Source organism: Engystomops pustulosus, unplaced genomic scaffold (assembly GCF_040894005.1).
Source record: "Engystomops pustulosus unplaced genomic scaffold, aEngPut4.maternal MAT_SCAFFOLD_176, whole genome shotgun sequence".
Taxonomy (NCBI): Eukaryota; Metazoa; Chordata; class Amphibia; order Anura; family Leptodactylidae; genus Engystomops; species Engystomops pustulosus.
In genome coordinates, this window is record NW_027285056.1 from 118,775 (window position 1) to 188,813 (window position 70,039).

The 70,039-nt window shown below is 54.5% G+C and overlaps 5 protein-coding genes and 2 non-coding genes across 10 annotated transcripts in view; 2 read left to right on the forward strand and 5 right to left on the reverse strand.

The window, feature by feature from the left end:
* The first annotated feature begins 2,514 nt into the window (after window positions 1–2,514).
* Window positions 2,515–7,582, forward strand: LOC140108737 (C-type natriuretic peptide-like). 2 transcript variants are annotated; one of them, XM_072131930.1, is made up of 3 exons: window positions 2,515–2,889; window positions 5,570–5,863; window positions 5,944–7,582. In XM_072131930.1, exons 1-2 carry the CDS (start codon window positions 2,803–2,805, stop codon window positions 5,855–5,857), a joined length of 375 nt encoding a protein of 124 aa, XP_071988031.1. In that variant the 5' UTR covers window positions 2,515–2,802; the 3' UTR covers window positions 5,858–5,863; window positions 5,944–7,582. The 2 variants fall into 2 exon arrangements, with proteins under 2 accessions (XP_071988031.1, XP_071988030.1); XM_072131929.1 differs by having other exon boundaries at window positions 2,519–2,889; window positions 5,938–7,582.
* Window positions 7,583–18,667: 11,085 nt separating this feature from the next.
* LOC140108739 (mannose-P-dolichol utilization defect 1 protein-like) lies at window positions 18,668–31,646 on the reverse strand. The gene is made up of 7 exons (XM_072131933.1): window positions 31,370–31,646; window positions 29,288–29,353; window positions 29,064–29,196; window positions 26,333–26,418; window positions 26,143–26,261; window positions 25,658–25,768; window positions 18,668–18,982 (listed from the first exon to the last, which is right to left on the reverse strand). Exons 1-7 carry the CDS (start codon window positions 31,455–31,457, stop codon window positions 18,851–18,853), a joined length of 735 nt encoding a protein of 244 aa, XP_071988034.1. The 5' UTR covers window positions 31,458–31,646; the 3' UTR covers window positions 18,668–18,850.
* LOC140108738 (uncharacterized) lies at window positions 31,533–41,198 on the forward strand. 2 transcript variants are annotated; one of them, XM_072131932.1, is made up of 2 exons: window positions 31,533–31,655; window positions 34,159–41,198. In XM_072131932.1, exon 2 carries the CDS (start codon window positions 34,185–34,187, stop codon window positions 35,502–35,504), a length of 1,320 nt encoding a protein of 439 aa, XP_071988033.1. In that variant the 5' UTR covers window positions 31,533–31,655; window positions 34,159–34,184; the 3' UTR covers window positions 35,505–41,198. The 2 variants fall into 2 exon arrangements, with proteins under 2 accessions (XP_071988033.1, XP_071988032.1); XM_072131931.1 differs by having other exon boundaries at window positions 31,543–31,758.
* Window positions 41,199–42,987: 1,789 nt separating this feature from the next.
* LOC140108734 (lysosome-associated membrane glycoprotein 1-like) lies at window positions 42,988–48,648 on the reverse strand. 2 transcript variants are annotated; one of them, XM_072131927.1, is made up of 7 exons: window positions 48,498–48,648; window positions 44,383–44,808; window positions 44,165–44,328; window positions 43,913–44,023; window positions 43,676–43,733; window positions 43,401–43,565; window positions 42,988–43,162 (listed from the first exon to the last, which is right to left on the reverse strand). In XM_072131927.1, exons 1-7 carry the CDS (start codon window positions 48,541–48,543, stop codon window positions 43,023–43,025), a joined length of 1,110 nt encoding a protein of 369 aa, XP_071988028.1. In that variant the 5' UTR covers window positions 48,544–48,648; the 3' UTR covers window positions 42,988–43,022. The 2 variants fall into 2 exon arrangements, with proteins under 2 accessions (XP_071988028.1, XP_071988027.1); XM_072131926.1 differs by having other exon boundaries at window positions 44,165–44,808.
* Window positions 48,649–62,776: 14,128 nt separating this feature from the next.
* The window catches only part of LOC140108732 (eukaryotic initiation factor 4A-I), a 7,904-nt gene continuing 641 nt past the window's right edge, over window positions 62,777–70,039 (reverse strand). Inside the window, exons 2-11 of the mRNA XM_072131924.1 lie at window positions 68,078–68,126; window positions 67,869–68,001; window positions 66,149–66,288; window positions 65,910–66,078; window positions 65,577–65,686; window positions 65,099–65,242; window positions 64,189–64,326; window positions 63,893–63,982; window positions 63,552–63,631; window positions 62,777–63,327 (exon numbers count right to left, since the gene is read on the reverse strand). Of these exons, the coding sequence (XP_071988025.1) occupies window positions 63,183–63,327; window positions 63,552–63,631; window positions 63,893–63,982; window positions 64,189–64,326; window positions 65,099–65,242; window positions 65,577–65,686; window positions 65,910–66,078; window positions 66,149–66,288; window positions 67,869–68,001; window positions 68,078–68,126 (1,198 nt within the window). The 3' untranslated portion in view covers window positions 62,777–63,182. The remainder of the gene's footprint in view (window positions 63,328–63,551; window positions 63,632–63,892; window positions 63,983–64,188; window positions 64,327–65,098; window positions 65,243–65,576; window positions 65,687–65,909; window positions 66,079–66,148; window positions 66,289–67,868; window positions 68,002–68,077; window positions 68,127–70,039) is intronic.
* LOC140108742 (small nucleolar RNA SNORD10) lies at window positions 63,712–63,844 on the reverse strand. The gene has a single exon (XR_011851228.1). It is a non-coding gene; the product is annotated as a small nucleolar RNA SNORD10 (small nucleolar RNA).
* LOC140108741 (small nucleolar RNA SNORD10) lies at window positions 65,308–65,446 on the reverse strand. Its single transcript, XR_011851227.1, has one exon. It is a non-coding gene; the product is annotated as a small nucleolar RNA SNORD10 (small nucleolar RNA).

Sequence of the window (70,039 nt, forward strand, 5' to 3'; positions counted from 1 at the left end):
TCACCTCTTACTGACAGGTCACGGGGCTCAGGTCACCTCTTACTGACAGGTCACGGGGCACAGGTCACCTCTTACTGACAGGTAATGGGGCTCAGGTCACCTCTTACTGACAGGCAATGGGGCTCAGGTCACCTCTTACTGACAGGTAATGGGGCTCAGGTCACCTCTTACTGACAGGCAATGGGGCTCAGGTCACCTCTTACTGACAGGTCACGGGGCACAGGTCACCTCTTACTGACAGGTCAGGGGGCACAGGTCACCTCTTACTGACAGGTAATGGGGCTCAGGTCACCTCTTACTGACAGGTCAGGGGGCACAGGTCACCTCTTACTGACAGGTAATGGGGCACAGGTCACCTCTTACTGACAGGTAATGGGGCTCAGGTCACCTCTTACTGACAGGTCAGGGGTCACAGGTCACCTCTTACTGACAGGTAATGGGGCACAGGTCACCTCTTACTGACAGGTAATGGGGCTCAGGTCACCTCTTACTGACAGGTCAGGGGTCACAGGTCACCTCTTACTGACAGGTAATGGGGCACAGGTCACCTCTTACTGACAGGAAATGGGGCTCAGGTCACCTCTTACTGACAGGTAACGGGGCTCAGGTCACCTCTTACTGACAGGTAATGGGGCTCAGGTCACCTCTTACTGACAGGTCAGGTGTCACAGGTCACCTCTTACTGACAGGTAATGGGGCTCAGGTCACCTCTTACTGACAGGTCAGGTGTCACAGGTCACCTCTTACTGACAGGTAATGGGGCTCAGGTCACCTCTTACTGACAGGTCAGGGGGCACAGGTCACCTCTTACTGACAGGTCACGGGGCACAGGTCACCTCTTACTGACAGGTCACGGGGCACAGGTCACCTCTTACTGACAGGTCAGGGGGCACAGGTCACCTCTTACTGACAGGTCACGGGGCACAGGTCACCTCTTACTGACAGGTCACGGGGCTCAGGTCACCTCTTACTGACAGGTCACGGGGCTCAGGTCACCTCTTACTGACAGGCCACGGGGCTCAGGTCACCTCTTACTGACAGGTCAGGGGGCACAGGTCACCTCTTACTGACAGGTCACGGGGCACAGGTCACCTCTTACTGACAGGTCAGGGGGCACAGGTCACCTCTTACTGACAGGTCAGGGGGCACAGGTCACCTCTTACTGACAGGTCACGGGGTTCAGGTCACCTCTTACTGACAGGTCAGGGGGCACAGGTCACCTCTTACTGACAGGTCAGGGGGCACAGGTCACCTCTTACTGACAGGTCACGGGGCACAGGTCACCTCTTACTGACAGGTCACGGGGCACAGGTCACCTCTTACTGACAGGTCAGGGGGCACAGGTCACCTCTTACTGACAGGTCACGGGGCGCAGGTCACCTCTTACTGACAGGTCACGGGGCACAGGTCACCTCTTACTGACAGGTCAGGGGGCACAGGTCACCTCTTACTGACAGGTCAGGGGGCACAGGTCACCTCTTACTGACAGGTCAGGGGGCACAGGTCACCTCTTACTGACAGGTCACGGGGTTCAGGTCACCTCTTACTGACAGGTCAGGGGGCACAGGTCACCTCTTACTGACAGGTCAGGGGGCACAGGTCACCTCTTACTGACAGGTCACGGGGTTCATGTCACCTCTTACTGACAGGTAATGGGGCTCAGGTCACCTCTTACTGACAGGTAATGGGGCTCAGGTCACCTCTTACTGACAGGTCACGGGGCTCAGGTCACCTCTTACTGACAGGTCAGGGGGCTCAGGTCACCTCTTACTGACAGGTCACGGGGCACAGGTCACCTCTTACTGACAGGTCAGGGGGCACAGGTCACCTCTTACTGAAAGGTCAGGGGGCTCAGGTCACCTCTTACTGACAGGTCACGGGGCTCAGGTCACCTCTTACTGACAGGTCACGGGGCTCAGGTCACCTCTTACTGACAGGTCACGGGGCTCAGGTCACCTCTTACTGACAGGTCAGGGGGCTCAGGTCACCTCTTACTGACAGGTAATGGGGCTCAGGTCACCTCTTACTGACAGGCAATGGGGCTCAGGTCACCTCTTACTGACAGGTCACGGGGCTCAGGTCACCTCTTACTGACAGGTAATGGGGCTCAGGTCACCTCTTACTGACAGGTAATGGGGCTCAGGTCACCTCTTACTGACAGGTAATGGGGCTCAGGTCACCTCTTACTGACAGGTCACGGGGCTCAGGTCACCTCTTACTGACAGGTCACGGGGCTCAGGTCACCTCTTACTGACAGGTCACGGGGTTCAGGTCACCTCTTACTGACAGGCAATGGGGCTCAGGTCACCTCTTACTGACAGGCAATGGGGCTCAGGTCACCTCTTACTGACAGGTAACGGGGCACAGGTCACCTCTTACTGACAGGTAATGGGGCTCAGGTCACCTCTTCCTGACAGGTCAGGGGTCACAGGTCGCCTCCCACTGTCGCGCTGGGACCCATGGCTGCTGTACCGGAGGCTGAGCTGATTGGGGATTACTGACATGTAAATCTCTCCCTCTCCCCCTGTAAGTTGCTTTGTGTGAGACAATGGGGAGCAGGAGGGGGAGACATTCCTGAGCCCCTGTAATGGGGTGAGAGGGTCTCCCAGGGTAACCTGTGTATATATATACGTCTGCCGGACCCTCGCTCTCCAGAACTGACCCGTCCTGACATCAGGACAGAAACCAACAACCCAACAGCAACCGCGTCGTACAGTGTGTAAGTCGTGACAGTGTGTCAGCGACCCCCGACTCCAGGCACCTGCTACCTGACAGCCCGACCCACCCGAAAGAGACCCCAGAATGAAAGCCACCGCTGCCGTCACCGTCATGACCCTACTAATAGTGGGGGTCACCAGCCGACCATCACCCCAGCTCAAGCAGCTGAAGGTAAGTGGCCACGAGAACAGAGGAGGCGACCAGTATATAGTGTATGTATAGGATGTATACAGGAGAGGGGGACGTGTACCAGTATATAATATATATGGGATGTATACAGGAGGGGGGACGTGTAGCAGTATATAATATATATGGGATGTATACAGGAGGGGGGACGTGTAGCAGTATATAATATATATGGGATGTATACAGGTGGGGGGGACGTGTAGCGGTATATAATGTATATGGGATGTATACAGGAGGGTGACGTGTAGCAGTATATAATATATATGGGATGTATACAGGAGGGGGGACGTGTAGCAGTATATAATATATATGGGATGTATACAGGTGGGGGGACGTGTAGCAGTATATAATATATATGGGATGTATACAGGAGGGGGGACGTGTAGCAGTATATAATATATATGGGATGTATACAGGTGGGGGGGACGTGTAGCGGTATATAATGTATATGGGATGTATACAGGAGGGGGGGACGTGTAGCAGTATATAATATATATGGGATGTATACAGGAGGGGGGACGTGTAGCAGTATATAATATATATGGGATGTATACAGGTGGGGGGGACGTGTAGCGGTATATAATGTATATGGGATGTATACAGGAGGGGGGGACGTGTAGCAGTATATAATATATGGGATGTATACAGGAGGGGGGGACGTGTAGCAGTATATAATATATATGGGATGTATACAGGAGGGGGGACGTGTAGCGGTATATAATGTATATGGGATGTATACAGGAGGGGGGGACGTGTAGCGGTATATAATATATATGGGATGTGTACAGGAGGGGGAGGTGTAGCAGTATATAATATATATGGGATGTGTACAGGAGGGGGAGGTGTAGCAGTATATAATATATATGGGATGTATACAGGTGGGGGGGACGTGTAGCAGTATATAATATATATGGGATGTGTACAGGAGGGGGAGGTGTAGCAGTATATAATATATATGGGATGTATACAGGAGGGGGGGACGTGTACCAGTATATAATATATATGGGATGTATACAGGAGAGGGGGACGTGTAGCGGTATATAATATATATGGGATGTATACAGGAGAGGGGGACGTGTAGCAGTATATAATATATATGGGATGTATACAGGATGGGGGGGCGTGTAGCAGTATATAATATATATGGGATGTATACAGGAGGGGGGGACGTGTAGCGGTATATAATATATATGGGATGTATACAGGAGGGGGGACGTGTAGCGGTATATAATATATATGGGATGTATACAGGAGGGGGGACGTGTAGCAGTATATAATATATATGGGATGTATACAGGAGAGGGGGACGTGTAGCGGTATATAATATATATGGGATGTATACAGGAGGGGGGGACGTGTAGCAGTATATAATATATATGGGATGTATACAGGAGGGGGGACGTGTAGCAGTATATAATATATATGGGATGTATACAGGAGAGGGGGACGTGTAGCGGTATATAATATATATGGGATGTATACAGGAGGGGGGGACGTGTAGCGGTATATAATATATATGGGATGTATACAGGAGGGGGGGACGTGTAGCAGTATATAATATATATGGGATGTATACAGGAGGGGGGACGTGTACCAGTATATAATATATATGGGATGTATACAGGAGGGGGGACGTGTAGCAGTATATAATATATATGGGATGTATACAGGAGAGGGGGACGTGTAGCAGTATATAATATATATGGGATGTATACAGGAGAGGGGGACGTGTAGCAGTATATAATATATATGGGATGTATACAGGAGGGAGGGGCGTGTAGCGGTATATAATATATATGGGATGTATACAGGAGGGTGACGTGTAGCAGTATATAATATATATGGGATGTATACAGGAGGGGGGACGTGTAGCAGTATATAATATATATGGGATGTATACAGGAGGGTGACGTGTAGCAGTATATAATATATATGGGATGTATACAGGAGGGGGGACGTGTAGCAGTATATAATATATATGGGATGTATACAGGAGGGTGACGTGTAGCAGTATATAATATATATGGGATGTATACAGGAGAGGGGGACGTGTAGCAGTATATAATATATATGGGATGTATACAGGATGGGGGGGCGTGTAGCAGTATATAATATATATGGGATGTATACAGGAGGGGGGACGTGTAGCAGTATATAATATATATGGGATGTATACAGGAGGGTGACGTGTAGCAGTATATAATATATATGGGATGTATACAGGAGGGGGGACGTGTAGCAGTATATAATATATATGGGATGTATACAGGAGGGGGGGACGTGTAGCAGTATATAATATATGGGATGTATACAGGAGGGGGGACGTGTAGCAGTATATAATATATATGGGATGTATACAGGAGGGGGGACGTGTAGCAGTATATAATATATGGGATGTATACAGGAGGGGGGACGTGTAGCAGTATATAATATATATGGGATGTATACAGGAGGGGGGGACGTGTAGCGGTATATAATATATATGGGATGTATACAGGAGGGGGGACGTGTAGCAGTATATAATATATATGGGATGTATACAGGAGGGGGGACGTGTAGCAGTATGTAGGGTCTCTTCCCTGTATGGTGGTGTATAATGTGTAGGTGGATGTGATGTGGGGGTTCTGGTGTCACCCCGTTATTCCCGTTGTCTTCTCTCCCGCAGTCTCTGGTCGACCTCCTATCACAAGACTTGTCTTCCTCCGAGGAGCTGGCTCTTCTGGATAGTATGGAAGAATTGGGGGTGCTGCCTTCTGCGCCTCGTCCTCGGGACACTCTGCTTACCCCAGATTCAGCCCAGATGCCCCCCAACCGCGCCTGGCTCCGCCTCTTCAGTGATTTCATGAACAACCAGAAAAAATTTCGAGGCCGCACAAAAAAATCCGGGACGTCACGCGGTTGTTTTGGGATGAAACTGGAACGTATTGGAAGCTTGAGTGGATTAGGGTGCTAACAGCAGGTGAGGGGTGACACGTCCTGTGGCCAGAGCCAGTGGCGCCCCCTACAGTCTAACACAACTCTTCATCTTCTCAGGTGCAGAGCAGTGACGAGTCCCATCCCGGGATGATGATGATCTCCCCCGACCCGACTGCAGTCTCCACGACTGATCCCGACAACGTAACACAACAACCTCCTCCAGAAGACGCCTCAATGTGTGATGTAACCTACAACCTCCTCCAGAAGACGCCTCAATGTGTGATGTAACCTACAACCTCCTCCAGAAGACGCCTCTGTGTGTGATGGAACCTACAACCTCCTCCAGAAGACGCCTCAATGTGTGATGTAACCTACAACCTCCTCCAGAAGACGCCTCAATGTGTGATGTAACCTACAACCTCCTCCAGAAGACGCCTCAATGTGTGATGGAACCTACAACCTCCTCCAGAAGACGCCTCAATGTGTGATGTATCCTACAACCTCCTCCAGAAGACGCCTCTGTGTGTGATGTATCCTACAACCTCCTCCAGAAGACGCCTCAATGTGTGATGGAACCTACAACCTCCTCCAGAAGACGCCTCAATGTGTGATGGAACCTACAACCTCCTCCAGAAGACGCCTCAATGTGTGATGGAACCTACAACCTCCTCCTGAAGACGCCTCAATGTGTGATGTAACCTACAACCTCCTCCAGAAGACGCCTCAATGTGTGATGGAACCTACAACCTCCTCCAGAAGACGCCTCAATGTGTGATGGAACCTACAACCTCCTCCAGAAGACGCCTCAATGTGTGATGGAACCTACAACCTCCTCCAGAAGACGCCTCAATGTGTGATGTAACCTACAACCTCCTCCAGAAGACGCCTCAATGTGTGATGTAACCTACAACCTCCTCCAGAAGACGCCTCTGTGTGTGATGGAACCTACAACCTCCTCCTGAAGACGCCTCAATGTGTGATGTAACCTACAACCTCCTCCTGAAGACGCCTCAATGTGTGATGTAACCTACAACCTCCTCCAGAAGACGCCTCAATGTGTGATGGAACCTACAACCTCCTCCAGAAGACGCCTCAATGTGTGATGGAACCTACAACCTCCTCCAGAAGACGCCTCAATGTGTGATGGAACCTACAACCTCCTCCAGAAGACGCCTCTGTGTGATGTAACCTACAACCTCCTCCAGAAGACGCCTCTGTGTGATGTAACCTACAACCTCCTCCAGAAGACGCCTCTGTGTGATGTAACCTACAACCTCCTCCAGAAGACGCCTCAATGTGTGATGTAACCTACAACCTCCTCCAGAAGACGCCTCTGTGTGATGTAACCTACAACCTCCTCCAGAAGACGCCTCTGTGTGATGTAACCTACAACCTCCTCCAGAAGACGCCTCAATGTGTGATGTAACCTACAACCTCCTCCAGAAGACGCCTCTGTGTGATGTAACCTATGGGCAGACGACTCGCCGGTTCCGCACGGGCTACGGGCAGACTCCTCAAAGCCCTTCCTTTGATGGATAATGAACTGATGAAACTTTTATCGAAGAAATTTCCCCTAATAAAGACGACGGAGATAACTGCTCTGAGTAATGTAGAAACCCCTTAGACTCGCTGTGACAGACCCCAACACTACTTGGGGTCTCACTTAGAACTGCTAATAAAAGTCATTAAAGGGGTTTTCCCATGAAAGAAAATTCTCACATCTCAATCCCCTGGTGATGTTACACAATAAAGATCATATTTAACCCCTTACTTTACAATGTTACTCAGTGTTATTGCTGTTTTAGCTCCTATCACTCCCTAGGCTGCTCAGTGCAAAATTCAAGGGTTTGGGCGGGGCCTCCCTAAGCAGACACATTATTATCCCTCTAGATCTATGAGCTGACAGTGTGGTTACATTATCAGGGTACAAGATGTATATAAAGACAAAAAAAGCAAAATCCGGCTCACCAGTCAGACGGCTTCTTCCAGCGCACGGGCATAAGGAGATCCCCCATGGACTCGGGGCAGTAGCACATATATAGAAAGGACCAGCGCTTCAAAGGAACGTAGCGTTGAAAAATATTTTTCTTTATTTACCTCTTTAAAAGCATATGGGGTGGCAGAGTGCACAACACAATGGTAACACAGGAAAATCCGACGCGTTTCGCTCAAGTGAGCTTAATCATGGATACCTGATTATCCATGATTAAGCTCACTTGAGCGAAACGCGTCGGATTTTCCTGTGTTACCATTGTGTTGTGCACTCTGCCACCCCATATGCTTTTAAAGAGGTAAATAAAGAAAAATATTTTTCAACGCTACGTTCCTTTGAAGCGCTGGTCCTTTCTATATATGTGGTACAAGATGTATATACACTTTCATCTGGTGTCTGACATCGTAGAGAGATGCCTATTACACAGAGGCTGATAGACCATTACACTGTGAGCACTGTTACATCTCAGACATGTGCCTGCCTCCTCCTTCCCCTGGATCACGTATCTCCTTGTAACTTGTCACACTGTGAGCACTGTTACATCTCACAGCTATGTGCCTGCCTCCCCCTTTACCCAGGTCACTTATCTCCTTGTAACTTGTTACACTGTGAGCTCTACTACATCTCACAGACATGTGCCTGCCTCCCCCTTCCCCCGGGTCACTTATCTCCTTGTAACTTGTTACACTGTGAGCTCTGCTACATCTCACAGACATGTGCCTGCCTCCTCCTTCCCCTGGATCACTTAACTCCTTGTAACTTGTCACACTGTGAGCACTGCTACATCTCACAGACATGTGCCTGCCTCCCCCTTCCCCCGGGTCACTTTTCTCCTTGTAACTTGTTACACTGTGAGCTCTACTACATCTCACAGACATGTGCCTGCCTCCCCCTTTCCCTGGGTCACTCAAACTTGTGGGATGAAAATCCTTTTAATAGAACAATGAGCACGGATGTGAAACTTCAGACCTGAGCTGAGCCTCACTTAACCACTTAAGGACGCAGCCTGTTTTTACGTTAAGGCTCGTAAAGTCCTTTATTTTAGAAATGTGACCAGTGTCTCTTCCTTTTCAACGCTTTAAGATATCCCAGTGATTTTGAGACTGTTTTCTCGTGAGACATTGTAGTTTATGTTAGTTGTATCATTTTGGTGATCCGTTCTTTTTTTGAGGGGGTAAAAATTTAGGAAAATTTTAAAAATTTGAAATTCTTGGTGATCAATTCAGTTTGGAAGAGCCCTATAAAGGCTTTTGTACTATATACACCCACAAGTCACACCGTTTTATGAACGTAACATCCCAAACTATTCAAATGAGCATTTAAGAAGTCTGTTAACTCTTTCATTTTTTTTTTCCGGAAGCATACAATAATGGATTTGAAATTTCAATTTTTGATTCACATTTTTTTCTTTTAGCCCTAAAATGGACACATTCAGAAGGAATTTGAAGGTAAATATAGATCCCAAATTCCGATTACGGCAACACCAGACATGTGGGTGTCAGCTGCTGCTTTGTCGCACAGCGATGTCCAGGACGGGTTTTGTACCATTTTGGAGGCCAATTTGGCTGCAAATGTTTTGTGGTGCCACAGTGTAATTGAAGAGCCCCTGAAGTCACAGTGCAATAGAAAACCCCCAAAGATGTCACAATTTAGGAAACTAGACCCCTCAAAGAATTTATCCGGGGTTGTGGTGAGCATTTTAACTCCCAACATGCTGGCCAAAATCTAATGCAAAGTAAATGGTACCGAGCAGAAAATGCTTTTCTATCTCAAAAATGTAATTTAGTGCCTAATATATTGTGCCCAGCCCATGCCACTTTGGATAAACACCCCAAAAACCATTGTGCGGGTTGTCCCGAGTACGGCAATACCACACATGTGCCAATAATTGACAGGCTGGGCACACGGTAGGGCTGAGAAGGGACAAGCAAAATTTAGCCTTTGGAGCTCCGTTTTCACTAGACTGATGTTGGGGGAGCCCCTGAGGTACCAGTGCAATAGAAACTCCCGAGTAATGACCCCATTTTAGAAAAGGGCACCCCTCAAAGTATTGATCTAGGGTTCTATGAGCATTTTAACCCCTGAGATGCTGGCCCAAATGTAATACAAAGTGAATGGGCCAGTGTAAAAATTGCATTGTTTTAACAAATGTGTCATTGTAGTGAGAAATGAAATCAGCCCAACTCATCCCCCTGGAGACCAACACCCCAAAAATCATTCTGCAGGTTATTACGGGTATGGCAATAGGCTACAAGAAGGAGACACGGCAGGGCTCGGAAGAGAATGGCATTTGGAGCAAAGACATTACATTTCTTTTTGGCATCATGAAACATTTGTAGATGCCCTTACGGATCAGAACAGCAGAAACCCCTGAGAACTGATCCTATTTGTAAACTACGCCCCTCCATGAATAAATCTAGGGGTGTAGTGAGCATTTTCACCCCACAGGTGGACCCCAAGGATGATGCATTCTGGATAGTGCATAGTACAGCATATCTATTATGTCATCCTGTGCCCATCTCCTGCCACGGGAGACAAACACCCCAAAGATCATGATGCGGGTTCTCCCGGGTACAGCAATACCCCATGTGGCAATAATCTACAGACTGGGCACACGGCAGAGCTCAGCAGGGAAGGTGCAGCATGCGGCATGATGTATAAGCTGTGTGAGCAGTGTGCATCAGGGCACAATTATATATCCAGGGACATGTGGTGAATCCGGATACAATCCTTCATGCATAACCCTGGTTTGTCGGGGCACGTGCCACACTGGTAGATGGTTTGTTTTTTATGCCCCTTCTGGAGCGCACCCTGCACCTCTTCGGTGTCCTTCCCTTGCTGGCAGTTTGGGGAACTTCTCCTGGAAAGTGCTTCCCTGGTACAATCCGTGATGTGGCCTCGCTTCCAGACGTACCAGCGCTCCCCCCTTCCTGGTCTCTAAAAACCAACTGCTTGACTACCACCATAATCCAAAATACAGTCCGGCTTGGGGGCTTCTGCACTGGTACCTGTATTTACTGGTGTGCCCATCTATTGTTGTTAGTACAAGGACATCCCTCTTGTCCTTGTACCTAACACACAATACTGAGTCACTGCATAGTGCTCGGCTCTCCTGTACACAGTCGCTGCATAGTGCCCGGCTGTCCTATACAAAGGCGTTGCATAGTGCCCGGCTCTCCTGTACAGAGTGGCTGCATAGTGCCCGGCTCTCCTGTACACAGTCGCTGCATAGTGCCCGGCTCTCCTGTACACAGTCTCTGCATAGTGCCCGGCTCTCCTGTACTCAGTCTCTGCATAGTGCCCGGCTCTCCTGTACAGAGTGGCTGCACATTGCCTGGCTCTCCTGTACAGAGTGGCTGCATAGTGCCCGGCTCTCCTGTACAGAGTCGCTGCATAGTGCCCGGCTCTCCTGTACAGAGTGGCTGCACATTGCCTGGCTCTCCTGTACAGAGTGGCTGCACATTGCCTGGCTCTCCTGCACAGAGTCGCTGCATAGTGCCCGGCTCTCCTGTACAGAGTCGCTGCATAGTGCCCGGCTCTCCTGTACAGAGTCGCTGCATAGTGCCCGGCTCTCCTGTACAGATTTGCTGCATAGTGCCCGGCTCTCCTGTACAGAGTGGCTGCATAGTGCCCGGCTCTCCTGTACAGAGTGGCTGCATAGTGCCCGGCTCTCCTGTACACAGTCGCTGCATAGTGCTCGGCTCTCCTGTACAGAGTGGCTGCATAGTGCCCGGCTCTCCTGTACACAGTCGCTGCATAGTGCCCAGCTGTCCTATACAAAGGCGTTGCATAGTGCCCGGCTCTCCTGTACAGATTTGCTGCATAGTGCCCGGCTCTCCTGTACACAGTCGCTGCATAGTGCCCAGCTGTCCTATACAAAGGCGTTGCATAGTGCTCGGCTCTCCTGTACAGAGTCACTGCACAGTGCTCGGCTCTCCTGTACAGAGTCACTGCTTAGTGCCCGGCTCTCCTGTACAGAGTCGCTGCATAGTGCCCGGCTCTCCTGTACTCAGTCTCTGCATAGTGCCCGGCTCTCCTGTACAGAGTGGCTGCACATTGCCTGGCTCTCCTGTACAGAGTGGCTGCATAGTGCCCGGCTCTCCTGTACAGAGTCGCTGCATAGTGCCCGGCTCTCCTGTACAGATTTGCTGCATAGTGCCCGGCTCTCCTGTACACAGTCGCTGCATAGTGCCCAGCTGTCCTATACAAAGGCGTTGCATAGTGCCCGGCTCTCCTGTACAGATTTGCTGCATAGTGCCCGGCTCTCCTGTACACAGTCGCTGCATAGTGCCCGGCTCTCCTATACAAAGGCGTTGCATAGTGCCCGGCTCTCCTGTACAGAGTCGCTGCATAGTGCTCGGCTCTCCTGTACAGAGTGGCTGCATAGTGCTCGGCTCTCCTGTACAGAGTCACTGCACAGTGCTCGGCTCTCCTGTACAGAGTCACTGCTTAGTGCCCGGCTCTCCTGTACAGAGTCGCTGCATAGTGCCCGGCTCTCCTGTACAGAGTCGCTGCATAGTGCCCGGCTCTCCTGTACAGAGTGACTGCATAGTGCCCGGCTCTCCTGTACAGAGTCGCTGCATAGTGCCCGGCTCTCCTGCACAGAGTCGCTGCATAGTGCCCGGCTCTCCTGTACAGAGTCGCTGCATAGTGCCCGGCTCTCCTGCACAGAGTCGCTGCATAGTGCCCGGCTCTCCTGTACAGAGTGGCTGCATAGTGCCCGGCTCTCCTGTACAGAGTGACTGCATAGTGCCCGGCTCTCCTGTACAGAGTGACTGCATAGTGCCCGGCTCTCCTGTACAGAGTTGCTGCATAGTGCCCGGCTCTCCTGTACACAGTCGCTGCATAGTGCCCGGCTGTCCTGTACAAAGGCGTTGCATAGTGCTCGGCTCTCCTGTACAGAGTCACTGCACAGTGCTTGGCTCTCCTGTACAGAGTCACTGCTTAGTGCCCGGCTCTCCTGTACAGAGTGGCTGCATAGTGCCCGGCTCTCCTGTACAGAGTGGCTGTCTAGTGCCCGGCTCTCCTGTACAGAGTGGCTGTATAGTGCCCGGCTCTCCTGTACAGAGTGGCTGCATAGTGCCCGGCTCTCCTGTACAGAGTGACTGCATAGTGCCCGGCTCTCCTGTACAGAGTCGCTGCATAGTGCCCGGCTCTCCTGTACACAGTCGCTGCATAGTGCTCGGCTCTCCTGTACAGAGTCACTGCACAGTGCTCGGCTCTCCTGTACAGAGTCACTGCTTAGTGCCCGGCTCTCCTGTACAGAGTGGCTGCATAGTGCCCGGCTCTCCTGTACAGTCGCTGCATAGTGCCCGGCTCTCCAGTACACAGTCGCTGCATAGTGCCCGGCTCTCCTGTACAGAGTCGCTGCATAGTGCCCGGCTCTCCTGTACACAGTCGCTGCATAGTGCCCGGCTCTCCTGTACACAGTCGCTGCATAGTGCCCGGCTCTCCTGTACAGTCGCTGCATAGTGCCCGGCTCTCCTGTACACAGTCTCTGCATAGTGCCCGGCTCTCCTGTACACAGTCTCTGCATAGTGCCCGGCTCTCCTGTACAGAGTCGCTGCATAGTGCCCGGCTCTCCTGTACAGAGTCGCTGCATAGTGCCCGGCTCTCCTGTACACAGTCGCTGCATAGTGCCCGGCTCTCCTGTACACAGTCGCTGCATAGTGCCCGGCTCTCCTGTACAGTCGCTGCATAGTGCCCGGCTCTCCTGTACACAGTCGCTGCATAGTGCCCGGCTCTCCTGTACACAGTCGCTGCATAGTGCCCGGCTCTCCTGTACTCAGGCTCTGCATAGTGCCCGGCTCTCCTGTACAGAGGCTCTGCATAGTGCCCGGCTCTCCTGTACACAGTCGCTGCATAGTGCCCGGCTCTCCTGTACAGAGTCGCTGCATAGTGCCCGGCTCTCCTGTACACAGTCGCTGCATAGTGCCCGGCTCTCCAGTACACAGTCGCTGCATAGTGCCCGGCTGTCCTGTACAAAGGCGTTGCATAGTGCTCGGCTCTCCTGTACAGAGTGGCTGCATAGTGCTCGGCTCTCCTGTACAGAGTGGCTGCACAGTGCCCGGCTCTCCTGTACAGAGTGGCTGCACATTGCCTGGCTCTCCTGTACAGAGTGGCTGCATAGTGCCCGGCTCTCCTGTACAGAGTGGCTGCATAGTGCCCGGCTCTCCTGTACAGAGTGGCTGCATAGTGCCTGGCTCTCCTGTACAGAGTGGCTGCATAATGCCCGGCTCTCCAGTACAGAGTCGCTGCATAGTGCTTGGCTCTCCTGTACACAGTCGCTGCATAGTGCCCGGCTCTCCTGTACACAGTCGCTGCATAGTGCCCGGCTCTCCTGTACAGATTTGCTGCATAGTGCCCGGCTCTCCTGTACACAGTCGCTGCATAGTGCCCAGCTGTCCTATACAAAGGCGTTGCATAGTGCCCGGCTCTCCTGTACAGATTTGCTGCATAGTGCCCGGCTCTCCTGTACACAGTCACTGCATAGTGCCCGGCTCTCCTGTACAGTGTCTGTGCATAGTGCCCGGCTCTCCTGTACAGAGTCGCTGCATAGTGCTCGGCTCTCCTGTACACAGTCGCTGCATAGGGCCCGGCTCTCCTGTACAGAGTCGCTGCATAGTGCTTGGCTCTCCTGTACAGAGTCGCTGCATAGTGCTTGGCTCTCCTGTACACAGTCGCTGCATAGTGCCCGGCTCTCCTGTACAGTCGCTGCATAGTGCCCGGATCTCCTGTACAGAGTCGCTGCATAGTGCTCGGCTCTCCTGTACAGTCACTGCATAGTGCCTGGCTCTCCTGTACTGAGTGGCTGCATAGTGCCCGGCTCTCCTGTACACAGTCTCTGCATAGTGCCCGGCTCTCCTGTACAGAGTGGCTGCATAGTGCCCGGCTCTCCTGTACACAGTCTCTGCATAGTGCCCGGCTCTCCTGTACACAGTCGCTGCATAGTGCCCGGCTCTCCTGTACACAGTCGCTGCATAGTGCCCGGCTCTCCTGTACAGAGTCGCTGTATAGTGCCCAGCTCTCCTGTACAGAGTGGCTGCATAGTGCCCGGCTCTCCTGTACAGAGTCGCTGTATAGTGCCCAGCTCTCCTGTACATAGGCGCTGCATAGTGCCCGGCTCTCCTGTACAGAGTGACTGCATAGTGCCCGGCTCTCCTGTACAGAGTGGCTGCATAGTGCCCGGCTCTCCTGTACAGAGTGGCTGCATAGTGCCCGGCTCTCCTGTACAGAGTGGCTGCATAGTGCCCGGCTCTCCTGTACAGAGTGGCTGCATAGTGCCCGGCTCTCCTGTACAGAGTGGCTGCATAGTGCCCGGCTCTCCTGTACAGAGTCGCTGCATAGTGCCCGGCTCTCCTGTACAGAGTCGCTGCATAGTGCCTTCTGAGCTTTTCCCCTAGCAGCTGCTTAGGGAGACCTGATTTTTCCTAACAGTGCCGCATGCTGCAGTTTGTCTGGAGATGAGGCACTTTAACCTGGGTAATACTAAAGATTGTCCAGGTAGAGGTGGTAGCCCAGGTCCAATAGTGGGTGCACCAAATCCCAAACTCTTTCCAGCAATTCCCAGGAAGGGGGGGGGGGGCATTCTGGGGGCACGATTCTAGAGTCCTCCCCTTCATATATCCTGAACTGAACTTATAAGTGTACCCTGATGCCCTCTCACACAGCTTATACATCCTCACGCCAGACCTTATCCTCTTATTGGGCAGGTACTGGTGGAACTGAAGTCTCCCTTTGATATGTGCCTCTCTGGAGTATACACTTCCATACATTGGGCACTCAGTCTAATATGGGCTGGACCTTATACAACCTATCATGACTGGGGTCATCTCTGCGTGGGCACTGAGAATTGTCGGCAAAATGCAAAAACCTATGGATGGCTTCAAAGTGCAACCTGCTTCTCCATCTCTGCTGCACCAACAGGGGTCCACAGGCCATGTATTGTGCAGTGTAGAGATTGGTCTTGGACGTCAGACCAATTAGGTCCTCACTAAAAACCTAAAATAGTCCACTGGTCCGAGCCCTGCAGTGTCTCTGCGTATCACAGGACTGGCCATAAAATCAGGGACCTGAGGGGCATAACTACTGGGGGTCGCCCATGTGGGGTCAGAAGTCCTGGCCACTTCAGCACTACTACGCAAGTGCCTTCTCGGAGGTTCCTCACAGTCGCCTTGTGAGGACCAGGTAGACACATAAAACGGACACTCGTCCCCACTAGCTGACCCTGTATCAGAGGCCATATATTTATACACCTCCAAGTCAGTGTATGAGTTTTGTGACATGATGGGGGGATAGTAGAGACCTTACACAGAACAACGCCTACTCCTCCACACAACAACTGCTCCACCACACAACGCCTCCTCCTCCTCCTCCACACAACAACTGCTCCACCACACAACGCCTCCTCCTCCACACAACAACTGCTCCACCACACAACGCCTCCTCCTCCACACAACAACTGCTCCACCACACAACGCCTCCTCCTCCACACAACAACTGCTCCACCACACAACGCCTCCTCCTCCACACAACAACTGCTCCACCACACAACGCCTCCTCCTCCTCCTCCACACAACAACTGCTCCACCACACAACGCCTCCTCCTCCACACAACAACTGCTCCACCACACAACGCCTCCTCCTCCACACAACAACTGCTCCACCACACAACGCCTCCTTCTCCTCCACACAACAACTGCTCCACCACACAAAGCCTCCTCCTCCTCCTCCACACAACAACTGCTCCACCACACAACAACTGCTCCACCTCCACACAACAACTGCTCCACCACACAACGCCTCCTCCTCCTCCTCCACACAACAACTGCTCCACCACACAACGCCTCCTCCTCCACACAACAACTGCTCCACCACACAACGCCTCCTCCTCCACACAACAACTGCTCCACCACACAACGCCTCCTCCTCCACACAACAACTGCTCCACCACACAACGCCTCCTCCTCCACACAACAACTGCTCCACCACACAACGCCTCCTCCTCCACACAACAACTGCTCCACCACACAACGCCTCCTCCTCCACACAACAACTGCTCCACCACACAACGCCTCCTTCTCCTCCACACAACAACTGCTCCACCACACAAAGCCTCCTCCTCCTCCTCCACACAACAACTGCTCCACCACACAACAACTGCTCCACCTCCACACAACAACTGCTCCACCACACAACAACTGCTCCACCTCCACACAACAACTGCTCCACCACACAACGCCTCCTCCTCCTCCTCCACACAACAACTGCTCCACCACACAACGCCTCCTCCTCCACACAACAACTGCTCCACCACACAACGCCTCCTCCTCCTCCTCCACACAACAACTGCTCCACCACACAACGCCTACTCCTCCACACAACTGCTCCACCACACAACGCCTCCTCCTCCTCCTCCACACAACAACTGCTCCACCACACAACGCCTCCTCCTCCTCCTCCACACAACAACTGCTCCACCACACAACGCCTCCTCCTCCACACAACAACTGCTCCACCACACAACGCCTCCTCCTCCACACAACAACTGCTCCACCACACAACGCCTCCTCCTCCACACAACAACTGCTCCACCACACAACGCCTCCTCCTCCACACAACAACTGCTCCACCACACAACGCCTCCTCCTCCACACAACAACTGCTCCACCACACAACGCCTCCTCCTCCACACAACAACTGCTCCACCTCCACACAACAACTGCTCCACCACACAACGCCTCCTCCTCCTCCTCCACACAACTGCTCCACCACACAACGCCTCCTCCTCCTCCTCCACACAACTGCTCCACCACACAACGCCTCCTCCTCCTCCACGCTACCCCTCCCACTCCTAACAGATCGCACTGAAAAGATAGGTAGCACAACTCTCTGTAACAACTCCAACACCAAAATGGCGATGTTAGAGAGCATTGGGCTAGTAAGATCAGGCCCCCAGCATCATAGATCGCTGTCAATGGCCAATCTGAATTGATTGGCCAATGGCGGTGATTGACATCACAGGACCAATAGGATCAGTCCTGTGATGTCATCGTTGGGGTGTCGGTTAGCGATGCCGACACCTCCCACCGCAGTGTCACCCTGTCTCGCGACAGGGTGACTATCGAGTATATCAGAAATCTGATATTAAGTTACTGCGCTCAGCGTCTGTTATATCGGACGTGGAGCGCTAAGGGGTTAAAGGGATCTGCCATCATCTGTAACCATACATGCTGCAGCTAATGTTATGTCCCTGGAGAGATGTGTAATCAGACCTCACACTGCTGTGCTCTGTGCTCTCTGCAGCCAGTGTTATGTATTGTCCCTGGAGAGATGTGTAATCAGACCTCACACTGCTGTGCTCTGTGCTCTCTGCAGCCAGTGTTATGTACTGTCCCTGGAGAGATGTGTAATCAGACCTCACACTGCTGTGCTCTGTGCTCTCTGCAGCCAGTGTTATGTACTGTCCCTGGAGAGATGTGTAATCAGACCTCACACTGCTGTGCTCTGTGCTCTCTGCAGCCAGTGTTATGTATTGTCCCTGGAGAGATGTGTAATCAGACCTCACACTGCTGTGCTCTGTGCTCTCTGCAGCCAGTGTTATGTATTGTCCCTGGAGAGATGTGTAATCAGACCTCACACTGCTGTGCTCTGTGCTCTCTGCAGCCAGTGTTATGTATTGTCCCTGGAGAGATGTGTAATCAGACCTCACACTGCTGTGCTCTGTGCTCTCTGCCGCCAGTGCTATGTATAGTCAAACCTAAGTATAGTAGCAGCAGGACTGTGATATATGAATTTATATTCCGGGAATGTCCTCACACTGCTGTGCTCATGCATAGATACACTCTGCAAGCCTTTTTCTTTAGAAACCTCCCGTTTTTAGTACACAGCTGCACTGCAGACTACACACTGGTTCCTCTACAGCTTCCCCAGACAGAGCCGCTGGAGAGACACCAGAACCACATGTAAAAATAACAATTCATTGGAATGAAAGAGATGGCTGAACCGGCCCGGTCTGGTCCACATCACATCTTCTCCTCAGCTCCTCTTCTTTTTCTGCTGCTGGGCCCCAGAGCTGACATTCCAATAATAAAGGAGCTGAGCAAAAATCAGTCCGTTACATGAAGACGACACAACATAAGTGAGCGCCATGAGGGGGTCTCCGGTCTCCTGTGCAGGGGTAGAAATAACAGGGGGGTAGAATCAGAACCAATGGTACAAGCCGGTCCAATCCATACCGGGAGACACGTATGTAATACTGTGGCTGGGGGGATATATAATCAGAACCAGTGGTAACAGCCGGTCCAATCCATCCCGGGAGACATGTATGTAATACTGTGGCTGGGGGGATATATAATCAGAACCAGTGGTAACAGCCGGTCCAATCCATCCCGGGAGACATGTATGTAATACTGTGGCTGGGGGGATATATAATCAGAACCAGTGGTAACATCCAGTCCAATCCATACCAGGAGACATGTATGTAATACTGTGGCTGGGGGGATATATAATCAGAACCAGTGGTAACAGCCGGTCCAATCCATACCAGGAGACATGTATGTAATACTGTGGCTGGGGGGATATATAATCAGAACCAGTGGTAACATCCAGTCCAATCCATACCAGGAGACATGTATGTAATACTGTGGCTGGGGGGATGGGGGATATATAATCAGAACCAGTGGTAACAGCCGGTCCTATCCATCCCGGGAGACATTTATGTAATACTGTGGCTGGGGGGATATATAATCAGAACCAGTGGTAACATCCAGTCCAATCCATACCAGGAGACATGTATGTAATACTGTGGCTGGGGGGATGGGGGATATATAATCAGAACCAGTGGTAACAGCCGGTCCTATCCATCCCGGGAGACATTTATGTAATAATGGGGGAGAGGGAGGGTAGAATCAGTACCAGTGGTAACAGCCAGTCCAATCCATACCAGGAGACATGTATGTAATACTGTGGCTGGGGGGATATATAATCAGAACCAGTGGTAACAGCCGGTCCAATCCATCCCGGGAGACATGTATGTAATACTGGGGGAGAGGGAGGGTAGAATCAGTACCAGTGGTAACAGCCAGTCCAATCAATACCGGGAGACATGTATTTAATGCTGGGAGGATGGGGGATATAGAATCAGAGCCGGGAATCACGGATCAGATATCACATCCTTTTTCTTGCATTGATGGAAATCCAGGGAGAGGCAAGTCTGCACCATGAACCTCATCCTCCATCATCATCTTGTAACACTAGGAGGGAGAAGCCGTCCAATCACAGTATTTCCTGCAATGTTGAGTTACACCATAGGGGGCAGTAGAGATTCCTGAATGTCTTAGCAACCCCGGACGCCTGATGCCCCTCAGCTCATCTGGGTGATACATCATGTATAAGCATCATCTAGCTTCACTCCATAGTGACAGAGCAGGGCGTCCATTCATCCACCTATGGAGAGAGGAGAGGATCCGGTCCTGGAGAGCACACAGTGCTTCACTGTATAGTGACACAGCAGGACGTCCGCTCATCCATCTATGGAGAGAGGAGGAGATCCGGTCCTGAGAGCACACAGCGCTTCACTGCATAGTGACAGAGCAGGACATCCGCTCATCCACCTATGGAGAGAGGAGGGGATCCGGTCCTGGAGAGCACACAGCGCTTCACTGCATAGTGACAGAGCAGGACATCCGCTCATCCACCTATGGAGAGAGGAGGGGGTCCGGTCCTGAGAGCACACAGTGCTTCACTGTATAGTGACACAGCAGGACGTCCGCTCATCCACCTATGGAGAGAGGAGGGGGATCCGGTCCCGAGAGCACACAGTGCTTCACTGCATAGTAACAGAGCAGGGCGTCCGCTCATCCACCTGCGGAGAGAGGAGGGGGTCCGGTCCCGAGAGCACACGGTGCTTCACTGCATAGTGACAGAGCAGAGAGTCCGCTCATCCACCTATGGACAGAGGAGGGGATCCGGTCCAGGAGAGCACACAGCGCTTCACTGCATATTGAGAGAGCAGGACGTCCGCTCATCCACCCATGGAGAGAGGAGGGGATCCGGTCCTGGAGAGCACACAGCGCTTCACTGCATAGTGACAGAGCAGGACGTCCGCTCATCCACCTATGGAGAGAGGAGGGGATCCGGTCCAGGAGAGCACACAGTGCTTCACTGCATAGTGACAGAGCAGGACGTCCGCTCATCCACCTATGGACAGAGGAGGGGATCCGGTCCCGAGAGCACACAGTGCTTCACTGCATAGTAACAGAGCAGGGCGTCCGCTCATCCACCTATGGAGAGAGGAGGGGGATTCCGGTCCCGAGAGCACACAGTGCTTCACTGCATAGTGACAGAGCAGAGAGTCCGCTCATCCACCTATGGAGAGAGGGGGGGGATCCGGTCCAGGAGAGCACACAGTGCTTCACTGCATAGTGACAGAGCAGAGAGTCTGCTCATCCACCTATGGAGAGAGGAGGGGATCCGGTCCTGGAGAGCACACAGTGCTTCACTGCATAGTGACAGAGCAGGGCGTCCGCTCATTCACCTATGGAGAGAGGAGGGGGATCCGGTCCCGAGAGCACACAGTGCTTCACTGCATAGTGACAGAGCAGAGAGTCCGCTCATCCACCTATGGACAGATGAGGGGATCCGGTCCAGGAGAGCACACAGTGCTTCACTGCATAGTGACAGAGCGGAGAGTCCGCTCATCCACCTATGGAGAGAGGAGGGGGATCCGGTCCCGAGAGCACACAGTGCTTCACTGCATAGTAACAGAGCAGGGCGTCCGCTCATCCACCTGCGGAGAGAGGAGGGGGTCCGGTCCCGAGAGCACACAGTGCTTCACTGCATAGTGACAGAGCAGAGAGTCCGCTCATCCACCTATGGACAGAGGAGGGGATCCGGTCCAGGAGAGCACACAGTGCTTCACTGCATATTGAGAGAGCAGGACGTCCGCTCATCCACCTATGGAGAGAGGAGGGGATCCTGTCCTGGAGAGCACACAGTGCTTCACTGCATAGTGACAGAGCAGAGAGTCCGCTCATCCACCCATGGAGAGAGGAGGGGATCCGGTCCCGAGAGCACACAGCGCTTCACTGCATAGTGACAGAGCAGGACGTCCGCTCATCCACCTATGGAGAGAGGAGGGGATCCGATCCAGGAGAGCACACAGTGCTTCACTCCATAGTGGCAGAGCAGGGCGTCCGCTCATCCACCTATGGAGAGAGGAGGGGGATCCGGTCCCGAGAGCACACAGTGCTTCACTGCATAGTGACAGAGCAGGGCGTCCGCTCATCCACCTATGGAGATAGGAGGGGATCCGGTCCAGGAGAGCACACAGTGCTTCACTGCATAGTGACAGAGCAGAGAGTCCGCTCATCCACCTATGGACAGAGGAGGGGATCCGGTCCCGAGAGCACACAGTGCTTCACTGCATAGTGACAGAGCAGGGCGTCCGCTCATCCACCTATGGAGAGAGGAGGGGGTCCGGTCCCGAGAGCACACAGTTGCTTCACTGCATAGTGACAGAGCAGGACGTCCGCTCATCCACCTATGGACAGAGGAGGGGGATCCGGTCCCGAGAGCACACAGTGCTTCACTGCATAGTGACAGAGCAGGGCGTCCGCTCATCCACCTATGGAGAGAGGAGGGGGATCCGGTCCTGGAGAGCACACAGTGCTTCACTGCATAGTGACAGAGCAGGACGTCCGCTCATCCACCTATGGAGAGAGGAGGGGGTCCGGTCCCGAGAGCACACAGTTGCTTCACTGCATAGTGACAGAGCAGGACGTCCGCTCATCCACCTATGGACAGAGGAGGGGGATCCGGTCCCGAGAGCACACAGTGCTTCACTGCATAGTGACAGAGCAGGGCGTCCGCTCATCCACCTATGGAGAGAGGAGGGGGATCCGGTCCTGGAGAGCACACAGTGCTTCACTGCATAGTGACAGAGCAGGGCGTCCGCTCATCCACCTATGGAGAGAGGAGGGGGATCCGGTCCTGGAGAGCACACAGTGCTTCACTGCATAGTGACAGAGCAGGACGTCCGCTCATCCACCTATGGAGAGAGGAGGGGGATCCGGTCCTGGAGAGCACACAGTGCTTCACTGCATAGTGACAGAGCAGGACGTCCGCTCATCCACCTATGGAGAGAGGAGGGGGTCCGGTCCCGAGAGCACACAGTTGCTTCACTGCATAGTGACAGAGCAGGACGTCCGCTCATCCACCTATGGACAGAGGAGGGGGATCCGGTCCCGAGAGCACACAGTGCTTCACTGCATAGTGACAGAGCAGGGCGTCCGCTCATCCACCTATGGAGAGAGGAGGGGGATCCGGTCCTGGAGAGCACACAGTGCTTCACTGCATAGTGACAGAGCAGGACGTCCGCTCATCCACCTATGGAGAGAGGAGGGGGATCCGGTCCTGGAGAGCACACAGTGCTTCACTGCATAGTGACAGAGCAGGACGTCCGCTCATCCACCTATGGAGAGAGGAGGGGGATCCGGTCCTGGAGAGCACACAGTGCTTCACTGCATAGTGACAGAGCAGGACGTCCGCTCATCCACCTATGGAGAGAGGAGGGGGATCCGGTCCTGGAGAGCACACAGTGCTTCACTGCATAGTGACAGAGCAGGGAGTCCGCTCATCTACCTATGGAGAGAGGAGGGGATCCGGTCCTGGAAAGCACACAGTGCTTCACTGTATAGTGACACAGCAGGACGTCCGTTCATCCACCTATGGAGAGAGGAGGGGATCCGGTCCGGGAGAGCACACAGTGCTTCACTGCATAGTGACAGAGCAGGACGTCCGCTCATCCATCTATGGAGAGAGGAGGAGATCCGGTCCTGAGAGCACACAGTGCTTCACTGCATAGTGACAGAGCAGGACGTCCGCTCATCCATCTATGGAGAGAGGAGGAGATCCGGTCCTGAGAGCACACAGTGCATCACTGCATAGTGACAGAGCAGGACATCCGCTCATCCACCTATGGAGAGAGGAGGGGATCCGGTTCTGGAGAGCAAACAGTGCTTCACTGCATAGTGACAGAGCAGGACGTCCGCTCATCCATCTATGGAGAGAGGAGGAGATCCGGTCCTGAGAGCACACAGTGCTTCACTGCATAGTGACAGAGCAGGACGTCCGCTCATCCACCTATGGAGAGAGGAGGGGGTCCGGTCCAGGAGAGCACACAGTGCTTCACTGCATAGTGACAGAGCAGGACGTCCGCTCATCCACCTATGGACAGAGGAGGAGATCCGGTCCTGAGAGCACACAGTGCTTCACTGCATAGTGACAGAGCAGGACGTCCGCTCATCCATCTATGGAGAGAGGGGGAGATCCGGTCCTGGAGAGCACACAGTGCTTCACTGCATAGTGACAGAGGAGGGCGTCCGCTCATCCACCTATGGAGAGAGGAGGGGATCCGGTCCTGGAGAGCACACAGTGCTTCACTGCATAGTGACAGAGCAGGGCGTCCGCTCATCCACCTATGGAGAGAGGAGGGGGTCTGGTCCTGGAGAGCACACAGTGCTTCACTGCATAGTGACAGAGCAGAGAGTCCGCTCATCCACCTATGGAGAGAGGAGGGGGTCCGGTCCTGGAGAGCACACAGTGCTTCACTGCATAGTGACAGAGCAGGACGTCCGCTCATCCATCTATGGAGAGAGGAGGAGATCCGGTCCTGAGAGCACACAGTGCTTCACTGCATAGTGACAGAGCAGGGCATCCGCTCATCCACCTATGGACAGAGGAGGGGGATCCGGTCCAGGAGAGCACACAGTGCTTCACTGCATAGTGACAGAGAAGGACATCTGCTCATCCACCTATGGAGAGAGGAGGGGATCCGGTTCTGGAGAGCAAACAGTGCTTCACTGCATAGTGACAGAGCAGGGTGTCCGCTCATCCACCTATGGAGAGAGGAGGGGGATCCGGTCCAGGAGAGCACACAGTGCTTCACTGCATAGTGACAGAGCAGGACGTCCGCTCATCCACCTATGGAGAGAGGAGGGAATCCGGTCCTGGAGAGCACACAGTGCTTCACTGCATAGTGAGAGAGCAGAGAGTCCGCTCATCCACCTATGGAGAGAGGAGGGGGTCTGGTCCAGGAGAGCACACAGTGCTTCACTGCATAGTGACAGAGCAGGACGTCCGCTCATCCATCTATGGAGAGAGGAGGAGATCCGGTCCTGAGAGCACACAGTGCTTCACTGCATAGTGACAGAGGAGGGCGTCCGCTCATCCACCTATGGACAGAGGAGGAGATCCGGTCCTGAGAGCACACAGTGCTTCACTGCATAGTGACAGAGGAGGGCGTCTGCTCATCCACCTATGGAGAGAGGAGGGGATCCGATCGGTGGGAATGTGAGGAGGGTCTTTATAAGCAGCTGATATTATGTATCACTCAGGATCGCTGTCTAATTACAGGTCGGAACTGTATACTTTATCATTGTAATCCCAGCCAGAACTTTTTTGGTCTATGTGACAATTGGGTTTTAAAAATGTTGGGTTGTCATAAGAATCAATATTAACACTAAATCTTCATTACAGACGCCTGTGATAACTGTTACAGCTGATTATTGTAGCCTAGGACTAAAGCACAATAAATTACCAATATCCAGAGGTCCGTTTGTAACTAGGGGTCGTATGTAAGTTGAGTGTTCTTAAGTAGGGGACCGCCTGTATTGATACATTTCAGTTGGTGTCAGGACTTTTTGCTCCTCCCTCCCATTATTACACATCAGTTATGGACATTACGGTGGGTTCTTCCAGCACATGGGTTGGACGGGACGTTACCAAAGGTTTACATATTACTACTTATTTTATCCACTGTAAACACGAGACATTATCTATTACCTGAACTGACGTGAAGATACGAGCCAGAGAGCCCAGGAACAAGAGCGCAACCGTCACTGCCGACAACTGCCCCGTGTGACCGTTCCTATAGTTTGTTACTGCTTGTAGGAGCTTCAGGGGGGCGGGAAAGACACCAATCACATTAAAGAAAGACTTACAGATCACATCACATGGAGCTGGCCCCCACCCCCGCACGACAAGCCGTGGGCCGGCCCCACCACCGCACGACAAGGCGTGGGCCGGCCCCACCCCCGCACGACAAGGCGTGGGCCGGCACCACCCCCGCACGACAAGCCATGGGCCGGCCCCACCCCCGCACGACAAGGCGTGGGCCGGCCCCACCCCCGCACGACAAGCCATGGGCCGGCCCCACCCCTGGATCTATAAGCTTCTCCCTCCCCCTGGAGGAGGAGCCGTTAGCCTGCCCCGCCCCTGCAGGGTGCCATATAGGATCTATAAGCCTCCCCCTTGAGGGCGATACTCACCCTGCTGATGATGACCGCGGGCACGTTGACTGCTTGTAGTATGGTGACAACAGCCATTGGTACAACAGGAGACAGGAGGACTGCGACCACCGCAAAGTACACCCCAAGGAAGAGAACACCTGGAACACACAGGGGGCAGGTCAGAGGCTGCAGGGTGACACCACCGAGTACTAGAGCAGAGATCTCATACCCAGGGCGGTGCGTCCCCCCAGGTGCTGGATCAGGAAGCCGATAACCAGGGTCTGGATCATGAGAAATAGAACTTCACCCCAGGAGCTGCACAAGACATAAAGAGGAAGGTCAGTCATACGGGTGGAGCGAGCACCCGCGTGCATGGGGGACAGGCTCACCTGAAGGGGAAGGTCAGTCATAGGGGTGGAGCGAGCACCCGCGTGCATGGGGGACAGGCTCACCTGAAGGGGAAGGTCAGTCATACGGGTGGAGCGAGCACCCGCGTGCATGGGGGACAGGCTCACCTGAAGGCTAAGGTCAGTCATACGGGTGGGGCGAGCACCCGCGTGCATGGGGGACAGGCTCACCTGAAGAGGAAGGTCAGTCATACAAGTGGAGCGAGCACCCGCGTGCATGGGGGACAGGCTCATCTGAAGGGGAAGGTCAGTCATACAAGTGGAGCGAGCACCCGCGTGCATGGGGGACAGGCTCACCTGAAGGCTAAGGTCAGTCACACGGGTGGGGCGAGCACCCGCGTGCATGGGGGACAGGCTCACCTGAAGGGGAAGGTCAGTCATACGGGTGGAGCGAGCACCCGCGTGCATGGGGGACAGGCTCACCTGAAGGCTAAGGTCAGTCACACGGGTGGGGCGAGCACCCGCGTGCATGGGGGACAGGCTCACCTGAAGGGGAAGGTCAGTCATACGGGTGGGGCGAGCACCCGCGCGCATGGGGGACAGGCTCATCTGAAGGGGAAGGTCAGTCATACAAGTGGAGCGAGCACCCGCGTGCATGGGGGACAGGCTCACCTGAAGGGGAAGGTCAGTCATACGGGTGGGGCGAGCACCCGCGTGCATGGGGGACAGGCTCACCTGAAGGGGAAGGTCAGTCATACGGGTGGAGCGAGCACCTGCGTGCATGGGGGACAGGCTCACCTGAAGGGGAAGGTCAGTCATAGGGGTGGGGCGAGGACCCAGGTGCATGGGGGACAGGCTCACCTGAAGGCTAAGGTCAGTCATACGGGTGGGGCGAGCACCCGCGTGCATGGGGGACAGGCTCACCTGAAGGGGAAGGTCAGTCATACGGGTGGGGCGAGCACCCGCGTGCATGGGGACAGGCTCACCTGAAGGAGAAGGTCAGTCATAGGGGTGGGGCGAGGACCCAGGTGCATGGGGGACAGGCTCACCTGAAGGCTAAGGTCAGTCATACGGGTGGGGCGAGCACCCGCGTGCATGGGGGACAGGCTCACCTGAAGGGGAAGGTCAGTCATAGGGGTGGAGCGAGCACCCGCGTGCATGGGGGACAGGCTCACCTGAAGGGGAAGGTCAGTCATACGGGTGGGGCGAGCACGCTCGTGCATGGGGGACAGGCTCACCTGAAGGGGAAGGTCAGTCATAGGGGTGGAGTGAGCACCTGCGTGCATGGGGGACAGGCTCACCTGAAGGGGAAGGTCAGTCATAGGGGTGGAGAGAGCTCCTGTGTGCATGGGGGACAGGCTCACCTGAAGGGGAAGGTCAGTCATACGGGTGGAGTGAGCACCTGCGTGCATGGGGACAGGCTCACCTGAAGGGGAAGGTCAGTCATACGGGTGGGGCAAGCACCCTCGTGCATGGGGGACAGGCTCACCTGAAGGGGAAGGTCAGTCATACAGGTGGGGCGAGCACCCAGGTGCATGGGGGACAGGCTCACCTGAAGAGGAAGGTCAGTCATACGGGTGGAGCGAGCACCCGCGTGCATGGGGACAGGCTCACCTGAAGGGGAAGGTCAGTCATACGGGTGGGGCGAACACCTGCGTGCATGGGGACAGGCTCACCTGAAGGGGAAGGTCAGTCATAGGGGTGGAGCGAGCACCTGCGTGCATGGGGGACAGGCTCACCTGAAGGGGAAGGTCAGTCATAGGGGTGGAGCGAGCACCTGCGTGCATGGGGGACAGGCTCATCTGAAGGGGAAGGTCAGTCATACGGGTGGGGCGAGCACCTGCGTGCATGGGGACAGGCTCACCTGAAGGGGAAGGTCAGTCATACAGGTGGGGCGAGCACCTGCGTGCATGGGGACAGGCTCACCTGAAGGGGAAGGTCAGTCATACGGGTGGAGCGAGCACCCGCGTGCATGGGGACAGGCTCACCTGAAGGGGAAGGTCAGTCATACGGGTGGGGCGAGCACCTGCGTGCATGGGGACAGGCTCACCTGAAGGGGAAGGTCAGTCATACGGGTGGGGCGAGCACCTGCGTGCATGGGGACAGGCTCACCTGAAGAGGAAGGTCAGTCATACTGGTGGGGCGAGCACCTGCGTGCATGGGGGACAGGCTCACCTGAAGGGGAAGGTCAGTCATAGGGGTGGGGCGAGCACCTGCGTGCATGGGGGACAGGCTCACATGAAGAGGAAGGTCAGTCATACTGGTGGGGCGAGCACCTGCGTGCATGGGGGACAGGCTCACCTGAAGGGGAAGGTCAGTCATAGGGGTGGGGCGAGCACCCGAGTGCATGGGGGACAGGCTCACCTGAAGGGGAAGGTCAGTCATACGGGTGGGGCGAGCACCCGCGTGCATGGGGGACAGGCTCACCTGAAGGGGAAGGTAAGTCATACGGGTGGGGCGAGCACCTGCGTGCATGGGGACAGGCTCACCTGAAGGGGAAGGTCAGTCATACGGGTGGAGCGAGCACCCGCGTGCATGGGGACAGGCTCACCTGAAGGGGAAGGTCAGTCATACGGGTGGAGCGAGCACCTGCGTGCATGGGGACAGGCTCACCTGAAGGGGAAGCTGTAGGTGATGCTGTACACCATGGTGCCGGACAGCGCCAGTAACTCCAGCAGCACCGCCTGGAAGCTGAGCCCCTCCGCTGTGCCCGACCCAACGATCTTGACGATCTGCGGGACTTTCACTGAGTAATAGAGGAACAGGTGAGATCGGGCCAAAACCTCCCGATAATGGGGGGCAAACACCCCAACCCTGCACCAGACACAAGGACTCACCCATGATTGAGCCGAGGATAATCCCGAAACCCAACATCTTACTGAGCAGAATCTTCAGACATTCAACTGCAAGAAAAACAAGACGTCACCAGGACACCGGCAGCTTCCTGCACCCAGCAAAGGGGACAGAACTGAGGGGGGACATACAGCGGAGGAGGGGCAGAGGGAGGGGGGACATACAGCGGAGGAGGGGCAGAGGGAGGGGGGACATACAGCGGAGGAAGGACAGAGGGAGGGGGGGACATACAGCAGAGGAAGGGCAGAGGGAGGGGGGACATACAGCAGAGGAGGGGGATAGGGAGGGGGGACATACAGCAGAGGAGGGGCAGAGGGAGGGGGGACATACAGCAGAGGAGGGGCTGAGGGAGGGGGGACATACAGCAGAGGAGGGGCAGAGGGAGGGGGGACATACAGCAGAGGAGGGGCAGAGGGAGGGGGGACATAAAGCGGAGGAGGGGCAGAGGGAGGGAGGAGACATACAGCAGAGGAGGGGATGAGGGAGGGGGACATAAAGCAGAGGAGGGGCAGAGGGAGGGGGGACATACAGCAGAGGAGGGGCAGAGGGAGGGGGGACATACAGAAGAGGAGGGGCAGAGGGAGGGGGGACATACAGCAGAGGAGGGGCAGAGGGAGGGGGGGACATACAGAAGAGGAGGGGCAGAGGGAGGGGGGACATACAGTAGAGGAGGGGCAGAGGGAGGGGGGACATACAGCAGAGGAGAAGATGAGGGAGGGGGACATACATTGGAGGAGGGGCAGAGGCGGGACATTCAGTGGGGGAGGGGCTGAGGGAGGGGGGACTAAGAGCGGGGGAGGGGTATACAGCAGAGGAGGGGCAGAGGGAGGGGGGACATACAGCAGAGGAGGGGCTGAGGGAGGGGGGACATACAGCAGAGGAGGGGCTGAGGGAGGGGGGACATACAGCAGAGGAGGGGCTGAGGGAGGGGGGACATACAGCAGAGGAGGGGCTGAGGGAGGGGGGACATACAGCAGAGGAGGGGCTGAGGGAGGGGGGACATACAGCAAAGGAGGGGCTGAGGGAGGGGGGACATACAGCAGAGGAGGGGCTGAGGGAGGGGGGACAAACAGCAGAGGAGGGGCTGAGGGAGGGGGGACATACAGCGGAGGAGGGGCTGAGGGAGAGGGAACATACAGCGGAGGAGGGGCAGAGGCGGGACATTCAGTGACGGAGGGGCTGAGGGAGCGGGGACTAACAGCTGAGGGGGGGTATACAGCAGAGGAGGGGCAGAGGGAGGGGGGACATACAGCAGAGGAGGGCTGAGGGAGGGAGGACATATAGCAGAGGAGGGGCTGAGGGAGGGGGGACGGAACTGAGGGGGACGGCAGGAGGGGGGACATACAGCAGAAGAGGGGCTGAGAGAGGTGGGACATACAGCAGAGGAGGGGCTGAGGGAGGGGGGGACATACAGCAGAGGAGGGGCAAAGGGAGGGGGGACATACAGCGGAAGAGGGGCAGAGGGAGGGGACATACAGCAGAGGAGGGGCAGAGGGAGGGGGACATACAGCAGAGGAGGGGCAGAGGGAGGGGGGACATACAGCGGAAGAGGGAGGGGACATACAGCAGAGGAGGGGCAGAGGGAGGGGACATATAGCAGAGGAGGGGCAAAGGGAGGGGGACATACAGCAGAGGAGGGGCAGAGGGAGGGGGACATACAGCAGAGGAGGGGCAGAGGGAGGGGGGACATACAGCAGAGGAGGGGCAGAGGGAGGGGGGGACATACAGCAGAGGAGGGGCAGAGGGAGGGGGGGACATACAGCAGAGGAGGGGCAGAGGGAGGGGGGACATACAGCGGAAGAGGGAGGGGACATACAGCAGAGGAGGGGCTGAGGGAGGGGACATACAGCAGAGGAGGGGCTGAGGGAGGGGACAGACAGCAGAGGAGGGGCTGAGGGAGGGGACAGACAGCAGAGGAGGGGCTGAGGGAGGGGACAGACAGCAGAGGAGGGGCTGAGGGAGGAGACACACAGCAGAGGAGGGGCTGAGGGAGGAGACATAGAGAAGAGAGGGCAGTAAGTTATATCATGGAGAAGCCCCTCAGTTTTGGGGTGCAGTCTTTATACCGTGCAGCAGGTTGTAGTTGAGGAAGAACTCGTCATAGCAGCGCTCAGGGAGGATCCCCGGGACTAGCACAGTCCTCAGCGCCTCCATCCTTCTCCTCCTGTCACAGTCTCCCGGTGTCCTCTTACTTCCTGATACGGTCTCTCTCGTCGCTGACGTCACTTCCGCCCTTCTTCAGCCGCCATATTGGTTGAGGCAGCGGAAGTACCTTTTCTTTCCGTCCATTGCGGGCGGCCACCATAACAACATTACTGAAAAGCTTAAAAATCTGGATGTAAAATGGAGAAGGTGGGTAACAATTACTGAGTGATGGAAGACCGGACCCTGTTGTGAGAAAAAGGCGGGAAAGTAGTCACAGCGCTGGCCCCGCCCCCTCCACGGCAGCGTGCAGGTGAGGGCGGGAAACGCGTGACAGGAATGTGCAGGTCACAGGGACCACTGCCGCCATTACACCCGGGGACACAGCGACCACTGCCGCCATTACACCCGGGTACACAGCGACCACTGCCGCCATTACACCCGGGGACACAGCGACCACTGCCGCCATTACACCCGGGTACACAGCGACCACTGCCGCCATTACACCCGGGGACACAGCGACCACTGCCGCCATTACACCCGGGGACACAGCGACCACTGCCGCCATTACACCCGGGGACACAGCGACCACTGCCGCCATTACACCCAGGGACACAGCGACCACTGCCGCCATTACATCTAGGGGACACAGCGTCCACTGCCGCCATTACACCCAGGGACACAGCGACCACTGCCGCCATTACACCCGGGGACACAGCGTCCACTGCCGCCATTACACCCAGGGACACAGCGACCACTGCCGCCATTACACCCGGGGACACAGCGACCACTGCCACCATTACACCCAGGGACACAGCGACCACTGCCGCCATTACACCCGGGTACACAGCGACCACTGCCGCCATTACACCCGGGTACACAGCGACCACTGCCGCCATTACACCCGGGGACACAGCGACCACTGCCGCCATTACACCCGGGGACACAGCGACCACTGCCGCCATTACACCCAGGGACACAGCGACCACTGCCGCCATTACACCCGGGGACACAGTGACCACTGCCACCATTACACCCGGGGACACAGTGACCACTGTCGCCATTACACCCGGGGACACAGTGACCACTGTCGCCATTACACCCAGGGACACAGTGACCACTGTCGCCATTACACCCGGGGACACAGTGACCACTGCCGCCATTACACCCGGGTACACAGCGACCACTGCCACCATTACACCCAGGGACACAGCGACCACTGCCGCCATTACACCCGGTGACACAGCGACCACTGCCGCCATTACATCTAGGGGACACAGCGACCACTGCCGCCATTACACCCGGGGACACAGCGACCACTGCCGCCATTACACCCGGGGACACAGCGACCACTGCCACCATTACACCCAGGGACACAGCGACCACTGCTGCCATTACACCCGGGGACACAGCGACCACTGCCGCCATTACACCCGGGGACACAGCGACCACTGCCGCCATTACACCCGGGGACACAGCGACCACTGCCGCCATTACACCCAGGGACACAGCGACCACTGCCGCCATTACATCTAGGGGACACAGCGACCACTGCCGCCATTACACCCGGGGACACAGTGACCACTGCCGCCATTACACCCGGGGACACAGTGACCACTGCCGCCATTACACCCGGGGACACAGTGACCACTGCCGCCATTACACCCGGGGACACAGACAACACTGCCACCATTACACCCGGGGACACAGCGACCACTGCCGCCATTGCACCCGGGGACACAGCGACCACTGCCGCCATTACACCCAGGGACACAGCGACCACTGCCGCCATTACACCCGGGGACACAGCGACCACTGCCGCCATTACACCCGGGGACACAGACAACACTGCCGCCATTACAACCGGGGACACAGCGACCACTGCCGCCATTACACCCGGGGACACAGCGACCACTGCCGCCATTACACCCGGGGACACAGCGACCACTGCCGCCATTACACCCGGGGACACAGCGACCACTGCCGCCATTACACCCGGGGACACAGCGACCACTGCCTCCATTACACCCGGGGACACAGCGACCACTGCCGCCATTACACCCGGGGACACAGTGACCACTGCCGCCATTACACCCGGGGGGACAGCGACCACTGCCGCCATTACACCCGGGGGGACAGCGACCACTGCCGCCATTACACCCGGGTGGACAGCGACCACTGCCGCCATTACACCCGGGGACACAGCGACCACTGCCGCCATTACACCCGGGGACACAGCGACCACTGCCGCCATTACACCCGGGGACACAGCGACCACTGCCGCCATTACACCCGGGGACACAGCGACCACTGCCGCCATTACACCCGGGGACACAGTGACCACTGCCGCCATTACACCCGGGGACACAGTGACCACTGCCGCCATTACACCCGGGGACACAGTGACCACTGCCGCCATTACACCCGGGGACACAGTGACCACTGCCGCCATTACACCCAGGGACACGGTGACCGCTGCCACCATTACATCTAGGGGACACAGTGACTACTGCCGCCATTACACCCGGGGACATAGTGACCACTGCCGCCATTACACCCGGGGACACAGCGACCACTGCCGCCATTACATCCAGGGGACACAGTGACTGCTGCCGCCATTATCACCAGGGGACACATGACGAGCTGTGGAGGATAATCATGTATAACGTGTGACCGCTACCACCATTAATACCCACTGTGTTTTGTCCCATAGTAACAGTACAAAACATACCGACCACCATGGACTCTGACAGAGATCTGGGTGTTCCGGAGCTCTGTGCCGGTACGGTTGCCCTGTGCTCCTTGTACTATGTGCATCTGATGAAGGAAAGGCGGAGACGGGAGTTTGAACGGAAAAGAAGAATATTGCGTTACCGGCGCATGATGACGAGGGAGCGGCTGCGCTTTGCTGTCCTGTGGACCTCTAGGATCTTCAACTGCAGGGACATCACTGGTTCATTATCATCACCAGAGATGCCAGAGCCACGGACCTGGAGAGACATCCTCCCCTCAACACCCTGGGGTGAAGTGATGGAGAACGTCTTCACTAAGTTTGACTGGATAGAGAGTTTCCGCATGACAAGGTCAACCTTTGATTACCTGTGTGAACAGCTACGACCAGTGATGGAGGCACTGGACACGGACCTGGGTCAAGACATACCGGCAGAGGTGCGGCTGGCCATGACGTTATGGAGACTTGGCTCCTTATGTGAATACCGGACCATTGGGAAAATCTTCAGAGTCTCCCGTTCCACTATATGTAAGGTGGTGCAGGACGTTTGTGAGGTGCTGGTGTCCACTCTTACACCCAAGTTCATTAGCGTTCCTCGGGGAGATATTCTCTTCCACACTATAAAGGCTTTTGAACAATATCACAGTATACCACAGCTGGCCGGCATCATCGGCACTTTCCATGTCCCTATATATCCCCCCAGTGAGTTCAGCGGGCAGTATTTCAATGCCAAGGGTTGGCATTCTGTGGTTGTCCAGGCTGTGGTCGACTGTAACCATCTCTTCTGGGATCTGAATATTGGAAGTCCCGGAAACTCCTCCAACTCCCAGGTTTTACTGTCTTCTGAGCTTTACGAGTGGGGTACAGAAGGAACCCTGTTCCCCAAAACAAAGTACTGTGTGGAGGGAATGGAATTACCAATCCACTTGTTAGGACCTCGGTCTTATCCCCTTCTTCCTTGGCTGATGACACCTTCTTCAGAAGAAGAGCGTCCAGAGAGTGTAGAACTGAACAGACAGTTTTCATCTGCCCTGAACGTGGCACAAGTAGCTTTTGGGCACCTCAAGGGTAGATGGTGTTGCCTGCTAAAACGCAGTGACTCTGATCTCGTATTCTTACCCACGTTGATTGCCACTTGCTGCACGCTGCATAATATTTGTGAGTCGCGGGGAGATCCATTTCAAGAGCATTGGCTAGAAGAAGCCGCTGAGGAAGAGTTAGAACAACCGAGTGAGTGTGAGGAGGATGACTTGGAGGCAGAAGGAAAGTCACTAAAGATTCGAGATGCTCTTGCCAGTACCGTATGGGTAAACAATGGTGGGTTGTAGATCAGCTTAGGTCAGTGATGGCTGACTTATGACACGCAGAGACGTTTTTGCTGAAACGCAGGAAGCTGATAGCATCGGCAGGAGGAGCCAATCTCCTGCTGAGAGCACGGTGTGAACAGCGTCCATCTTACCTCCACTAGTGAAAGCAGTCAGTTATAGAGATCTTACCAGACCTAAATGTTTTGAGGACATGCACCCAGACTGCTGGGTGGGGGTGGATAGTAGAGTCATCTCAGGTGTGTGGGCCCCTTACATCCAGGCCAATATCTTGAAGCAGCTCCCAAAATCTCCCCCTGCTGCCAGTGTACCCACCACGGTTACCACTCTGTAGTCTGCACTCTGTGGTAACTGTGGTGGGTAGATGCTTCATCATAGCTTCACCACTGTCTTAGATGCTTCATCATAGCTTCACCACTGTCTTAGATGCTTCGTCATAGCTTCATCACTGGCTTAGATGCTTCGTTATAGCTTCATCACTGGCTTAGATACTTCGTCATAGCTTCATCACTGGCTTAGATGCTTCGTTATAGCTTCATCACTGGCTTAGATACTTCGTTATAGCTTCATCACTGGCTTAGATGCTTCATCACTGGCTTAGATGCTTCGTCATAGCTTCATCACTGGCTTAGATGCTTCGCTATAGCTTCATCACTGGCTTAGATACTTCGTTATAGCTTCATCACTGGCTTAGATGCTTCATCACTGGCTTAGATGCTTCGTCATAGCTTTATCACTGGCTTAGATGCTCCGTCATAGCTCGGTCACTGGCTTAGATGCTTCATCATAGCTTCATCACTGGCTCAGATGCTTCGTCATAGCTTCATCACTGGCTTAGCTGCTTCGTCATAGCTTCATCACTGGCTTAGATGCTTCATCATAGCTTCGTCACTGGCTTAGATACTTCGTCATAGCTTCATCACTGGCTTAGATGCTTCGTTATAGCTTCATCACTGGCTTAGATGCTTAGTCATAGCTTCATCACTGGCTTAGATGCTTCATCGTAGCTTCATCACTGGCTTAGATGCTTCATCGTAGCTTCATCACTGGCTTAGATGCTTCATCGTAGCTTCATCACTGGCTTAGATGCTTCGTCATAGCTTCATCACTGGCTTAGATGCTCCATCATAGCTTCATCACTGGCTTAGATGCTTCATCGTAGCTTCATCACTGGCTTAGATGCTTCGTCATAGCTTCATCACTGGCTTAGATACTTCATCATAGCTTCATCACTGGCTTAGCTGCTTCATCATAGCTTCATCACTGGCTTAGATGCTTCATCACTGGCTTAGATGCTTCGTTATAGCTTCATCACTGGCTTAGATGCTCCGTCATAGCTCGGTCACTGGCTTAGATGCTTCATCATAGCTTCATCACTGGCTCAGATGCTTCGTCATAGCTTCGTCACTGGCTTAGATGCTCCATCATAGCTTCATCACTGGCTTAGATGCTTAGTCATAGCTTCATCACTGGCTTAGATGCTCCATCATAGCTTCATCACTGGCTCAGATGCTTCGTTATAGCTTCATCACTGGCTTAGATGCTTCATTGTAGCTTCATCACTGGCTTAGATGCTTCGTCATAGCTTCGTCACTGGCTTAGATGCTTCGTCATAGCTTCATCACTGGCTTAGATGCTTCGTCATAGCTTCATCACTGGCTTAGATGCTTCGTTATAGCTTCATCACTGGCTTAGATGCTCCATCATAGCTCCGTCACTGGCTTAGATGCTTAGTCATAGCTTCGTCACTGGCTTAGATGCTCCATCATAGCTTCATCACTGGCTTAGATGCTCCATCATAGCTTTGTCACTGGCTTAGATGCTTCATCGTAGCTTCATCACTGGCTTAGATGCTTCGTCATAGCTTCATCACTGGCTTAGATGCTCCATCATAGCTTCATCACTGGCTTAGATGCTTCATCGTAGCTTCATCACTGGCTTAGATGCTTCGTCATAGCTTCATCACTGGCTTAGATACTTCATCATAGCTTCATCACTGGCTTAGCTGCTTCATCATAGCTTCATCACTGGCTTAGATGCTTCATCACTGGCTTAGATGCTTCGTCATAGCTTCATCACTGGCTTAGCTGCTTCGTCATAGCTTCATCACTGGCTTAGATGCTTCATCATAGCTTCGTCACTGGCTTAGATACTTCGTCATAGCTTCATCACTGGCTTAGATGCTTCGTTATAGCTTCATCACTGGCTTAGATGCTTAGTCATAGCTTCATCACTGGCTTAGATGCTTCATCGTAGCTTCATCACTGGCTTAGATGCTTCATCGTAGCTTCATCACTGGCTTAGATGCTTCATCGTAGCTTCATCACTGGCTTAGATGCTTCGTCATAGCTTCATCACTGGCTTAGATGCTTCGTTATAGCTTCATCACTGGCTTAGATGCTTCATCGTAGCTTCATCACTGGCTTAGATGCTTCGTCATAGCTTCATCACTGGCTTAGATGCTCCATCATAGCTTCATCACTGGCTTAGATGCTCCATCATAGCTTTGTCACTGGCTTAGATGCTTCATCATAGCTTCATCACTGGCTTAGATGCTTCGTCATAGCTTCATCACTGGCTTAGATGCTTCGTCATAGCTTCATCACTGGCTTAGATGCTTCATCATAGCTTCATCACTGGCTTAGCTGCTTCATCATAGCTTCATCACTGGCTTAGATGCTTCGTCATAGCTTCATCACTGGCTTAGATGCTTCGTCATAGCTTCATCACTGGCTTAGATGCTTCGTTATAGCTTCATCACTGGCTTAGATGCTCCATCATAGCTCCGTCACTGGCTTAGATGCTTAGTCATAGCTTCGTCACTGGCTTAGATGCTCCATCATAGCTTCATCACTGGCTTAGATGCTCCATCATAGCTTTGTCACTGGCTTAGATGCTTCATCATAGCTTCATCACTGGCTTAGATGCTCCATCATAGCTTCGTCACTGGCTTAGATGCTTCGTCATAGCTTCATCACTGGCTTAGATGCTTAGTCATAGCTTCATCACTGGCTTAGATGCTTCGTCATAGCTTCATCACTGGCTTAGATGCTTCGTCATAGCTTCATCACTGGCTCAGATGCTTCATCATAACTTCATCACTGGCTTAGATGCTTCATCGTAGCTTCATCACTGGCTTAGATGCTTCATCGTAGCTTCATCACTGGCTTAGATGCTTCATTGTAGCTTCATCACTGGCTTAGATGCTTAGTCATAGCTTCATCACTGGCTTAGATGCTTCGTCATAGCTTCATCACTGGCTTAGATGCTTCATTGTAGCTTCATCACTGGCTTAGATGCTTAGTCATAGCTTCATCACTGGCTTAGATGCTTCGTCACAGCTTCATCACTGGCTTAGATGCTTAGTCATAGCTTCGTCACTGGCTTAGATGCTTAGTCATAGCTTCGTCACTGGGTCAGATGCTTCATCACTGGCTTACATGCTTCATTATAACTTCGTCACGGGCTTAGATGTTTCATCATAGCTTGATCACTGGCTTAGATTCTCCATCATAGCTTCGTCACTGGCTTAGATGCTCCATCATAGCTTCATCACTGTCTTAGATGCTCCATCATAGCTTCATCACTGTCTTAGATGCTCCATCATAGCTTCATCACTGGCTTAGATGCTCCATCATAGCTTCATCACTGGCTTAGATGCTCCATCATAGCTTCATCACTGGCTTAGATGCTCCATCATAGCTTCATCACTGGCTTAGATGCTCCATCATAGCTTCATCACTGGCTTAGATGCTCCATCATAGCTTCATCACTGGCTTAGATGCTCCATCATACCTTCATCACTGGCTTAGATGCTCCATCATAGCTTCATCACTGGCTCAGATGCTCCATCATAGCTTCATCACTGGCTTAGATGCTCCATCATAGCTGCGTCACTGGCTTAGATGCTCCATCATAGCTTCATCACTGGCTTAGATACTTCGTCATAGCTTCGTCACTGGCTTAGATGCTTCATCATAGCTTCGTCACTGGCTTAGATGCTTCATCATAGCTTCGTCACTGGCTTAGATGCTTCATCATAGCTTCATCACTGGCTTAGATGCTTCGTCTACCTTCATCACTGGCTTAGATGCTCCATCATAGCTTCATCACTGGCTCAGATGCTCCATCATAGCTTCATCACTGGCTTAGATGCTTCATCATAGCTTCGTCACTGGCTTAGATGCTTCATCATAGCTTCATCACTGGCTTAGATGCTTCATCATAGCTTCATCACTGGCTTAGATGCTTCATCATAGCTTCGTCACTGGCTTAGATGCTTCATCATAGCTTCATCACTGGCTTAGATGCTTCATCATAGCTTCATCACTGGCTTAGATGCTTCATCATAGCTTCATCACTGGCTTAGATGCTTCATCATAGCTTCATCACTGGCTTAGATGCTTCATCATAGCTTCATCACTGGCTCAGATGCTTCGTCATAGCTTCATCACTGGCTCAGATGCTCCATCATAGCTGCGTCACTGGCTCAGATGCTCCATCATAGCTTCATCACTGGCTTAGATGCTTCATCATAGCTTCGTCACTGGCTTAGATGCTTCATCATAGCTTCATCACTGGCTTAGATGCTCCATCATAGCTTCATCACTGGCTCAGATGCTCCATCATAGCTTCATCACTGGCTCAGATGCTCCATCATAGCTTCATCACTGGCTTAGATGCTTTATCATAGCTTCGTCACTGGCTTAGATGCTCCATCATAGCTTCATCACTGGCTTAGATGCTCGTCATAGCTTTGACCTATTAAACTAATTAAATGGCTGGGTGTTAAACAATAAGATTGGTCTGAAGTCACAGAGGCATTCAACAGGATTGGCCACGGGCTTTATCTAATGCTGTAGGTCGTCCTAGAATAGTCTTTGTTCAATGACAGCCGACCCAGGTAGAGGTAGGAGCCCAGTGGACAATCCGAGATTGAGGCAGGCTGCATGACTTCATAGTCTTTATATAGGTGCAGAGTTTATATACCCTGGCATGTGTCCGGACTGATGGCAGGAGAAACAAGTTCAATGATTGTAGAATGCACTGCATGCACAGGATGCTACAGGCAGTAAAGGGGCTTATCACTGGAAAATGGGGGTACAGGGACTGTGGGGACCAGACTTGAACTCTTGTGGCTTTTAAGAAGTGGATTTTGTTAAGACCTTGACAACATTACCTGGGCTGTAATTCATTTAGGGGGACAATGGCCCACATTTATCAAAACTATGTACAGATACCTGTGTACAGTGCAGGGGGTGCCAGATTTGTGGTGCATATTCTGCATGAATCGGGCTCCCCCTGCACTGCCTTCAGAGAGGGCACCAACTTTTTTTTTGGTGCACCTTTAACGTGAGGCATGCGACACACTTCTGTCGGACTTTGCATGATAAATGTGGCGCACGGTCGGTGCATCGGGCGCCCCTTTATGTGCAGAATTGTGCGTCACGTCGAATATAATGCAACTGTGACACCAACGTGCGCTACACTTTATAAATACCTGTACAAGCCGTTTACACTGAAAAGAACCTGCAAAGGCCCACAGAAACTGGCGCAGGGGCTCAGTAATGGGGTCCGTAGTCTCTGAAAGCCTCCCTGTCAAATACTGTGAGATATATGAATTTCTGTAAACTCGAAAGTAATTCATGTTTTTGTGGTCATTTCTGCACAACATTAAACTTGTTGGTTTTGAGGAAAGCAATGAACAATATTTGAATTAATGTGAGATAATATGTATGTCCCCTACGGCCCAGGCTAGCCCCACGTTGTGTACTTCACGTGTCTGATGCAGTAGTTGACGCCACTTTCTAGTGACCTTCACCGACTTCTCGTGACACCACCCTACCACTTGACACCACCACTTGTTCAGGTTGAATTCGGGATACGGAGGTTACATGATAGGTTCTGTCCACTGAACGCCATCAGGCTTATGGGCCTAGTACTGAAGATTTTTTGGCACATGCGAGGCCGTCCTACATTCAAGTCTCTGGGAATAATGAGCCTGAATAGATAGCAAACTGTCCGCAGCAAAGGACCGCACCTGTCGTAGGTATTTATTGCCCCTTTAGATAGTGACCCATCCCTGGAGATCCCACTGCTCATGACAGAGATCAATGTCCACAGGCCAAAGACGAGGCCTCCTCTGACCTATGATGTACGTGGGAGGAATTACACTGCAGGCCTTTGTGTACGTCTCTGTTTACACTGGATTGTGCTTTGACCAGGATCCTTTGTGATCTGCTGGCCGGATCCTATGTAATGCAGTCGCCGCTCACTGACCCGTAAGAGGTCCTTTGTTTCTTCACTACTGGAGTGAAAAGCAAAGCAGATGACGCTATACTTACTGTGTAAATGACAAGATGGAATGAAGGATTGTGTGAATGAGGCCTTAGCCCCCCTGCATTGGAGAGATGCCTCCACCATTCTTCCTGTTTTATCTTAAAGGGAGTTTCCAGGGCTACCCTTCCTGAGATATTTGAGTATTGTTGATACTGCTCTGACACATTGGGGCTCATTTACTAAGGGGCCGAAACGGCGGGTTTCCCGGAAATTACCGATTTGCGCCGTTTTTTCCTGAATTGCCCCGGGTTTTTGGCGATCGGATTGTGTCACAAACCACGGGCCGTCGGAAAACCCGACGGATTCGGAAAAAGCGCGGAATTTAAAAAAGAATTTGTGTCGCTTGACATGCACTTACATGCACCGAAGAGAAGAAGGTGAACTCCGGCGGACCTCAGCGCAGCAGCGACACCTAGTGGACATCGGGTGCACGGACCTTAGTGAATCCAGGCAAAGCCCGAATCCTCGTCGGAGAACGCACCGGGTAAGTAAATGTGCCCCAAAGTGATGACCCTGTAGGTGTGTGAGTAGGGCAGGACATAAGTTCTTATACACCGTGCGGGCCCATACTGCACCTTCTGGGCCCCCATATATTCTCCAATGTGTGTAGGAAGCCTCCACTGCATATTACTGTTAATATGACTATGTAGTGAGGTCTGTGGTGGGATCCGATTCCTATGAGATTACCCCCACACTCCTGCTTCGATGTGTCTATGTCCTGACCGCCGGACAAGCACCTTGGCTCATTGTCGTTATCCTTCTTTGTTCCCCTCGACCTCCTCCATGTGAGCTGTGAGTGAATAAGAAAGCCATGGTGTAAATTTCATGTGTTTGGTGAGACGTTTTCTCGTGTCCGTGTTGTGTCATTGTGAAATAGGCCTCATGTGACTCCTCTGAGGAAGTGCAAGGTCTGGATCAGCACCTATCTGCTGAGCGGGCATTTCCAGGCTCTTCGGCACAGGAGCCTTGTGATATTGTGAACCGTGTTTACAGGAAGCCGTGTCACATTGTGCGCCCCCCACAATTGAGCAATATCAAGACCAGGATCAGCGATCTGGTCGAACTTCCTCGATTCTTGCTTGTTTTATGATCTGCCCAACCCAAGAGTGATTTGTTCTACATTATTATATACCACACTGAAGACTAGTCACAGAACCGAAGATTTATTCATCGCCAGGGACCTCACAAGGGTTGGTAGCCTCTCTGATTCCTTCGACGGGCAACAAGGTACGCAATGACAACGATTAATATCAACACCACGAGGATGACCCCAACCACAATGGGGACGGTCATATTGGGCGATCCACTGGAGCACTTCATCTCTGGGGAGATACAAAGAGGGTTTATAGTGTAGACGTGTTTATACTGTAGGCTGTAACGCAAATATAAATAAGGGTCCGATTTTATCAGGGCTGTGTAGTCGGAATTTGTGAAATTGAAGAGCCGGAGCTGGAAATTTGGCATAACTTCTCCACAGCACTGGTTTTTGTATGGATTGAAGTCCCCTCAAGTGGTTAGGGAGACCACATATCTATAGGGCCCGTATACCTAATAGCTTACCTTTTCCGTAGTTTCCTCCTTCTAGTTTGAAGGCCTGAGCCTTGACGTTCATCATTGAGAAGCTCACGTTTGGGGTCACTTCAATATCTACTTTTTCACAAGTAAAGGCTCGTCCTAGTGGAGTGACCATGCCTTTGACAACTGCACCAGCAAACATCCAATAATCTGTGGAAATGTAAGAAGATCCCAGAAAATAGACAATGCATCCCAGGAGATACCCCTGACCATGGGCACAGTTATTAAGAGGGTGTATTATTAGGATCAGCAGATGTTACCTTTGAGATTCAGAGTGATATTAACCTCTCGTAGGAAGAAGGTCTTGTCTTTCGTGTCCTGTAAAGGTTAAAAACAGTTTTGTCTGCAGCATATCCATCCATTGTCCACAGTTCCCCGGCTTTGGTCTTTGTGGTGACTTATGGTAGTGACTTATTCATCCTCTTCTCTTTGCATTACTCCTCTCTTGTACCCAGTTGATGGCCCATCTACCACACCATGACTGGTCCCCTCCATACCTGTCTGAAAGTTATGTGAAGCTGTCCTAGTGGAAAGGCGAGGTTCAGCCAGGCCTCCTGTGCAGAGCAGTTTCCAGATGCTCGAGTGCGGGGTTCAGATGGGATCACAATCTGGAAACATGAAGTATAGTATAAGTAGAGAAGCTTAGTTCAGCTGAGCATGCATGTACTGAATAAGGGGTACTAGGAATCCAAGATATTTGGCAACCTTAAAACTATCACCAATAAGTTTGTTGGTGCAGGGTCACCTACCTCTTGCTTCGTTTTAGAAATGAGTGATATATTGAATGATGCCATTATTCTCAAGCAGATTCCTCCTGTGCCATTGACGACGTACTCTGTAGGAGGCGCTGTGGTTGGGGTGTACGTTGTGGTAAGATGTGATGTTGTGTGGTTGGTGTGAGTAGTTGGGTGAGGTGTTGTGTGGTTGGTGTGAGTAGTTGGGTGAGGTGTTGTGTGGTTGGTGTGAGGTGTTGTGTGGTTGGTGTGAGTAGTTGGGTGAGGTGTTGTGTGGTTGGTGTGAGTAGTTGGGTGAGGTGTTGTGTGGTTGGTGTGAGTAGTCGGGTGAGGTGTTGTGTGGTTGGTGTGAGTAGTTGGGTGAGGTGTTGTGTGGTTGGTGTGAGTAGTCGGGTGAGGTGTTGTGTGGTTGGTGTGAGTAGTTGGGTGAGGTGTTGTGTGGTTGGTGTGAGTAGTTGTGTGTTTGGTGTGAGTAGTTTGGTGAGGTGTTGTTATGTTGTTGGTTGGTGTAGTGGTGTGAGGAGTAGATATGTAATTAGTATGAGTAGTGGGACGTGGTGTTGCTGTGTGTAGTGTGTGGTGTGTAGTTGTTTTGCACCAGACACATGGTGGGGTTGTGTTCCTTTGGGTGGGTGCAGGTGCCCAGTCAGTGTGGCAGGCTGTAATACAAGCACAGGAGTCATGGTTAGTGCTTCTGTCCTGAAGGCACAACAACATTATCACCCGCTACACTCCCATAGGGGCTCTACAGCGCTCCCATCCGGGCTCTACAGCGCTCCCATCCGGGCTTTACAGTGCTCCCATCCGGGCTCTACAACGCTCCCATCCGGGCTCTACAGCGCTCCCATCCGGGCTCTACAGCGCTCCCATCCGGGCTTTACAGTGCTCCCATCCGGGCTTTACAGTGCTCCCATCCGGGCTTTACAGTGCTCCCATCCGGGCTCTACAACGCTCCCATCCGGGCTCTACAACGCTCCCATCCGGGCTCTACAACGCTCCCATAGGGGATCTACAGCGCTCCCATCCGGGCTCTACAATGCTCCCATAGGGGATCTACAGCGCTCCCATCCGGGCTCTACAACGCTTCAATCCGGGCTTTACAACGCTCCCATAGGGGCTCTACAGCGCTCCCATCCGGGCTCTACAACGCTTCAATCCGGGCTTTACAACGCTCCCATAGGGGCTCTACAGCGCTCCCATCCGGGCTCTACAACGCTTCAATCCGGGCTTTACAACGCTCCCATAGGGGCTCTACAGCGCTCCCATCCGGGCTCTACAACGCTTCAATCCGGGCTTTACAACGCTCCCATCCGGGCTCTACAGCGCTCCCATCCGGGCTCTACAGCGCTCCCATCCGGGCTCTACAGCGCTCCCATCCGGGCTCTACAGCTCTCCCATCTGGGCTCTACAGCGCTCCCATCCGGGCTCTACAACGCTCCCATCCGGGCTCTACAGCGCTCCCATCCGGGCTCTACAACGCTCCCATCCGGGCTTTACAGCGCTCCCATCCGGGCTCTACAGCGCTCCCATCCGGGCTCTACAACGCTCCCATCCGGGCTCTACAACGCTCCCATCCGGGCTCTACAACGCTCCCATCCGGGCTTTACAGCGCTCCCATCCGGGCTTTACAACGCTCCCATCCGGGCTCTACAACGCTCCCATCCGGGCTCTACAGCTCTCCCATCCGGGCTCTACAGCTCTCCCATCCGGGCTCTACAGCTCTCCCATCCGGGCTCTACAGCTCTCCCATCCGGGCTCTACAGCTCTCCCATCCGGGCTCTACAACGCTCCCATCCGGGCTCTACAACGCTCCCATCCGGGCTTTACAGCGCTCCCATCCGGGCTTTACAGCGCTCCCATCCGGGCTCTACAACGCTCCCATCCGGGCTCTACAACGCTCCCATCCGGGCTCTACAACGCTCCCATCCGGGCTTTACAGCGCTCCCATCCGGGCTTTACAACGCTCCCATCCGGGCTCTACAACGCTCCCATCCGGGCTTTACAGCGCTCCCATCCGGGCTCTACAGCTCTCCCATCCGGGCTCTACAGCTCTCCCATCCGGGCTTTACAGCTCTCCCATCCGGGCTCTACAGCTCTCCCATCCGGGCTTTACAGCGCTCCCATCCGGGCTTTACAGCGCTCCCATCCGGGCTCTACAACGCTCCCATCCGGGCTTTACAGCGCTCCCATCCGGGCTTTACAGCGCTCCCATCCGGGCTTTACAGCGCTCCCATCCGGGCTCTACAACGCTCCCATCCGGGCTCTACAGCGCTCCCATCCGGGCTCTACAGCTCTCCCATCCGGGCTCTACAGCTCTCCCATCCGGGCTCTACAGCTCTCCCATCCGGGCTCTACAACGCTCCCATCCGGGCTCTACAACGCTCCCATCCGGGCTTTACAGCGCTGTCATGGAGCAGTCAAAGCGTATGGCTCCTTCTCCAAGAAAGATCCTTCCTTTCTCTATTGAGCAATGATTAGAGGCAGAGCCGGCAGAGGGTCCCGGACCACCCCATAAGTGACCGTCATGGCTACAATCAGATGGATCCTTAGGTCCTTTATAGTTGTAATTATCACTTCAGATATAATAATATATCATGTAAGAAGAGGGGGATGAGTGACAGACCCGACATCATCCCACCCAAATCTGATGAGTAACTTACAGTATACCAGGTAAGTAGTCAGTCCAGGAGGATACAATAAAGACTCCTCCGTCCCATACAAGGGTCCGGACCATATGCTGGAGAATATCCTCTACACATCGCGGAGGCACCACAGCACCCGGGGTAATAGAAGGTGCCCCAAGGGACATTATTAGCCTATGGACCCTGTATAGTGCGCTGTATGTGCTGCCCCTGTACCCTGTATAGTGCTGCCCATATACCCTGTACCCTGTATATTGCTGCCCCTATATCCTGTACCCTGTATAGTGCTGCCCCTATATACTGTACCCTGTATAGTGCTACCCCTGTACCCCATATAGTACTGCCCCTATACCCTGTACCATGTATAGTGCTGCTCCCTGTACACCGTATAGTGCTGCCCCTATATCCTGTACCCCGTATAGTGCTGCCCCTATATCCTGTACCCCGTATAGTGCTGCCCCTATATCCTGTACCCTGTATAGTGCTACCCCTGTACCCCATATAGTACTGCCCCTATACCCTGTACCCTGTATAGTGCTGCCCCTATACCCTGTACCCTGTGTAGTGCCGCCCCCTGTACCCTGTATAGTGCTGCTCCCTGTACACTGTATAGTGCTGCCCCTATATCCTGTACCCTGTATAGTGCTGCCCCTATATCCTGTACCCGTATAGTGCTGCCCCTATATCCTGTACCCTGTATAGTGCTACCCCTGTACCCCATATAGTACTGCCCCTATACCCTGTACCCTGTATAGTGCTGCTCCCTGTACACCGTATAGTGCTGCCCCTATATCCTGTACCCCGTCTAGTGCTGCCCCTATATCCTGTACCCTGTGTAGTGCCGCCCCCTGTACCCTGTATAGTGCTGCTCCCTGTACACCGTATAGTGCTGCCCCTATATCCTGTACCCCGTATAGTGCTGCCCCTATATCCTGTACCCCGTATAGTGCTGCCCCTATATCCTGTACCCTGTATAGTGCTACCCCTGTACCCCATATAGTACTGCCCCTATACCCTGTACCCTGTATAGTGCTGCTCCCTGTACACCGTATAGTGCTGCCCCTATATCCTGTACCCCGTATAGTGCTGCCCCTATACCCTGTACCCTGTGTAGTGCCGCCCCCTGTACCCTGTATAGTGCTGCTCCCTGTACACCGTATAGTGCTGCCCCTATATCCTGTACCCCGTATAGTGCTGCCCCTATATCCTGTACCCCGTATAGTGCTGCCCCTATATCCTGTACCCTGTATAGTGCTACCCCTGTACCCCATATAGTACTGCCCCTATACCCTGTATAGTGCTGCTCCCTGTACACCGTATAGTGCTGCCCCTATATCCTGTACCCCGTATAGTGCTGCCCCTATATCCTGTACCCTGTATAGTGCTACCCCTGTACCCCATATAGTACTGCCCCTGTACCCTGTATAGTGCTGCTCCCTGTACACCGTATAGTGCTGCCCCTATATCCTGTACCCCGTATAGTGCTGCCCCTATACCCTGTACCCTGTGTAGTGCCGCCCCCTGTACCCTGTATAGTGCTGCTCCCTGTACACCGTATAGTGCTGCCCCTATATCCTGTACCCCGTATAGTGCTGCCCCTATATCCTGTACCCTGTATAGTGCTGCCCGTATACCCTGTACCCTATATAGTGCTGCCCCCTGTATTGTTCTGCCCTATGTATAGCGCCGCTTCGGGGTCATTATACCTTGTAGGTAGAGGCAGAGGATGATGACTTTGCGGGGGTCTCCCATTTGTGCAGTCTTAGTGTCCCGGGGTCTCGCTGCTGGCAGTCCCTTCTCTGCTCCTGTGACTTGTGATCTCTCGCTCCACAAGTGCTTTATCTTTTTACATACAACATTCAGTTCCCTTTTTCATTGTCAGTAAAAGGAAGTGAGAGGAGGAAGAGACTGTGATTGATGAGATGAGACCTACCAGGACTGGCTCTACACTGCCCCACCCCATTGTGACAACCAGCAGTATTACATCACTGATACCCACAGTGCCCCATACCAGGGACTTCTCCGCCCGTCCCTTCTCCGCCAGTCCCATCTCCGCCAGTCTCTCCTCCGCCCGTCCATTCTCCGCCGGTCCCTCCTCCGCCGGTCTCTTCTCCACCCGTCCCTTCTCCGCCGGTCCCTCCTCCGCCGGTCTCTTCTCCACCCGTCCCTTCTCCGCCGGTCCCATCTCCGCCAGTCTCTTCTCCACCCGTCCCTTCTCCGTCCGTCCCTTCTCCACCAGTCCCTTCTCTGTATGTCTCTTCTCCGCCTGTCCCTTCTCTGCCCGTCCCTTCTCTGCCCGTCCCTTCTCTGCCCGTCCCTCCTCCGCTCGTCCCATCTCCGCCAGTCCCTCCTCCGCCCGTCTCTTCTCCGCTCGTCCCATCTCCGCCAGTCCCTCCTCCACCAGTCTCTTCTCCGCTCGTCCCTTCTCTGCCCGTTCCTTCTCCGTACGTCTCTTCTCCGCCCGTCCCTTCTCTGCCCGTCCCTTCTCCGCCCGTCTCTTCTCCGCCCGTCCCTTCTCCGTATGTCTCTTCTCCGCCTGTCCCTTCTCTGCCCGTCCCTTCTCTGCCCGTCCCTCCTCCGCCCGTCCCTTCTCCGTATGTCTCTTCTCCGCCTGTCCCTTCTCTGCCCGTCCCTCCTCCGCCCGTCCCTCCTCCGCTCGTCCCATCTCCGCCAGTCCCTCCTCCACCAGTCTCTTCTCCGTATGTCTCTTCTCCGCCTGTCCCTTCTCTGCCCGTCCCTTCTCTGCCCGTCCCTCCTCCGCCCGTCCCTTCTCCGCTCGTCCCATCTCCGCCCGTCCCTTCTCCGTACGTCTCTTCTCCGCCCGTCCCATCTCCGCCAGTCCCTCCTCCACCAGTCTCTTCTCCGCTCGTCCCTTCTCTGCCCGTCCCTTCTCCGTACGTCTCTTCTCCGCCCGTCCCATCTCCGCCAGTCCCTCCTCCACCAGTCTCTTCTCCGCTCGTCCCTTCTCTGCCCGTCCCTTCTCCGTACGTCTCTTCTCCGCCCGTCCCTTCTCCGCCCGTCCCTTCTCTGCCCGTCCCTTCTCTGCCCGTCTCTTCTCCGCCCGTCCCTTCACTGCCCGTCCCTTCTCCGCCCGTCTCTTCTCCGCCCGTCCCTTCTCTGCCCGTCCCTTCTCCGCCCGTCCCTTCTCCGCCCGTCTCTTCTCCGCCCGTCCCTTCTCCGCCCGTCCCTTCTCCGCCAGTCTCTTCTCCGCCAGTCTCTTCTCCGCCAGTCTCTTCTCTGACAGTCTCTTCTCCGCCCGTCTCTTCTCCGCCCGTCCCTTCTCCGCCCGTCCCTTCTCCGCCCGTCCCTTCTCCGCCAGTCTCTTCTCTGACAGTCTCTTCTCTGACAGTCCCTCCTCCGTCCCCCCTCTATTCTACCAGTCCTTGGTTTGGGGGATCTGGTACTCAATACGCAACCTCATCCTGTTACATAACATTCTCTGTCGTGAGCTGTTGTCTCTGTTGTCACCTCACATTATGCAGTGCTGTTATACTTGGTGCCAGCTCCACCTTGTGCACAGTTTGAAAACTGCAGCTGTAATTGTTTAATGACTACAGAGAGATGAGTAACGTCATCTAATAGGTGGTCAGTGTGTACCTGGGACAAAAGATACAGGGGGTCATTTACTAAGGGCCCGATTCGCGTTTTCCCTACGTGTTACCCAAATATTTCCGATTTGTGCCGATTTTCCCTGAATTGCCCCGGGATTTTGGTGCACGCGATCGAATTGTGGCGCATCGGTGCTGGCATGCACACGACGGAAATTGGGGGGCGTGGCCGAACGAAAACCCGACGGATTCTTAAAAACCGCCGCATTTTTTTTTTTAAAAAAGTGTTGCATACCTTCACTTGGTCCGGCTTGGTGAAGATCAGTGCATTCCGGGGAACTTCAACGCAGCAGCGCCGCCTGGTGGACGTCGGAGGAACTACCTTAGTGAATGCCGGCCCGAATCCACCACAGAGAACGCGCCGCTGGTTCGCGAATGGACCGGGTAAGTAAATCTGCCCCACAGTGTGATAATACTCTCTCCTGAAAATAACCTGAACTACCCCGGATACATCATTTAAGACACCCCCTGCCCAGATATATATAAACCAGAGCTCTCCTCCTTCCTGTGCAGTCTGTACTATGTGCAGTGTCCTCCCTCCTGTGCAGTGTCCTCCCTCCTGTGCAGTCTGTACTATGTGCAGTGTCCTCCTCCTGTGCAGTCTGTACTATGTGCAGTGTCCTCCCTCCTGTGCAGTCTGTACTATGTGCAGTGTCCTCCCTCCTCCTGTGCAGTCTGTACTCTGTGCAGTGTCCTCCCTCCTGTGCAGTCTGTGTTATGTGCATTCTCCTCCCTCCTGTGCAGTCTGTATTATGTGCATTCTCCTCCCTCCTGTGCAGTCTGTACTATGTGCAGTGTCCTCCCTCCTGTGCAGTCTGTACTATGTGCAGTGTCCTCCCTCCTGTGCAGTCTGTACTATGTGCAGTGTCCTCCCTCCTGTGCAGTCTGTACTATGTGCAGTGTCCTCCCTCCTGTGCAGTCTGTACTATGTGCAGTGTCCTCCCTCCTCCTGTGCAGTCTGTACTATGTGCAGTGTCCTCCCTCCTGTGCAGTCTGTACTATGTGCAGTGTCCTCCCTCCTGTGCAGTCTGTACTATGTGCAGTGTCCTCCCTCCTCCTGTGCAGTCTGTGTTATGTGCATTCTCCTCCCTCCTCTGCAGTCTGCATTATGTGCATTCTCCTCCCTCCTGTGCAGTCTGTATTATGTGCATTCTCCTCCCTCCTGTGCAGTCTGTACTATGTGCAGTGTCCTCCCTCCTCCTGTGCAGTCTGTACTATGTGCAATGTCCTCCCTCCTGTGCATTCTGTACTATGTGCAGTGTCCTCCCTCCTGTGCAGTCTGTATTATGTGCAGTCTCCTCCCTCCGGTGCAGTCTGTACTATCTGCAGTGTCCTTCCTCCTGTGCAGTCTGTACTATGTGCAGTGTCCTCCCTCTTGTGCAGTCTGTACAATGTGCAGTGTCTTTCCTCCTGTGCAGTCTGTACAATGTGCAGTGTCTTTCATCCTGTGCAGTCTGTACTATGTGCAGTGTCCTCCCTCCTGTACAGTATGTACTATGTGCAGTGTCCTCTCCTGTGCAGTCTGTACTATCTGCAGTGTCCTCCCTCCTGTGCAGTCTGTACTATGTGCAGTGTCCTCTCCTGTGCAGTCTGTACTATCTGCAGTGTCCTCCCTCCTGTGCAGTCTGTACTATGTGCAGTGTCCTCTCCTGTGCAGTCTGTACTATGTGCACCATCATCCCTCCTGTGCAGTCTGTACTATGTGCAGTATACTTCCTCCTGTGCAGTCTGTACTATGTGCAGTGTCCTCCCTCCTGTGCAGTCTGTACTATGTGCAGTGTCCTCCCTCCTGTGCAGTCTGTACTATGTGCAGTGTCCTCCCTCCTGTGCAGTCTGTACTATGTGCAGTGTCCTCCCTCCTCCTGTGCAGTCTGTGTTATGTGCATTCTCCTCCCTCCTCTGCAGTCTGTATTATGTGCATTCTCCTCCCTCCTGTGCAGTCTGTATTATGTGCATTCTCCTCCCTCCTGTGCAGTCTGTATTATGTGCATTCTCCTCCCTCCTGTGCAGTCTGTACTATGTGCAGTGTCCTCCCTCCTGTGCAGTCTGTACTATGTGCAGTGTCCTCCCTCCTCCTGTGCAGTCTGTACTATGTGCAATGTCCTCCCTCCTGTACAGTCTGTACTATGTGCAGCGTCCTCCCTCCTCCTGTGCAGTCTGTACTATGTGCAGTGTCCTCCCTCCTGTGCAGTCTGTACTATGTGCAGTCTCCTCCTTCCTGTGCAGTCTGTACTATGTGCAGTGTCCTCCCTCCTGTGCAGTCTGTACTATGTGCAGCGTCCTCCCTCCTCCTGTGCAGTGTTCTCCCTCCTGTGCAGTCTGTACTATGTGCAGTGTCCTCCCTCCTGTGCAGTCTGTACTATGTGCAGTGCCCTCCCTCCTGTGCAGTCTGTACTATGTGCAGTAGCCCCCCTCCTGTGCAGTCTGTACTATGTGCAGTGTCCTCCTCCTGTGTAGTCTGTACTATGTGCAGTGTCCTCCTCCTGTGTAGTCTGTACTATGTGCAGTGTCCTCCCCTCCTGTGCAGTCTGTACTATGTGCAGCGTCCTCCCTCCTCCTGTGCAGTCTGTACTATGTGCAGTGTCCTCCCTCCTGTGCAGTCTGTACTATGTGCAGTGTTCTCCCTCCTGTGCAGTCTGTACTATGTGCAGTGTTCTCCCTCCTGTGCAGTCTGTACTATGTGCAGTGTCCTCCCTCCTGTGCAGTCTGTACTATGTGCAGTGTCCTCCCTCCTGTGCAGTCTGTACTCTGTGCAGTGTCCTCCCTCCTGTGCAGTCTGTACTCTGTGCAGTGTCCTCCCTCCTGTGCAGTCTGTACTATGTGCAGTGTCCTCCCTCCTGTGCAGTCTGTACTCCTGTGCAGTCTGTACTATGTGCAGTGCCCTTCCTCCTGTGCAGTCTGTACTATGTGCAGTGTCCTCCCTCCTGTGCAGTCTTTACTACTGCTAGAAGAAGTGGCATGGAGTACCAGTACACTCCCCCCAGCACAAAGTACACACCCCCTGCACATAGTACACACCCCCTGCACTATACACAGGAGACTGCACATAGTACACCCCCCTGCACATAGTACACCCCCCTGCACATAGTACACCCCCCTGCACATAGTACACACCCCCTGCACATAGTACACACCCCCTGCACATAGTGCACTCCCCCCTGAACATAGTACACTCCCCCCTGAACATAGTACACCCTACCCTGCACATAGTACACCCTACCCTGCACATAGTACACCCTACCCTGCACATAGTACACCCTACCCTGCACATAGTACACCCCTTGCACATGGTACACCTCATGCACATAGTACACTCCCCCTGCACATAGTACACACCCCCTGCACATAGTACACCCCTTGCACATAGTACACCCCCTGCACATAGTACATACCCCCCCCTGCACATAGTACACCCCCCCTGCACTTAGTATACTCCCCCTGCACATAGTACACCCCCCCTGCACTTAGTATACTCCCCCTGCACATAGTACACTCCCCCTGCACATAGTACACCCCTGCACATAGTACACACCCCCCGAACCTAGTACCACCCCCTGCACATGATACATCCCCCCTGCACATAGTACACACCCCTGCACATAGTACACCCCCTGCACATAGTACACACCCCCTGCACATAGTACACATCCTGCACATAGTACAAACCCCCTGCACATAGTACACTCCCCTGCACATAGTACACTCCCCTGCACATAGTACACTCCCCTGCACATAGTACACTCCCCTGCACATAGTACACTCCCTGCACATAGTACACACCCCCTGCACATAGTACACATCCTGCACATAGTACACATCCTGCACATAGTACACACCCCCTGCACATAGTACAAACCCCCTGCACATAGTACACTCCCCTGCACATAGTACACCCCCTGCACATAGTACACACCCCCTGCACATAGTACACACCCCCTGCACATAGTACACACCCCCTGCACATAGTACACACCCCCTGCACATAGTACACACACCCCTTCACATTGAACACAGGACACTGCACATAGTACACACTGCACATAGTACACACCCCCTGCACATAGTACACACCCCCTGCACATAGTACACACCCCAGCACATAGTACACACACCCCTGCACATAGTACACACTGCACATAGTACACACTGCACATAGTACACAGGACACTGCACATAGTACACACCCCTGCACATAGTACACAGGACACTGCACATAGTACACACTGCACATAGTACACACACCCCTGCACATAGTACACAGGACACTGCACATAGTACACACACCCCTGCACATAGTACACAGGACCCTGCACATAGTACACAGGACCCTGCACATAGTACACAGGACACTGCACATAGTACACACCCCTGCACATAGTACACAGGACACTGCACATAGTACACACTGCACATAGTACACACACCCCTGCACATAGTACACACCCCCTGCACATAGTACACACACCCCTGCACATAGTACACACCCCTGCACATAGTACACAGGACACTGCACATAGTACACAGGACACTGCACATAGTACACACTGCACATAGTGCACAGGACCCTGCACATAGTACACACACCACTGCACATAGTACACAGGACCCTGCACATAGTACACAGGACCCTGCACATAGTACACAGGACACTGCACATAGTACACAGGACCCCTGCACATAGTACACAGGACACTGCACATAGTACACAGGACCCTGCACATAGTACACAGGACCCTGCACATAGTACACAGGACACTGCACATAGTACACAGGACCCTGCACATAGTACACACCCCCTGCACATAGTACACAGGACACTGCACATAGTACACACCCCTGCACATAGTACACAGGACACTGCACATAGTACACACCCCTACACATAGTACACACCCCCTGCACATAGTACACACTGCACATAGTACACACCCCTACACATAGTACACACCCCCTGCACATAGTACACACTGCTCTGTTCTTAGTAGATGTTCCCCCATGTGGTCAGTTGTGGTGTAAGGGGGTAGTATTAATACGGGGCACAGTGCAGGTATACATGTGACTATATGATGTATCATGTCTGGTAGTATTGGTGGTCCTGGTGGGTCAGTGCTGCTATTAGTGTTGGATATTACATGTTGTACATGAGATTTCCTTAGGATTTTGGTCCATCTCCGGATCCTCTATTGATGTGCATTGGGTTCTGGTCCACAGCTAGAAGGTGTCACCTGTGTTGTTGGTTGAGGGTTGCATGTCCTTCGAAGGTTCCTGGCCTCTACACGTCCCGTCCTCCATAGTGTGAGGTCTCTCCTCCCTGTGTGTAGGTGCTTCTAGCAGCCTCCGGGTGGCGCTCCCTATTTACGGGGGTGGGGACGGGGGGGTCACACCGAGGTCTTTTCAGCCTCACTAGGACAGAGATGACCTCATGAAGAAGCTGCTGATGTCACGTAGCAGAGATGCGCCCACCTCAGCCTCTGATAAACCCCGCCCACCTGACACATTACAGGCGGCTAACCCTCTAATTCCCTTTCTGGGTTAATTATAATGAGTGGAGCCGGAGCCGCCCAGGGAGGACACTCAGGACACTGAGGTGACTGTACATTGGAATCCCGACGTGTCCTGTCTGGGGTGTACTTACCTTCATGAGAGGTTTCCAGCATGAGATCACAACTCCAACAGATAACAGTCATGTGACACTGATGACATCACAACGCCGCAATATCCTCAGGTCTCAGACATAAGGTAAGAGCAGTCACGGTATGAAGCAGCGAGGCCGGAGGAGATAGAAGGGAGGTCATCAGTGAGGCCGGAGGAGATAGAGGGGAGGTCATCAGTGAGGCCGGAGGAGATAGAGGAGGTCATCAGTGAGGCCGGAGGAGATAGAGGGAAGGTCATCAGTGAGGCCGGAGGAGATAGAGGGGAGGTCATCAGTGAGGCCGGAGGAGATAGAGGGAAGGTCATCAGTGAGGCCGGAGGAGATAGAGGGGAGGTCATCAGTGAGGCCGGAGGAGATAGAGGGGAGGTCATCAGTGAGGCCGGAGGAGATAGAGGGGAGGTCATCAGTGAGGCCGGAGGAGATAGAGGGGAGGTCATCAGTGAGGCCGGAGGAGATAGAGGGGAGGTCATCAGTGAGGCCGGAGGAGATAGAGGGGAGGTCATCAGTGAGGCCGGAGGAGATAGAGGGAAGGTCATCAGTGAGGCCGGAGGAGATAGAGGGGAGGTCATCAGTGAGGCCGGAGGAGATAGAGGGAAGGTCATCAGTGAGGCCGGAGGAGATAGAGGGGAGGTCATCAGTGAGGCCGGAGGAGATAGAGGGGAGGTCATCAGTGAGGCCGGAGGAGATAGAGGGGAGGTCATCAGTGAGGCTGGAGGAGATAGAGGGGAGGTCATCAGTGAGGCCGGAGGAGATAGAGGGGAGGTCATCAGTGAGGCCGGAGGAGATAGAGGGGAGGTCATCAGTGAGGCTGGAGGAGATAGAGGGGAGGTCATCAGTGAGGCCGGAGGAGATAGAGGGGAGGTCATCAGTGAGGCCGGAGGAGACAGAGGAGAGGTCATCAGTGAGGCCGGAGGAGATAGAGGGGAGGTCATCAGTGAGGCCGGAGGAGATAGAGGGGAGGTCATCAGTGAGGCCGGAGGAGACAGAGGAGAGGTCATCAGTGAGGCCGGAGGAGATAGAGGAGAGGTCGTCAGTGAGGCCGGAGGAGACAGAGGAGAGGTCGTCAGTGAGGCCGGAGGAGATAGAGGGGAGGTCGTCAGTGAGGCCGGAGGAGATAGAGGGGAGGTCCTCAGTGAGGCCGGAGGAGATAGAGGGGAGGTCGTCAGTGAGGCCGGAGGAGATAGAGGGGAGGTCGTCAGTGAGGCCGGAGGAGATAGAGGGGAGGTCCTCAGTGAGGCCGGAGGAGATAGAGGGGAGGTCATCAGTGAGGCCGGAGGAGATAGAGGGGAGGTCCTCAGTGAGGCCGGAGGAGATAGAGGGGAGGGGTCGTCAGTGAGGCCGGAGGAGATAGAGGGGAGGGGTCGTCAGTGAGGTCGGAGGAGACAGAGGAGAGGTCGTCAGTGAGGCCGGAGGAGACAGAGGAGAGGTCGTCAGTGAGGCCGGAGGAGACAGAGGAGAGGTCGTCAGTGAGGCCGGAGGAGACAGAGGAGAGGTCGTCAGTGAGGCCGGAGGAGATAGAGGAGAGGTCGTCAGTGAGGCCGGAGGAGACAGAGGAGAGGTCGTCAGTGAGGCCGGAGGAGACAGAGGAGAGGTCGTCAGTGAGGCCGGAGGAGATAGAGGAGAGGTCGTCAGTGAGGCCGGAGGAGATAGAGGAGAGGTCGTCAGTGAGGCCGGAGGAGACAGAGGGGAGGTCGTCAGTGAGGCCGGAGGAGACAGAGGGGAGGTCGTCAGTGAGGCCGGAGGAGATAGAGGGGAGGTCCTCAGTGAGGCCGGAGGAGATAGAGGGGAGGTCCTCAGTGAGGCCGGAGGAGATAGAGGGGAGGTCCTCAGTGAGGCCGGAGGAGATAGAGGGGAGGTCATCAGTGAGGCCGGAGGAGATAGAGGGGAGGGGTCGTCAGTGAGGCCGGAGGAGATAGAGGGGAGGGGTCGTCAGTGAGGCCGGAGGAGACAGAGGAGAGGTCGTCAGTGAGGCCGGAGGAGACAGAGGAGAGGTCGTCAGTGAGGCCGGAGGAGACAGAGGAGAGGTCGTCAGTGAGGCCGGAGGAGACAGAGGAGAGGTCGTCAGTGAGGCCGGAGGAGACAGAGGAGAGGTCGTCAGTGAGGCCGGAGGAGACAGAGGAGAGGTCGTCAGTGAGGCCGGAGGAGACAGAGGAGAGGTCGTCAGTGAGGCCGGAGGAGATAGAGGAGAGGTCGTCAGTGAGGCCGGAGGAGACAGAGGAGAGGTCGTCAGTGAGGCCGGAGGAGACAGAGGGGAGGTCGTCAGTGAGGCCGGAGGAGATAGAGGGGAGGTCCTCAGTGAGGCCGGAGGAGATAGAGGGGAGGTCATCAGTGAGGCCGGAGGAGATAGAGGGGAGGTCCTCAGTGAGGCCGGAGGAGATAGAGGGGAGGGGTCATCAGTGAGGCCGGAGGAGATAGAGGGGAGGGGTCATCAGTGAGGTCGGAGGAGATAGAGGGGAGGTCCTCAGTGAGGCCGGAGGAGATAGAGGGGAGGTCCTCAGTGAGGCCGGAGGAGATAGAGGAGAGGTTGTCAGTGAGGCCGGAGGAGATAGAGGGGAGGTCGTCAGTGAGGCCGGAGGAGATAGAGGAGAGGTCGTCAGTGAGGCCGGAGGAGATAGAGGGGAGGTCGTCAGTGAGGCCGGAGGAGATAGAGGGGAGGTCGTCAGTGAGGCCGGAGGAGATAGAGGGGAGGTCGTCAGTGAGGCCGGAGGAGATAGAGGAGACGTCGTCAGTGAGGCCGGAGGAGACAGAGGAGAGGTCGTCAGTGAGGCCGGAGGAGACAGAGGAGAGGTCGTCAGTGAGGCCGGAGGAGACAGAGGAGAGGTCGTCAGTGAGGCCGGAGGAGACAGAGGAGAGGTCGTCAGTGAGGCCGGAGGAGACAGAGGGGAGGTCGTCAGTGAGGCCGGAGGAGATAGAGGGGAGGTCCTCAGTGAGGCCGGAGGAGATAGAGGGGAGGTCATCAGTGAGGCCGGAGGAGATAGAGGGGAGGTCCTCAGTGAGGCCGGAGGAGATAGAGGGGAGGGGTCATCAGTGAGGCCGGAGGAGATAGAGGGGAGGGGTCATCAGTGAGGTCGGAGGAGATAGAGGGGAGGTCCTCAGTGAGGCCGGAGGAGATAGAGGGGAGGTCCTCAGTGAGGCCGGAGGAGATAGAGGAGAGGTTGTCAGTGAGGCCGGAGGAGATAGAGGGGAGGTCGTCAGTGAGGCCGGAGGAGATAGAGGAGAGGTCGTCAGTGAGGCCGGAGGAGATAGAGGGGAGGTCGTCAGTGAGGCCGGAGGAGATAGAGGGGAGGTCGTCAGTGAGGCCGGAGGAGATAGAGGGGAGGTCGTCAGTGAGGCCGGAGGAGACAGAGGAGAGGTCGTCAGTGAGGCCGGAGGAGACAGAGGGGAGGTCGTCAGTGAGGCCGGAGGAGATAGAGGGCAAGTCCTCAGTGAGGCCGGAGGAGAGGTCGTCAGTGAGGCCGGAGGAGAGGTCATCAGTGAGGCCGGAGGAGATAGAGGGGAGGGGTCATCAGTGAGGCCGGAGGAGATAGAGGAGAGGTCGTCAGTGAGGCCGGAGGAGATAGAGGGGAGGGGTCATCAGTGAGGCCGGAGGAGATAGAGGGGAGGTCATCAGTGAGGCCGGAGGAGATAGAGGGGAGGTCCTCAGTGAGGTCAGAGGTAAGAGGGGGGGTCATTGGTTAACGATAGATTCTGGAACATCAGAGCCTTGGACTGCACAGGAGATGGAGACGACAGGTTGTACTATTACCTTCTCCCGATATCGAGGGCTTGTTCTTCCAGTTCCTTCGGTCCACATCTGACAGGTCACAGTCTGAGGAAGGGGAGGGGTCGCACATTTTTGGTCATTTGGGTTTCCTTAGGACTTCCATTGATCGGGGCTTCCATTCTCCACCTTCATGTGGAGGGAGTGAAGGTTCGGTGTCCTGTGTATAGAGCACGGGTGCCTGAGGCGGCGCACTCAGCCCTCTCTCTGTGGGCACCCAGACCACCACCCCAGAATAAACCCCAAGAACCTTCCTACAATGATGGATGAATTCTCCCTCCTTTCATCTGCGTTGGGGTCTTTAGGAGGCTGAAGGACTGAAAGTTGTCGAAGAACAAGGAGAAATAAGTTGCTGCGCTGGCACTTTGCAGTAAGTGGCTTTTGGTTGCAGTTTGGGCACTGAGGCTCTAGAAGGTTCGCCATCACTGCCATAGGGTAAACGGCTGATAACAGGAAACAACAGATGCATTCTGTCCTGTTAACTCAGCATTACCACTATACAGACTGGGATCAGAGGTCACCCTCATGACCCCGGCACCTGACTCAGCTGGTTATAGGTCCAGTACACCCGGCATCAGGACCCTACAACATGGCCGAGCCCTCTCCATGACTGTGGCTGATAACAGCGAGGAGGGGCCTATACACCAGCAAACTGGATTAATCCTTTGACTATGCTGAGTCTCAATATGTAACAGAAACAATCCATTGACGTAGTACAGCAGCCTCCCCCCTGCATTGTGCAGCATCACCTCCTTCAAGGGTCTAAATGTTCCCTTTAAATTTTGGCTCATGGCAATGGAGGGGCCGCTCATGGTTTCAGTTCACCGAGGGACACAGATAAAATACCAACTCAGTTCTTTGTCAAACCAGAATTCAACAACAATGCAGGATCTGTACCTGGTGGCAGGAAAGGCTGGGGCAGGGCTGGCCATGGCAGAGCTTCCTCACACCTGAAGCTGTGCTACTGGTGGGGCTGGACGAGGTTATTGAAGACCATGCTCCCCCCCCCCCCCACACACCAGACCTAGAACCTTTAAGTTCTCATATATAGAAGGTGCCGATTGCCCAGCAGCCTGTCTACCACCAGCTGACACCAGGAATAGCACATGGACCCGTTTCCCTCCATATAAACATGGCACTGGCTGTATACAGGTTACACTAGTAGGGGGGGGCATTTCCCCTAGGACCTGCCCTGGAGTAAGGTAACTACACCTGCTTGTAGATGGTGCTCGGCTATAGGCAGCCGTCACCAGGTCTCGGCTATAGGCAGCCGTCACCAGGTCTCGGCTATAGGCAGCCGTCACCAGGTCTCGGCTATAGGCAGCCGTCACCAGGTCTCGGCTATAGGCAGCCGTCACCAGGTCTCGGCTATAGGCAGCCGTCACCAGGTCTCGGCTATAGGCAGCCGTCACCAGGTCTCGGCTATAGGCAGCCGTCACCAGGTCGCGGCTATAGGCAGCCGTCACCAAGTAGCGGCTATAGGCAGCCGTCACCAAGTCACCAAGTAGCGGCTATAGGCAGCCGTCACCAAGTCACCAAGTAGCGGCTATAGGCAGCCGTCACCAAGTCACCAGGTAGCGGCTATAGGCAGCCGGCACCAAGTCACCAGGTAGCGGCTATAGGCAGCCGGCACCAAGTCACCAGGTAGCGGCTATAGGCAGCCGGCACCAAGTCACCAGGTAGCGGCTATAGGCAGCCGGCACCAAGTCACCAGGTAGCGGCTATAGGCAGCCGGCACCAAGTCACCAGGTAGCGGCTATAGGCAGCCGGCACCAAGTCACCAGGTAGCGGCTATAGGCAGCCGGCACCAAGTCACCAGGTAGCGGCTATAGGCAGCCGGCACCAAGTCACCAGGTAGCGGCTATAGGCAGCCGGCACCAAGTCACCAGGTAGCGGCTATAGGCAGCCGGCACCAAGTCACCAGGTAGCGGCTATAGGCAGCCGGCACCAAGTCACCAGGTAGCGGCTATAGGCAGCCGGCACCAAGTCACCAGGTAGCGGCTATAGGCAGCCGGCACCAAGTCACCAGGTAGCGGCTATAGGCAGCCGGCACCAAGTCACCAGGTAGCGGCTATAGGCAGCCGGCACCAAGTCACCAGGTAGCGGCTATAGGCAGCCGGCACCAAGTCACCAGGTAGCGGCTATAGGCAGCCGGCACCAAGTCACCAGGTAGCGGCTATAGGCAGCCGGCACCAAGTCACCAGGTAGCGGCTATAGGCAGCCGGCACCAAGTCACCAGGTAGCGGCTATAGGCAGCCGGCACCAAGTCACCAGGTAGCGGCTATAGGCAGCCGGCACCAAGTCACCAGGTAGCGGCTATAGGCAGCCGGCACCAAGTCACCAGGTAGCGGCTATAGGCAGCCGGCACCAAGTCACCAGGTAGCGGCTATAGGCAGCCGGCACCAAGTCACCAGGTAGCGGCTATAGCTCGGCACCAAGTCACCAGGTAGCGGCTATAGGCAGCCGGCACCAAGTCACCAGGTAGCGGCTATAGCTCGGCACCAAGTCACCAGGTAGCGGCCATAGCTCGGCACCAAGTCACCAGGTAGCGGCTATAGCTCGGCACCAAGTCACCAGGTAGCGGCTATAGCTCGGCACCAAGTCACCAGGTAGCGGCTATAGCTCGGCACCAAGTCACCAGGTAGCGGCTATAGCTCGGCACCAAGTCACCACCAGAACTGTTCTAGAGGGTGACACAGGCCTGAATGTGACAAGTCTTAGCCTCTGGGAGGCCCCAGGGAACCCCATGACATCACAATTGCCCCCCAGGTGTAGGCAACTCTGCAGCTTATTCCATTCACTGACTGAATGCAGAGATCCTAAACATGAAGACAAGCAGAACCCCCCACCCCTTGTGTTACCCATTTCCCACCAAAAACAGCACCAAGAGGAGAATGGGGGGGGGGGGGGGGGGTAATGGGTCCAGGGAGGGGTCAACCAGGGAGGGGAAAATAAGATACAAAGTAAATTGCAAAAAACAGGCTTTTATTTAATAAATACTATACAGAAAAGCAAATAAAAAGTTACAATTTTTGGGTTTTGGAAAAATTTGTTAAAATTTTTTTTAAATCTCCGAATTGAGTTCCAATTTTTTGGGTGTGGGTTGGGGGGGTTTGGTCCACTGATTTGGTGGGAAAGTATCGGGGGAGGAGGAGGATTAGTGTTGACTGGAAGAAGACACGATACAAGTCTTTACGGCCACAATAACCTCAAAATAACATTTATTGGAAACAAAAAGAATAGAAATCATGGCATATCACAGGGGTGGGGGGCGCCGCTGAGTGCCGCTCCCCAGGGGGGGGGGCTGTTTTTTGTATTTTCCGTTATACACTTTTTTTCTGGTTTTCTCTTTTTCTGCCCCCGCGGGGGTCTAGATCAGGTCGGCCACGTTCATGGGCATCTCCTCGATGGTCGTGTTGTAAAAAGTCTCAATGTCCTTTAGCGTGCGCTTGTCTTCCTCCGTCACCATGTTGATGGCGACTCCTTTCCTACCGAAACGTCCTCCGCGTCCGATCCTGCGGGAGAGAGGTGGGAGGTGAGCGAGGGAAGGTCCGGAGCGGGGGGGGGGGGGGGGGGGGGGGGGTCACGTGTCGGCCATGACATAGTGGCGAGAAGCTACAGGAGCGGTGGTCGCCGTGGAGCATGGTCCTTGTATCTGCCACGTGGCTACGTTCATACCTCGGCATGGCGGCCGGGCAGAGAGGGAATACACGTGGCCCCGCGCTGGGGTGCGACTTACCTGTGAATGTAGTTCTCTCTGTTGGTGGGGAGGTCATAGTTAATGACCAGGGAAACCTGCTGCACATCAATACCACGAGCCTGAGGGAGGAGAGGACACGGGGTCAGAGGGCAATCACTGCGCAGCACCACAGGGGGGGGGGTTAGTACATGCACAAGGGGCTCAGATAGTAATGGTGAGATCACGCCTCCCAGAATCCTCTGCTGCAGACTGTTCTGCCCCGCAGGACGCAGGGTAGAGAGCCGCAGCAGACAGATCCCGGGATCAGATGACACGCATGGGATATCATCATCTGTGGCACATAGTGGGACCCCCATGGGACCCCCGCACTGGACACTCACCAGGAGATCTGTAGTGATGAGCACGCGGCTGGAGCCGGACCTGAACTCCCTCATGATGACGTCTCTTTCTTTTTGGTCCATGTCCCCGTGCTGCGGAGGAAGCGGAGAGCATTAGTATGTGCCACGTATATGTACCACGTGTGTAGCGTGTCCCCATAGCATGAACCAGGCGTCAGTCACAGGACACTGCGCTGGGATGAATATGGGGGGATCCTCTGCCCCCGTCAGATTAGGATTATCGCCACTAGACGACTCCTGCCCAGTGACAGGGGGCGGCCGGGCGGCACAGGACTCACCAGCGCAGACACGGTGAAGTCACGAGCGTGCATCTTCTCCGTCAGCCAGTCCACCTTCCGGCGGGTGTTGATGAAGATGACGGCCTGTGTGATGGTGAGCGTCTCGTACAAGTCACATAACGTGTCCAGCTTCCACTCCTGCAGAGAGAAGAGACGTCAGATACAGGCGCAGGGCGCAGAGAGAAGAGGCGTCAGATACGGGCGCAGAGAGAAGAGACGTCAGATACGGGCGCAGAGAGAAGAGACGTCAGATACAGGCGCAGAGAGAAGAGACGTCAGATACAGGCGCAGAGAGAAGAGACGTCAGATACAGGCGCAGAGAGAAGAGACGTCAGATACAGGCGCAGAGAGAAGAGACGTCAGATACAGGCGCAGAGAGAAGAGACGTCAGATACAGGCGCAGAGAGAAGAGACGTCAGATACAGGCGCAGAGAGAAGAGACGTCAGATACAGGCGCAGAGAGAAGAGACGTCAGATACAGGCGCAGAGAGAAGAGACGTCAGATACAGGCGCAGAGAGAAGAGACGTCAGATACAGGCGCAGAGAGAAGAGACGTCAGATACAGGCGCAGAGAGAAGAGACGTCAGATACAGGCGCAGAGAGAAGAGACGTCAGATACAGGCGCAGAGAGAAGAGACGTCAGATACAGGCGCAGAGAGAAGAGACGTCAGATACAGGCGCAGAGAGAAGAGACGTCAGATACAGGCGCAGAGAGAAGAGACGTCAGATACAAGCGCAGGGCGCAGAGAACGTCTGTCCCCACAGCATGAACCAGGCACAGACACGGGGGGCTGCGCTGGGATGAATGTGGGGCTCAATCCTCTGCCCCCATCAGATTAAGGTAACTCATCACTAGACGACGAGTCCTTGCCCAGTGACGGGGGCGGCCGCACTATCACCGCGCACTTACCTCACGCTCCACATTGACGTAGAACTGTCGGATACCCTCCAGGGTAAGCTCCTCCTTCTTGACCAGGATACGGATGGGGTCCCTCATGAACTTCTTTGTCACCTCTAGTACATCGGCAGGCATGGTAGCCGATAGCAGCACCACCTGGGAGAGGAGCCACAAGTTAGGTCTGGCAGACATGACACAACGATCCTGGCAGCAGACACAATGTTCTCAGATAGTAATGGTGAGATCACGCTTCCCAGAATCCTCTGCTGCAGACTGTTCTACACCGCAGGACGCAGGGCAGAGCGCCGCAGCAGACAGACGCAGGGATCAGATGACACGCATGGGATATCATCAGAGAACTGACAGCTCAGCAGGGGGCACCCATGACTCCCACTCACCCAGAGGGCACCCCAGCACCCCTCCCAGCGTCCCCCCTCCACTCACCCAGAGGGCACCCCAGCACCCCTCCCGGCGTCCCCCCTCCACTCACCTGGGCATTGCTGCTCAGCTTCTGGAAAATGTCGTAGATCTGATCCTTGAACCCTCGACTTAACATCTCGTCGGCCTCGTCCAGCACAAACATCTTGATGTATTTGGCAGCTGTAAAGAAAACGAGGTTAAACTCCTGAAGAACTACAAAGCCCAGAAGTCCCAGAGGGGGGGGGGGGTGTCCCCACAGCATGAACCAGGCGGCAGTCACAGGCGGCTGCGCTGGGATGAATATGGGGCTCGCTCTGCCCTGTCAGGTATTCGGTCACACATCACATGATGTGCCCCTGCTGAACCGTCAGGGGGTGCACGGGTGTCCCACCCCAATACTTACAGAGGTAACGTCTGTTCAGCATGTCAAAGACTCTGCCGGGGGTCCCCACCACGATGTGCGGGGCTTCTGACTGCAGCTTCTGCACCTCGGCCCGGACATTGGTGCCCCCGATGCAGGCGTGGCAGGAGGCGCCCATGTAGTCACCCAGAGCCATCACCACCTTCTGGATCTGGAGAGAAGACACAGGTCAGTACCAGAGACCCAGGCCACAGGCCGCACCCACACCCAGGGACACCTACCTGCTGTGCCAGCTCTCTGGTGGGTGCCAGCACCAGGGCCTGTGTCGCCTTCATGTCCAGCTCAATCTGCTGCAGGATGGAAATGGCAAATGTGGCCGTTTTCCCAGTGCCCGACTGAGCCTGAGCGATGACATCGTAACCTGCGGAGAGAGGAGGTCACATGATCACCCGGGGGTCCGCACACTATACAGGGGTCTACACTACAATACATGAGCCAGAGGAGAGAGGAGGGTCAGTCACATGATCAGCCGGGGGTCCACACACTGTATACAGGGGTCTACACTACAATACATGAGCCAGAGGAGAGAGGAGGGTCAGTCACATGATCAGCCGGGGGTCCGCACACTGTATACAGGGGTCTACACTACAATACATGAGCCAGAGGAGAGAGGAGGGTCAGTCACATGATCAGCCGGGGGTCCGCACACTGTATACAGGGGTCTACACTACAATACATGAGCCAGAGGAGAGAGGAGGGTCAGTCACATGATCAGCCGGGGGTCCGCACACTATGTACAGGGGTCTACACTACTATACATGAGAGGAGGGTCAGTCACATGATCAGCCGGGGGTCCGCACACTATGTACAGGGGTCTACACTACAATACATGAGCCAGAGGAGAGAGGAGGGTCAGTCACATGATCACCCGGGGGTCCGCACACTATGTACAGGGGTCTACACTACAATACATGAGAGAGGAGGGTCAGTCACAGGAGCACCCGGGGGTCCGCACACTATGTACAGGGGTCTACACTACATGAGCCTGAGGGTCAGTCACAGGAGCACCCGGGGGTCCGCACACTATGTACAGGGGTCTACACTACAATACATGAGAGGAGGGTCAGTCACAGGAGCACCCGGGGGTCCGCACTCCATATACAAGGGTCTACACTACAATACATGAGAGGAGGGTCAGTCACAGGAGCACCCGGGGGTCCGCACACTATGTACAGGGGTCTACACTACATGAGCCTGAGGGTCAGTCACAGGAGCACCCGGGGGTCCGCACTCCATATACAAGGGTCTACACTACAATACATGAGAGGAGGGTCAGTCACAGGAGCACCCGGGGGTCCGCACACTATGTACAGGGGTCTACACTACAATACATGAGAGGAGGGTCAGTCACAGGAGCACCCGGGGGTCCGCACACTATGTACAGGGGTCTACACTACATGAGCCTGAGGGTCAGTCACAGGAGCACCCGGGGGTCCGCACTCCATATACAAGGGTCTACACTACAATACATGAGAGGAGGGTCAGTCACAGGAGCACCCGGGGGTCCGCACACTATGTACAGGGGTCTACACTACATGAGCCTGAGGGTCAGTCACAGGAGCACCCGGGGGTCCGCACACTATGTACAGGGGTCTACACTACAATACATGAGCCCGAGTGTCAGTCACAGGAGCACCCGGGGGTCCACACACTGTATACAGGGGTCTACACTACAATACATGAGCCTGAGGGTCAGTCACAGGAGCACCCGGGGGTCCGCACTCCATATACAAGGGTCTACACTACAATACATGAGCCTGAGGGTCAGTCACAGGAGCACCCGGGGGTCCGCACACTATGTACAGGGGTCTACACTACAATACATGAGAGGAGGGTCAGTCACATGATCACCCGGGGTCTGCACTACTTGAGCCTGAGCATGGAGGGTCTCAGTGGACAGATCTCCCGTGTAGCCCCCCGGGGCGGCCCCCCTGCACTTACCCTTGATACAAGGTAGAATTGCTCGCTGCTGGATTGCAGACGGTTTCTCGAAACCATAGGCGTAGATTCCTCTGAGAAGAGACTCCGAGAGGTTCATGTCGTCAAAGCTGTCCACCACCTCGTTCCAGTTACTCTGCGGGGGAGGGGAGAGGGTTACACGGGGGTCCCAGCACTCAGGGGGGGCACAGGACAGGGGGCCGGCCACTTACCTCAATGATGCCATCAGGCTCCATGCCCTCGGGCCCATTGTCTCTTGGTCTGCAAGAAATCAGAGAGAAGTTACAAACCGATCAGCGACTACCAGGGGGAGCCACCTACCGCACATCACAGGTAGGTACTGGGGGGGCCACCTACCACACATCACAGGTAAGTACTGGGGGGAGCCACCTACCACACATCACAGGTAAGTACTGGGGGGGGGTCACAGCTCAGCCTGGAGGGGGCGCCACCTCCCACAAAGGTAGGTACTGGGGTCACTACACAGGAGCAGCTACAGCCCAAGCCATAAAACACAAGCCCCACATCCTGGAGGGGGCAGCAGCAGGGGTAACATCACAGGTAGGTACTAGGGGGGTCACAGCTCAGCCTGGAGGGGGCAGCAGCAGGGGTAACATCACAGGTAGGTACTAGGGGGGGGTCACAGCTCAGCCTGGAGGGGGCAGCAGCAGGGGTAACATCACAGGTAGGTACTAGGGGGGGGGGTCACAGCTCAGCCTGGAGGGGGCAGCAGCAGGGGTAACATCACAGGTAGGTACTAGGGGGGTCACAGCTCAGCCTGGAGGGGGCAGCAGCAGGGGTAACATCACAGGTAGGTACTAGGGGGGTCACAGCTCAGCCTGGAGGGGGCAGCAGCAGGGGTAACATCACAGGTAGGTACTGGGGTCACAGCCTGGAGGGGGCAGCAGCAGGGGTAACATCACAGGTAGGTACTAGGGGGGTCACAGCTCAGCCTGGAGGGGGCAGCAGCAGGGGTAACATCACAGGTAGGTACTAGGGGGGGTCACAGCTCAGCCTGGAGGGGGCAGCAGCAGGGGTAACATCACAGGTAGGTACTAGGGGGGTCACAGCTCAGCCTGGAGGGGGCAGCAGCAGGGGTAACATCACAGGTAGGTACTAGGGGGGTCACAGCTCAGCCTGGAGGGGGCAGCAGCAGGGGTAACATCACAGGTAGGTACTGGGGGCACAGCCTGGAGGGGGCGCCACCTCCCACACATCACAGGTAGGTACTGGGGGCACAGCCTGGAGGGGGCGCCACCTCCCACACATCACAGGTAGGTACTGGGGGCACAGCCTGGAGGGGGCGCCACCTCCCACACATCACAGGTAGGTACTGGGGGCACAGCCTGGAGGGGGCAGCAGCAGGGGTAACATCACAGGTAGGTACTGGAGGGGGCACCACCTCCCACACATCACAGGTAGGTACTGGAGGGGGCACCACCTCCCACACATCACAGGTAGGTACTGGGGGCACAGCCTGGAGGGGGCAGCAGCAGGGGTAACATCACAGGTAGGTACTGGAGGGGGCACCACCTCCCACACATCACAGGTAGGTACTGGAGGGGGCACCACCTCCCACACATCACAGGTAGGTACTGGGGGCACAGCCTGGAGGGGGCGCCACCTCCCACACATCACAGGTAGGTACTGGGGGCACAGCCTGGAGGGGGCGCCATGGCTCAGAGGCCGCTCTGCAGGGAGGGGGTCACACTGCAGCACAGATAAGGACACGTACTACAGGGAGAGGACGGGGTTAACCAGGCAGATCACATGTCAGGGAGGAGGAGGATTACAGGCCCCTCCCCCACCCCCCAATACAGGACATTACACAGGGGCCACAGTATATACCCCCTATACATATATACATTACATAGTGCCCACTGTATACCCCACACAGTATATACCCCCTATACATATATACATTACATAGTGCCCACTGTATACCCCACACAGTATATAGAATCACCTATAGATACACACATTACACCATGCCCCCACAAGTCAGTATACAGCGCCCACTATACATATACACATTACATAGTGCCCACTGTATACACCCATGTGTCGGCATACAGCGCCCACTATACATATACACATTACATAGTGCCCCCTATACACCCATGTGTCGGCATACAGCGCCCACTATACATATACACATTACATAGTGCCCCCTA

Coding starts and splice junctions, on each gene's coding strand:
- LOC140108737 (XM_072131930.1), top strand. CDS start 2,803: ATGAAAGCCACCGCTGCCGTCACCGTCATGACCCTACTAATAGTGGGG. Junction 2,890..5,569: donor CCCAGCTCAAGCAGCTGAAG/GTAAGTGGCCAC, acceptor TCTCTCCCGCAG/TCTCTGGTCGACCTCCTATC.
- LOC140108739 (XM_072131933.1), bottom strand. CDS start 31,457: ATGGAGGCGCTGAGGACTGTGCTAGTCCCGGGGATCCTCCCTGAGCGC. Junction 26,262..26,332: donor GGGGGGACGCACCGCCCTGG/GTATGAGATCTC, acceptor TGTGTGTTCCAG/GTGTTCTCTTCCTTGGGGTG. Junction 25,769..26,142: donor CCGCGGTCATCATCAGCAGG/GTGAGTATCGCC, acceptor GCCCCCCTGAAG/CTCCTACAAGCAGTAACAAA.
- LOC140108738 (XM_072131932.1), top strand. CDS start 34,185: ATGGACTCTGACAGAGATCTGGGTGTTCCGGAGCTCTGTGCCGGTACG.
- LOC140108734 (XM_072131926.1), bottom strand. CDS start 48,543: ATGGGAGACCCCCGCAAAGTCATCATCCTCTGCCTCTACCTACAAG. Junction 44,809..48,497: donor CCTCTGCCTCTACCTACAAG/GTATAATGACCC, acceptor CTTGTATTACAG/CCTGCCACACTGACTGGGCA. Junction 43,734..43,912: donor TTCACATAACTTTCAGACAG/GTATGGAGGGGA, acceptor TAACCTTTACAG/GACACGAAAGACAAGACCTT.